Below are 60,948 nucleotides of genomic sequence, written 5' to 3' on the forward strand. Positions count from 1 at the left end.
CCCATTGTTTCATGTTCTCTGTGTATATAAATCTCCCCACTGTATTTTCCACTGAATGCATCCGATGAAGTGAGCTGTAGCTCACAAAAGCTTATGCTCAAATAAATTGATTAGTCTCTAAGGTACCACAAGTCCTCCTTTTCTTTTTACTATGGTATCTGTTGTCCCACCACTGATTTTGGGCACCAGCCACCCCTCATGATCTACAACAGAAAAAAAGTGAACTGAAGTCAGGAGAGACAAGATGTAACAAGTTAAATTTCTAAAAATTTAATGGAATGACAGTATGTACAATTAAATAGTGCTCAGTAGACAGCATTCAACCATTGTATTCCTTTAAATTGTAGCACTGGTATTTATTATGTCTAGTAGACTTAGGCCTGGTCTTCACAAGAAAGTTGTATCACTAACTTAAATTGGTTAAATTGGGAGGGTGATAGTATGCGAATGAGAAAACCATGAGGGAGTTGGAGGCTGTGTATGTTTATAGGCTAGAGAGGGAAGTAGAACTTGACAAGGAAGGGACAGATTGCTCATAGTGGGAGAGAGACAATGTAAATAAATTTTTGGAGGTGAGGCTATGTAACGCATCCCAAGTAGGTTGGGATTGAGGGGAGCCTGCCTGTGTCAATACCTTTGGTGAGTGCAGGGGAGGGAGTCTGTGTGCAAGAGAAGATTCTTGGGGAGTTTGCATGTGTTTAGCAGTTACTCAAACTTGAAAGCCAGGCAGTGGAGCATCTGTGAAAGATCTGGGGGGCATGAAGCAGAAGTGAGCATTAGTTGGGATAAAAAAGAAGAATGTGTGACAGTTTATAGTGGGAGAGGTAGGACAGTATATGAGAGAGAAGATGACAGTGGAAAGAGTACAGAGAAATTGAGAATGAGGAGTACAAAACAGGAAAGGGGCCATATTTTTATGCCAGGGTTTGGGTGAAACCATTGAAGCTGGTGAGTTTAACAGCAGGCCCTCATTCAGAATAAACGTAAAAAACAGCTAAGCTCCTTTGTGGAGTAAGATACCTGAAATATGAGCCACTTCAAAAAAACAAAAACAAAAACAAACGAACCACAAACACAACACACACAGGACCCAGGACAAGGAACTTTGCTAGAAAAGCAAACACAGGGGGCTAGGTATTGTATGGTAGAGCTTTATGCACAAACGTGTGTGAATAGGAGAAACATTACAAAGGCAAACAGAGAAGGAAGCACCAGACATAGCACTTGTAACAAGACTGTGAACTTGTAATGTGACAGTGAGAACAAAGCTAAGAGAGGGGGCTTTTGGGCAGAGCGCTAGCTGGAAAGGGCCTTGGACCACGGAGCAAAGAGACTTCCTCCTGTTTCAGTCTTACTTTGTTCAGGGAAACAGGACTTGTTTGTTTATCATCAATTTCTCTTCCTAACAGAAACAACCTGCAAGACCCTGAATATAAAACAAGGAAGTTGGAGGAGAAAAAATTGTTCTGCGAAACAGAAACAATGAAGACAACAAACTGAAAGGGACACAAGAAAAGATAAGACAGCTGAGAAAAAGGAAATATGGAGCTGGGGACAAGGGGAAAGAACAAATATAAGAACTTATACAAAAATTCTTAATACAAGGAGTATGTAAAGATGTAAAAATATGTAATAACCAAGAATTTAATTAAAAAATGGGAAATCTGTGCTGGGGGAATAGAAGATTTGCCTATGATCAGCCCAAGCTGGTTATCTGGTCTCTCTCTCTCTCTCTCTCTCTCTCATTTTTTTCTTTAAGTTGAACTCAATTCTCCTTCTTCATCAACTCTGACTTTGTGGTTTCACACGTGTCAACAATACATTTCAAAGAGCTACTGTTGTCAGTTCAGAAAATTGGAAATGCAAAATGTATCACAATTTTAATAAGTTTCTTTTAACTGGCTTTATATTTGTAACATGGACAATATTTGAAATCTATATGAGTATCCATACAAGTCTGGTGGGGTTGTTATACATGAAAATTTTCTATAAAAAAAGAACCCACCATCTGTGCAGGATTCCAACTTCTTAGCACAAGATTGGCAGAATGGCCCTGTCTCAATGTATTTGACCCTTGAGGCCTGCAGTAGGGGATAGCCATTGTTCCCATTCCCCTGCTGTATATAAATCTCATCATCTAAACCAGGAGTGCGCAAACTACAGCCCACAGGCCAGATCTGGCCCCTCAGGGCTTTGGATCCAGCCCGTGGGATTGGCACCCATGTGGCACTGCAGGCCCTGCACCACTCCCAGAAGCAGCCAGCACCACATCACTGCCATCCTTGGGGGAAGGGGGGGCAGAGGGCTCCATACGCTGCCCTTGCCTGTGAGTACCTCCCCCGAAGCTCCCATTGGCCGCGGAGCCCTCTGCCCCCCCTCCCCCAGAGGCCTCAGCGATGTGGTGCTGGCCACTTCTGGGAGCAGGGCGGGGACAGGGCGGCAGCCTGCCATGGCCCCAGTGCGGACAGGCAGGCAGGCAGGCAGCCTGCCCTGGCCCCAATGCATGCTGCTGCCACCCTGGAGCCACTCCAGGTAAGTGACCTGGGCCGGAGCCAGCACCCCAAACCTCTCAACTCCCTGCACTGAGCTCCTGCCTGCACCTCTCCTGCACCCCAACTCCCTGCCCTGAGCCCCCTCGTACACTCTGCATCTCTGCCCCAATCCCTTGCCCTGAGCCCCTTCCTGCACACCATACCCCCTCCCACACACACACACACCGCACTCCGTCCTGCACCCCAACCCCAGCCCTACATTCATGGCCCTGTATGCAATTTCCCCACCCAGATGTGGCCCTCGGGCCAAGAAGTTTGCCCACCCCGATCTAAACATTCCAGTTAGTTACTTAATTGTAGTCAGCAAAGGAACTCTCCACAGAAGACTGCACCTCTTTAGTCTTCATTACCTCAGGAATCTAGCAATACTTTCTGGGTTTCCTTTACTATTCCTCACCTTCTAGTCAGGTCTGGTTGTTAAATATGAAGCCTTTGCCTCTATCCACATTCTGCACTTGTTTGGTCCATTCTTCTTTTAACCCAAATGAGCTTCCTTTTTTCTCCTTTATTTTGAGTATGGCATCCCAGAGAAAGGAAGAATGCTCAATGGTGTCGAACATCAGCAAAGTAGAAGAGTGTTTCAGACTGATGATCATGTTAATTGCATCATCTGCCTCAGATTTGCAATGGTGCCACCCCACACGAAGAAACAAGCACTGCCAAACTCTCATTAAGGCACCCTAGAGAGACTCCTATCAGTCTGGTGTCAAGTTGGTCTGCATACACTCAACAACCATACAAGAAGTAGAGACACTCTGAGAGCCAGCTTTCCCCGACACACCTCTGACTCCAAGCAGCTCCATAACCAAGCCTCTGTATTTTTCCTTTCTGCTATTACATGCTCAAAGCAGAAAAGAAAAAAGAAGTGATTCTTGCTGTTGATATATGCTCAGCAACCTGACCTAGTCACTCCTGGACCTCCATCAGGCTGCCATGAAGATCACAGTAAGAGGTTTCTCTCACCCTGCTTTGGCAGGGGTGGGATCTGTTGAAGCCTTTTTGTTGTTGTTGTTGTTGTTGAGAGGTGGGGGCAGCTTGCACACCAAGGCACATGCTCACATCCTGAAACTCAGTACTCCCAGCACTGGAAACTTTGGCTTCAAAGCTGGTGTCCTAAATGCCCTTTATAATGAGGATATCAACTCAGACAGCATCAGTGCTTCCTGAAGCCCTTTTGAAACACCAGACCACCTCGTTGCCTAGACAGCTGGAGAACCATTCAAGTGGATGCAGACTGAAGACCATGGTGAGGAAGGCTATTTGGACTCAGATGAGCCAGAAGTTTCCTATGATACCATCCTATCTCCTAATGAGGATATAGTAGAAATAGAGGGGGTTCAGAAACTGGTGACAATAATTAAAGACATGGCAAGACTCTCTCTCTCTATATATATATATATATATATATGGAGAAATACATTCGAATCATCATGTAGAGAGAACTATAGATGAGGACACAATAGGGATATACAAAATAATGAATGGTATAGAAAAAACTCAAGCCAGGCATTCCTGTTTTTTATAGAAGAGTAAGAGGGCATTTGAGGATTTGAAACTGATACAGGGAAACTTTTTGAAAACAATGCATAATTAGACCAGGAAACGAATTGCTATATGATATCACTGAGGGCAAGAATTTAATAGGCATCACAAAAAGGATTAGACATTTATGAGAACATTCATAGTTATATTGATCTAATGTATTATTTCCTTTATGGCTTTTTTCTAAATCTTCATGTTTCAGGGCATGAGCCAATATCTAACTCACCCCAGGGCAGATTCCATAATTGCTTACTTGGAGGGTGAAATCTCTTGATCTTCCTCTGAAGCATCTGGTACTGAAGCCACTCTAAGAGAGAGGTTATTGAGTTACATGGACTATTGGTGTGCTCACTATGGCAATTCTTATGTTCTCATTGGCTAGTTTTTACTTATGTACTTGATTTTACTCACTGGTTCATTTGTTTTCCCTCTAGTTGTGGGCACATGCTACAGTAGTGTATATTATGCCTGATGCAAAGTTTATCGCACTCAGGTTCCCAGAACACTGGACCCTACAAACCAGTCTCAGGATCTTGCTTCTCTCCCCCACACAGGTCCCAGCATATCAGAATACAAGAAGTTTACCTCATACATCGGATTTGAACATTTCTGTTCACTCAGACTACATTTCCATGTAGCTTGAGGTGATGAAATTGCAAGGTGGGAAATGCTTCCAGTTCTACCCAAGACAACTTCCAGGACAGCTTTTTAGTATCCCCAATCCAAGACTTTTCCTACCTGGTCCTAGACTCTAAGAAGCCCATGAACACAATTTATGAGAATCATGTTGTCTGTCTGCATCATTTCTGGATTCAGCCCAAGTCTATTAGAGCAGACATGAGTGATTCAAGAGTTAAGTAAAGTGTAGCTCCATAGGCATGATTCCACTTACCCTCTACAGCCTCAAAACCAGAGATACTCACGTAGCTGCTGCACCTCATGTAGTCACATACCATTAACTGGCAATTTTGCTTCATAGTCCCTAGTCTTCCATTTAAACCAAATGGGAGGACATACATTCTGAGAGCCCTCATCCAGTGACCCCTTTGCTGAAAAGCCCAGTCTGTGGTTTTTTTCCCCTTTGAACTCCAAGCTCCTTTCACTCTACTCTGAGATGTTACAATCTAGAGCACTCATTGGACCAGTCAAATTGTCTTCTACACATTCTCTGCTAGTGTAGTCTGCTTGTGCCAGGAGACCCAGGTTTGGGAGTTTCTAGGCAAGACTACATAACACTATCATAGGGTGCACCACTCAGCACTGGTCTAGCTCCTCCTCCTGGTCACTCTGGGGAGGAGTTCAAGAGGCCAACACCCCTGCCTGCAGCTTGCACACCATCACTGCAACTCTGGTCTGCAGTGCCTCTCTCACTCCAGCACCCTCAGCATCTCCTTCACAACTTAGCCCTCCATCTAAGTCAGTCAGCATTCCCCCTTATGGTATAGTCCCTCAACAATCTTAGGCAGTCTTCCCATTCACTGCCTCAATTTTATGCCATGCACTCAGTGGCTGGTAGGGGAACCCAGGCCCACCTTCTTCTCCAAGTTCCAGTCCAGGGACCCTCAACTCAGCTCAGCAGTTCTAGACATCCTCTTTCTGCCTTCACTGTTCCTTCCCTGGATTACTTCCTACCGCTCTGGTGTCTCTTCTCTAAGTGTATGTGTACCAGCGCCAAAAATCATCCTTCTCCAGGAACGGTGGTTGCTTGCCTTCCTGCTGCCTTTCCCAGCAGGCTACAGACTGGGCTGCAACCTGTTATTAGCTTGGGACTCTCCTCACTCCCTTCTAAATAATTTCTTCTCATCTTGGATACATTTGCAGCATAGTCTGTGTCCAAGCTTTGTACTAGACATTTAATTATTTTTCACAGTTTGTTATGGCTTTTACTACGCTATTTATACTATACTACTATTTGCCTGTGACATCTGCTGTTGGGTGGACTGTATCATGGTCTTAATGACTGAACCATGTTAATGAAGTGTGGGTTCTCAATCCTACAGAAAGGAGAGTTTGTTGCATAAACAAACTGGGCAATTTTTTCATCAATTACCTCTTTTTGTAATCCGCTGGTTCTTATCACAAATTTCTCTATGGTGGCTTCTGGATGATGGAGAGTTTTTTTCCTTTTTGCTAAAGGTGATATACTGTGACTATGTGATGTACATGTGACTGAAACACTATCATTAGCAGGTAACTCTGAAACTATAGAAAATGATGGTGATCTTGAAGGTGGATAGTCTTTAGAATTCTGTATGTTGAGGATGGATTCTCCTAAGCAAAGTAAATCAATGCAGTTATTTAATTATTATTACCATAGTGCTCATTTAGTATTACTCATTGCATTCATTGACACTCAGTACTACTTTAAAGATGAAATTGTAAAAGGAAGATCTGCCTATTTCCGCTATTTATTTTTTATCACAACTGCATCTAAAATGCTAGTACCATAGAGTAAAGACTGTATTTTTTGCTCAAATGTTAGAATTCAAGAATAGTCCAGAAGGAAGACAGGCAGTTCTTAAGAAAGAAGTATGGAATAAAAAAAAAGTTTACCAACCTGAAGATCCTACATGTTCAGACATGTTGCTTTCATCATCTTCAACGCAGCTTCCTCCTGAGAAGGTACACTTCTCACGATGTTGTTTCACTTGGGCAACCAGGCCTTGCATTTCTTTGTTGCACTGTTTGCATTTTGCATGCATGCCTGTCTTACCCACAGATAGAGGAACTTCTTTAAAATATTCCCAAACTGGGTCTCTTTTACAGCCTGCTACCATCATAGGTTTTCACTTCTAGTGAGAGAATGGTATGGTAGCAAATCAATGAAGGCTACATTCAGAAAGACCTCAAGACTTCTGGAATATGCTGCTCAAACAGTTTCACTTTTATTTCTATTGCCTGTCCCTCCCTTCTCACATTTATCTCCAGACTTCTTCTCCTTGTCCAAATCTATTCCCCCCCTGACAATCTTCTATTCACTGAACTTTTTGAAACTTTGCACTTTGAGAGAGAGGGGTAAGGAATTTACTGTGTACACAAGGGACAATAGGGTTGAGGTCTGTTATTTCTCACCTCTATATATTATTGATTTAAAAACATTTTTGCTGTTAACAAGCACGTTATATATGGAGACACAAATCCACAGTTTGAGAACTGCAAAACTAAGCATCTCTGATAGTATTTTCTAGACTGAGCCCCATTGAGTAGATAGAAAGATTAACCTAAATAATCTAAACAGAAGCTCCTGGAACCCCATAAGATTGGGTCCCTAATCCATGAACTATTGGAACTCATTCACAAAACTTCTCTTAAACTTTACATGAATATATTGTCTCATACCATAGAATTAGAATTTATAATCCCTATTCCATGATGAGGTATCTTAATTAAAACCATCTTTAGATAGGTTTTTTCCTCAAAAAGCATTTTATCAAAAAATGCACTTTAAACAAAAAAAACCCCAAATTTTGGGTTTTTTTAAAAAAAAAAAATCATTGATTTTTATCCACCCTGCTTCTCCTCTATATCCCTGCAACACCAGGCCAGGAAAGTGGAAAGGGGAGAACCCCCACTGGAACTGCCCACACAGGCCAGGAAGGGGCTTGAAGAATCTCTATAACTAGTGTATTGTGTGTGTCAGGGCAGATGTGGGGGCAAAATATTAATTGATTTTGGATGGGGGTACAGACCTGTAGGGTTGTGCCAGATGCAACTTTTGGGGCACATCATTAATTGATATAGATGTGATAAGTGCCAAATTGGTTGATGTGCCGCTGGGAGATGGACTGATGTGGGACTATGCTATACAGAATTAATTACTTGGCATTTTTGAGTTTTGTGAGGACTGTAAGCTGTCTATGTCATCAGGTAGTACTTTATGACAATCTCTAATTTCTGTCACAAGATATTGAAAAGTATACCAGTCTGGATGACACCAAGACAGGTTATACAATCTTCCTATTCATATACCACAGTGCACCAATGGCCTTTAAAAAACCTTCTGTAATTCAGTTTCTGGGAGCTTTGTTAGGAATTGAGGAATATGTATACAAAGAGTGGCCCTATTTGGGCACAGGGCAAAACCACTATAGTTCACAATTCAAAGTAAGCATGGCTAACATGGATTCACTGAACCATTTGGTGCAGTCACACTGTATCAGGGTCCCTGCCTCCAGAGTGCCCCAGGGTGGCTCTGCAGCAGACCTGCCTCAATTTCCTTTCCTCTGTGAGAGTTTTTGTAAAGCAGTGAAGTTTGGCTACTGCAGTGACTTGGCTCTTCTGCTAAGACATTTATTGAAAGTCCACCCATTCTAGGATACACCAGTTCAAAAAGAAAAACACAAAAAACCCACAGAGTCTACATCCCAGCCTCAAGTTGGGCTCAACTCCTAATCCTGAGAATCTGGTTTGTCTTCAGCTCAGACACTCTTCATAAAACCCTTGAGCTCAGTTTTCCATTTTAATCCCTTCCTGGACTCTTCAGTTTCTCCCCATCAACCCCTCCTGGGCGCCTTTGGGTCACTCCTTCCTATTTTGCAGAGCAGCAACTCTCAGAGCTTCATTCCTGGGAGTCTTCTTTCTTCCCTGCTGGAGAAAATACCTCTGCTTCTCCTAAGGCTCTCTTATCTTTCCCTAATAGGCCTAATTAGACTTGATTATCAGCAGATTTAACTAAAACATGGCTAAAAATGCTTTCTGATACAGGAGAGGTTTGTACACTAGCAGCTGGACTAGTTCTAACAGCAATTCAGTGAAAACTCATGGGAATTCTTTGGCAAATTATTCCAGTGTAAACATGGCTTTTGATGTTTTGCAATGCACAAATGCCCAAATATGTGCATACTCCCAGAAGCCAGTTTTGAAATTTGTCCCACTGTTGGTCACTCAGAGCAGTCTCTCAGAAGAAAGAAAATAGTTGTATCTCCAGATCTCTTAATCAGCAACATACTGATTTCTGTCTTCAACTGCAACTTTAGAGCAGCTGTTGAAAATAAACCTTAAGTGGCTCCCTCTAAGCATTAAGTAAATTAATGTGCCTTTCAAATCTTTATAAAGACTTAGGCCAAAATTTTCAAACTTGGGTGCCTCAAACCTGTATTTAGGCACTTAAGAAGTAGTCTGGCTTTCAAAAGTACAGAGTACCTGGAGTTACTATGAACTTCACTGGGAATTTGGTTTGTTAAGCACCTGTGAAAATCAGCAAAAAGAAAAGGAGTACTTGTGGCACCTTAGAGACTAACCAATTTATTAGAGCATAAGCTTTCGTGAGCTACAGCTCACTTCCTCAGATGCAACATCAGGCTACTTATATTTACATGCCTAAATAATAGTTTTAGGAGCCTAACTTTAGCACCCGGGTTTGAAAATGTTGGCCTTTTTCACTTTATTCACTGTGTTTGATAAGTCATTTGTATTGCACCACAGTTGGTACTAGCAGTATTCCCTATGTGGTGTTGTTGCCAAGAAGGCCAATGGCATTTTGGGATGTATAGGTAGGGGCATTGTCAGCAGATCGAGGGACATGATCATTCCCCTCTATTCGACATTGGTGAGGCCTCATCTGGAGTACTGTGTCCAGTTTTGGGCCCCACACTTCAAGAAGGATGTGGAAAAATTGGAAAGAGTCCAGCGGAGGGCAACAAAAATGATTAGGGGACTGGAACACATGACTTATGAGGAGAGGCTGAGGGAACTGGGATTGTTTAGTCTGCAGAAGAGAAGAATGAGGGGGGATTTGATAGCTGCTTTCAACTACCTGAAAGGGGGTTCCAAAGAGGATGGATCTAGATTGTTCTCAGTGGTAGCAGATGACAGAATGAGGAGTAATGGTCTCAAGTTGCAGTGGGGAAGGTTTAGGTTGGATATTAGGAAAAACTTTTTCACTAGGAGGGTGGTGAAACACTGGAATGTGTTACCTAGGGAGGTGGTGGACTCTCCTTCCTTAGAAGTTTTTAAGGTCAGGCTTGACAAAGCCCTGGCTGGGATGATTTAGTTGGGGATTGGTCCTGCTTTGAGCAGGGGGTTGGACTAGATGACCTCCTGAGGTCCCTTCCAACTCTGATATTCTATGATTCTATGATTTCACTTTGCACTGCCACTGAAGTAAAAGTAAAAGATATCAACCAGCATGTCTTCCACTGGTTTGGGAATGGCTTTGACAGCAGCCTTAGCTACCAAGTGGCACAAGGGTGTCACGCATGGAAGGCTATACACAGAAGCTGACATTTCTTTGAAACCCCTTAATACAGATTGTGCTTGCCAATCATTACATTTGCTGAGTCCAAGGAAAATCCAATTGCATTTGTCTCTAGAATGTTGGACTCCATGAAAGCTAAAATAATTGGTGCAAGACATTTTTCCACATTTGTAATGTTACGCACAGGCTTTGAAAGAACATTATTCAAAAGTCTTGCTTCTTGATAAAACTGTAATTATGACACAGACCTTCTTGTCATTGTTGGCATCATTATTTTCAGTAATGGGTACAGATCTGGCATGACTCATGAGTGACCACATGTGATGCAATTACAGGGTTTTGTTGATTCATTCAGCTTTTGTTCTTCCACTAGAAAAAGATTTTGCAATACCTGAATTGAAGGAACAATCATTTTGACAAACTTTTTTAAATGTTTAGTAAAGTCAATAGGAATTCCATGTTTAACAATCCTTCACTGAAAAAAATATATAAACTGGCTTTTAAGAAAAATGTTTGTATTCCCTTGGGGAAAAATATGCTACTCACATGTTTTTCAGTCTGAAGGTGTTTCATCAGGTCATTTAGATCAGAATTACCCATGCAAAGGTATTGAAAGTAGATCCCACAATAATCATGTTCCTCTTAAGTCTTCCCCCCACCCTGATTTTACTACATTCTAGATTAAATTTAAGTAAAGGATTCAGTACTGCAAGTAGGATGCATTTTAGAACTTGGAAGAACCATCTTCTTCTATTAAATGAGCTTTTCCCATACTAAAGATGTATAAAAACCAATGAATGGATGGTACAAGCCCATAAATATATTGTAAAGAATAGATTATAGATATAAAAAGGAAAACAAAAATGGATAGAAGTGCAACTGCTGATGGAGAAGTTAATTCAGCAGCACATGAATCTTGATGTGCCAGTGGCTGCACAAAATTCCTTGAATGTTAAATGCACTGCACCTGAATCTCTTCCCATCTGGAGAATATGATCTGACAGAAAAGCATAGCTCCCAATGGCTAACATTTTATATGTAGGCCCATTAAATTGATGCATATCCAGATTATCATGCTTACAAGCAAACATGGAGTTTATCTGTTAGCAATCACTGGCATATAACATTTCAGTTATGACAAACAAAAGCTAAAAAGTTATCAGAAATCCAGTTTCTTTTCCAACCCCCTAAATACACATTGCACCAGATCTACTAAAAATACACCTCTCTACTGAAATTTGTAGAGATGGACAGTGTTTTTAAAGGTATCAGTCAACAATGTATGATTATATTGTCAAGGGCAAATTTCAGAAACAGCTCAATTTAAAAGACTTCCAATTAAAAATTTATCAAGAGAAACTAAATAAATGTTCTCAGAAAATTCAAAGGGCATAAAAATTAACAATGTGAAATTTTGCACCAAAAGTCCACATACTTTTAGAGAAAGACAAGAACTTATGTGTTATTTTAAACCCAAACTATGAGGCCGCAACCAGAAGCCACCGTAACGGTGCCAGACTCACCACAATGGCACCTCCTGCTGTTTGGTTAGGGAATTAGCTCTTTTCAGCAGCAAGCCTTTGCTAGTGGTGTCTCACCCTCCATTACTTTCTCAGTCATCACAGTCCTCACCATCGGACCCCAGTCACTTCCAGACCACAGCATCCACTTCTGGACACTGCCCTCTGGCTGCACCCACTCCGCTGGCTCTTCAGGGGACCAGGAGCTTCTGGTTCTATCACTCACCTCAGTGGCTCACTGCAGTCATCAGTCTAGCCCCTTCCTCCAAGGACAAACCTCAGTCTGGCTTAGCCACTCTCATCACTGGCAAGTGGGGGGAAAGGGGAGAGCCTAGGCCCACCTACTACTCTGGGCCCCAACCCAGGGACCCTCTAGCAGCAGCCACTTACTGCCCTCCTCCAACTCTCCTGTACTACCTGCTTCCCTGGGCCACTTCCCCATAGCCACAGCACTTTCTCTGCCCCTATGTGTCAGGGCCCCAGTCTGGCAGTTGTCAGTCTAGAGCCGAGCCCTAGGTTCTTCTCCCTTTGCCCTCCAGGAAGAGACTCAGCTCTTCTCTGCCATACAGCCTTTTTATAGGGCCCAGCCTGGCCCCAATAGGCTGCTTTCAAACTTCCACTTGATTGGCTCCCAGTAAGCCCTTCCATGATTGGCCTGGGCTCTGTGCAGCCTCTCTGGCTTGCTCCAACTCCTCCACACCAGAATGGGGCACCTGCCCCTCTACAGCCCCATAATACCATAAGTGGTATGGAAATCGGGATATCAATGTACAGTACTTGCACTGATAGCAAAAAGCTTATTTTAAATTTGTGGATATCAAATGCAAAAATCTCATGTTTAACACCTGGAAACCTGAATTAATTAATTATTTTAAGCTTGTGAAGATGACAGACTATCCACAAGGATAATACCACAAACTTTGTGAAATATAGTTAACTTATATAGATTACCTTAACGTTATTGACTAGACCGGACCCATGCTCTTTCCACAAATCTAGGACTATCCCATTTCTAACTGTACGTCTAGAGTGACTAGTATAAAAATACATCCAAGATGGGACACACACTTTATATCTGCCATAGACAAAATGTACAATTTTCCTTCACATGTGCAATGTACAGCATGATACCTTGTATTACTCATGTCAACTATTTCTTGGTTATTAACTCTTCCTTCCTGATTCTTAAATGTTTTGTACCCTTAAATTTGTAAATTGTACTAATTTAGCATCAATGAAAATTATTAAACATGTTTTATTTACAAAAAATATTAAGAGAAAGTTAAAGTTGCAAAGGCAAACACTCAAAATTTAGGAAATGCCAGAATTACGGTTTCCTGTGCAACCTAAATTTGACCCTCTTGTACTTATGCATATGTATACAGTCTTTAGTTACATGATCACACCCTTTTTTCCCCACATGACCCCTGCCTCATTCAATGTAGAGGATAGACAGTACACACCGGGTAGCTGTTCAATATTTCTTTTCATACTAATCATTCAGCGTGTGGCCCTAGTCTGTATGTCTATATATCATCTCAAACCTTGCACTGTGTACATAGATTCATCAATTATTAAGTCAGAAGAGACCACTGTGATCATCTAGTTTGACAACCTGTATACACAGGCCAAAGGACTTTCCTGAATTAATTCCCATTTCAGCTAGAGCAGGGGTTCTCTATCTTTTTCTGAGGCCCCCCCCAACATGCTATAAAAACTCCATGACCCAGCTGTGCCACAACAACTGTTTTTCTGCATATAAAAGCCAAGGCTGGCCTTACAGGGTAGCAAGCAGGGCAATTGCTGAGGCTTCAGCTTCAGTCCTGGGTGGTGAGGCTCAAGGCTCTGGGCTTCCGTCCCATGCGGTGCGGCTTAGGCTTTCCTCCCTGGGCCCCAGCAAGTCTAAGACTGGCCCTGTTTGGCAGCCCCCCTGAAACCTGCTCATGGCCCCGCAGGAGATCCCAGACCCCTGGTTGAGAACTGCTGAACTAGAGAATATATGTTAGAAAAACATCCACGACCCTCACAGTTAAAAATGTATGCCTTACTTCTAGTCTGAATTTGGCTAGCTTCAACTTCCCGCCATTGGCCCTTGTTATACCTTTGTCGTCTAGATTGAAGAGCCCTCTATTATCAAATTTCTGGTCCCCTTGTAGGTACTTACAGACTCTGATCAAGTCACCCCTTAACCTTCTTTTTGTTAAACTAAACAGACTGCTCCTTGAGCCTATTGCTATAAGCATGTTTTCCAATCCTTTAATCATTCCCATGCCTTTTCTCTAAACCCATTCCAATTTTTCAACATCTTTCTGACAAAACTGAACACTGTCTTTCAGTAAAGGTTGCACCAGTGCCAAATACAGAGGTAATATAACGCCCCTACTCCTAATTAATATTCTTTTGTTTGTTTATAAATCCAATGGTCACATTGGCCCTTTGAGCTACAGCATCACGCTAGGAGCTCATGTTCAGCTGATTATCCACTATGACCCCCAAGTCCTTTCCAATGTCATTGGTTCCCAGGATAGTCCCCCATCTTGTAAGTGTAACCTACATTCTTTGTTCCAATGTGTGACTTATATTTGGTCATAAATGCATACTGTTGTTTTTCACCCATTTACCAAGTAATCCTGATCACGGTCAGTGACCTGTCCTCTTCATTATTTACCACTTCACCAATCTTTGTAATTACGTAATCATTAATTTCCTTATGGGCCTTTCTGTGGTGCTCAACAGTGTAATATTTTAGTGCCCCCACAAACATTAATTAACTTATCTTCACAAAACCCCTGTGACGGAGGGAAGTGACAGCATCCCCCTTGTACAGATGGGGAACTAGGGCACTCAGACTAAAGGCCAAATTTGAGTGCCCAACAGCACAGGCAGGTTTAATTCTGGCATTTCCTAATTTGTCAGTGCTTGACTTTGCAAGTGTAACAACATTCTTTTCATGTAGTTTTCACATGTAATTTCCTAGCTTTTAAGAAAAAACAAACAGAAAAATACCTAAATTATATCACGTGAAAACGAAACCAGATAGACCTTCCAAATGGGGTCATCAACAGGACTGGAACCTCTAGATCCACCGCACAGACCTCTACATGCTGAGCATCATTTTCAAATTGGATTTGTGGTGGTACTTAGGTTTTATTAGCAAGTTATCTGAAGAGACACACACTATAAGTTCCCTTTGTATAGAGAGAGAATTTGTGCTGGTTAATGTCAGACTCCACGGTAGTGCAATACAACTACAGACACAATCATGCAACCCTTTACTCATGGGAGCAATTCTATTTCCTTTCTATCTGGATGGAAGGACTCCAGGGAAACTACTTGTGTGAGTAAGGATTGCAAGATCAGATCATTTCTCTCTCCCTATACTTTAAAGAAAAAGGGGGGTGGGGGGTGGGAAGGATTTTCAGGTAAGATTAAAAAAAAACGTGTTCTCCTTTCAACAAAACTGTTGAAATTATATCCAAAAATGCCAGAACAGAATTTGAAAAATTTAAGGAACAGCCCTTGTTCTTCTCAAAACTAGAAGTCACCCTAAATAGAAGTGGGCCACCCTGATTCTGGCAGCTGAATACCAATACTAATGCACATCAAACTTTCATAGGGTTTAGTAGTGTTTACACATACAAGGGGAAATATACCTCCCATATCCTCTGTGGGGTCATACTTAGAAGAATAAGAAGATATGTATGCAAAGTTAAAGCGATAAATTGTAAAAGCTATTATGAAGGATATATTTTAATACTTTTTCTTTAAAAAACAGATCTAAATTAGATATGGAGAAGTTACTTGAGGTTTAGAGTATTTGCAATTCTTTAAGAGAGGGGTAAAAGTAGTTTATGGCACTCTAGATACGGAGGTAACAGTTTAGAAATGGGTTTCAGTCAAGATATGTAGTTATTTGATTATGAACATAATTTTAGAGTATTCCAAGCTAAAAATATAACTTCACTCTTAATTCACTCCATTATGTCTACTATTTTTACTGTATCTTGACTAACAGTTAAGGCCAATAGCTTCACTTAGATCACTACAATGCATCAGCACAATCACATGAGAGAAGAGCAAAGCAGGGAATTACTATCTTGAGAAAAACAGTTACCGGCTTATGTCAATGCATTAGACTCTTAATGCTATTTTCATGTATTGTTTTAAAAATTAGTGTGTAATTAATAGCCATCAGTATTATTTTCTTTTTGCATGAAAAACAAACAAGAGTCTGATTTTAACAGGATGGCAATTTCATTAACACGCCAAGACATGTCCCCTTTTAGATACTTGGCATGGTCCTCAGTGGCCGCCAAGCCAAACTTGAGCAGCACTGCAACCCGTGCTCCAAGTCACAAATTCACTCAAATTTGGCACACCCACCCCTACATCATGACTGAGAGGCAGCCGGCCCAAACCTGAGCAGTGCTGCAACCCCGCACACCCGCCAGATTGACCAAGTCTCCCTGTATTTTTATGTGGGAGATAACATTATAAAATCAGGAGTTGAGAGGTTTTTGGTATAAAACTGGAGCCTCCCGAACATCAGCCTCGACCGCTACCTCATCAGTTAATGAAGTTACTGACAGCAGTAGCGGGCTATTATCTTCTATGTGGACCAGCCAGTAGAGGGGAATGAGACACACACACTTTCCCAGTGCATTTCACAGCTATTTGCTGACAGCAAAGGAATGTTCAGAATCAGGAAACCTGGATCATATTCCATGTTCTGGAGGGAAGCATGCTCTTTACAGACCTTTCTTTCCTTGTCAACCCCTTGCCCACAAACAGGAGCACAGGAAAGACAGGTTTCAGAGTAGCAGCCATGTTAGTCTGTATCCACAAAAAGAACTGGAGTACTTGTGGCACCTTAGAGACTAACAAATTTATTTGAGCATAAGCTTTTGTGGACTACAGCCAGTCTCCCTGTTCACAGTTCTGGTGCTTAGCACCACAGTGACCCCCAGCTTACAGAAGAAGCAATTGCGGAAGAAGTCCTGCCTAGCTGCAATAGTCCTGGATGGAGCTAGGCCTGATACAAACAGAATCTTTGGAAAATGTAGCTGCCAGACTTTAACAAAGCTCTACTGAGAATGTGCAAACTCTGGTTCTTCAGAGCTTCCTACATTTGCCAATTTGGGTGAATTTTCAAGGGGACACCAGAAGGTACATCCCTGGTATGAAGGTGTCCCATATGCCAAATTTCAAGTCCGTGCTTCAAAGCATGGAGGTATTTGAGCTACTCAATTAATAGGCTGTAAGAATTTTTTTTAAAAGATCTAGATAACATACTTTCCCTAACCTCATTCTGAGAAACAATTGAATCATTTATGTCTTTCCCAAATGTTCAGCCTGAGGCAGATACTCAGCACAGAAAATTTCAGCCCAAACAGTTAAAGTTTGGCAAAGTTATAAGCAACTGAAAATGGAAAAAAAAAAAAATCCCTTATCTGAGATTTCTGAAGGAGAGCACTGCCTGTACACAGTTTGTTCCTGCTACTATTCAAGGAAACAAGATTGGTATAAAAAACGAGGAGTACTTGTGGCACCTTAGAGACTAACAAATTTATTTGAGCATAAGCTTTCGTGGGCTAAAACCCACTTCATCGGATGCATGCAGTGGAAAATACAGTAGGAAGATATATATATATATATATATATACAGAGAACATGAAAAAATGGGTGTTGCCATACCCACTATAATGAGAGTGATTAGTTAAGGTGAGCTATTATCAGCAGGAGAAAAAGAAGAAGAAAAAAACCTTTTGTAGTGATAATCAGGATGGCCCATTTCCAACAGTTGACAAGAAGGTGTGAGTAACAGTAGGGGGGAAAAATAAGCATGGGGAAATAGTATTACTTTGTGTAATGACCCATCCACTCCCAGTCCTTATTCAAGCCTAATTTGATGGTGTCCAGTTTGCAAATTAATTCCAATTCAGCAGTTTCTCATTGGAGTCTGTTTTTGAAGTTTTTTTGTTGTAGTATTGCCACTTTTAGGTCTGTAATTGAGCGACCATGGATATTGAAGTGGTCTCCGACCGGTTTTTGAATGTTATAATTCTTGACATCTGATTTGTGTCCATTTATTCTTTTACGTAGAGACTGTCCAGTTCGGCCAATGTACATGGCAGAGGGGCATTGCTGGCACATGATGGCATATATCACATTGGTAGATGTGCAGGTGAACGAACCTCTGATAGTGTGGCTGATGTGATTAGGTCCTATGATGGTGTCCCCTGAATAGATATGTGGACAGAGTTGGCAATGGGCTTTGTTGCAAGGATAGGTTCCTGGGTTAGTGTTTTTGTTGTGTGGTGTGTGGTTGCTGGTGAGTATTTGCTTCAGGTTGGGGGGCTGTCTGTAAGCAAGGACTGGCCTGTCTCCCAAGATCTGTGAGAGTGAGAGATAGTCCTTCAGGATAGGTCGTAGATCCTTGATGTGCTGGAGAGGTTTCAGTTGGGGGCTGAAGGTAATGGCTAGTGGCGTTCTGTTACTTTCTTTGTTGGGCCTGTCCTGTAGTAGGTGACTTCTGGATACACTTCTGTCTCTGTCATTCTGTTTCTTCACTTGAGCAGGTGGGTATTGTAGTTGTAAGAATGCTTGATAGAGATCTTGTAGGTGTTTGTCTCTGTCTGAGGGGTTGGAGCAAATGTGGTTGTATCTTAGAGCTTGGCTGTAGACAATGGATCGTGTGGTGTGGTCTGGATGAAAGCTGGAGGCATGTAAGTATGTATAGCGGTCAGTAGGTTTCTGGTATAGGGTGGTGTTTATGTGACCATCGCTTATTAGCACCGTAGTGTCCAGGAAGTGGATCTCTTGTGTGGACTGGTCCAGGCTGAGGTTGATAGTGGGATGGAAATTGTTGAAATCATGGTGGAATTCCTCAAGGGTTTCTTTTCCAAGAAAGGGTCCAGATGACGAAGATGTCATTGATGTAGCGCAAGTAGAGTAGGGGTGTTAGGGGACTAGAGCTGAGGAAGCATTGTTCTAAGTCAGCCATAAAAATGTTGGCAGACTGTGGAGCCATGCGGGTACCCATAGCAGTGCCGCTGACTTGAAGGTATACATTGTCCCCAAATGTGAAATAGTTGTGGGTGAGGACAAAGTCACAAAGTTCAGTCACCAGGTTTGCCATGACATTATCAGGGATACTGTTCCTGATGGCTTGTAGTCCATCTTTGTGTGGAATGTTTTTCAGCCTTTTTGATTATGATGTCAGAGTTGTTTCTGAGGCTGTGGATGGCATTGTGTTCTGCACAGCTGAGGTTATGGGACAAGTGATGCTGCTTTTCCATAATTTCAACCCATGCACGTCAGCGGAAGCACTCTATATAGAAGTCCAGTCTGTTGTTTTGACCTTCAGGAGGAGTCCACCCAGAATCCTTCTTTTTGTAGTGTTGGTAGGAAGGTCTCTGTGGGTTAGTATGCTGTTCAGAGGTGTGTTGGAAATATTCCTTGAGTTGGAGTCATCGAAAATAGGATTCTAGGTTATTTTTTCCCCTACTATTACTCACACCTTCTTGTCAAATGTTGGAAATGGGCCATCCTGATTATCACTACAAAAGGTTTTTTTTCCTCCTGCTGATAATAGCTCACCTTAACTGATCACTCTCATTATAGTGGGTATGGCAACACCCATTTTTTCATGTTCTCTTTGTATATATATATATATATATCTTCCTACTGTATTTTCCACTGCATGCATCCGATGAAGTGGGTTTTAGCCCACGAAAGCTTATGCTCAAATAAATTTGTTTGTCTGTAAGGTGCCACATGTATTCCTCGTTCTTTTTGCTGATACAGACTAACACAGCTACCATTCTGAAGATTGGTATAGGGTTTTATAAATAAACAAATTACACTAAGAAAATATCCTGACTTCACATCACTAAAAATTCTCTGGTGATGAAGGGTGTGTGTCATCACGGCTCAGTAGGGCCCCCCTGCCCAATTCTGTTCCTTCTGCTGCTGCTGCTTGTGAGTCCATTGTATTTGCTGTAGGGAGAAGGGGCCACCTGACTCCCTCTCCCTTCATGAGATCCGGGTGTCTATAAGGGTCCTGCAAGAGAAGGGGCAGCATGGCCAAAACATTTTGATTGTCTGGAATCTTCTGGAATAGCAACACTTAGAAACAGAACTCAGCAGCTATTGGGTGATTGAAATACGAGAGATACTTCATAATCTATATATAATTTCAGAACTAGTGAGACATTAGTAACAGAGACATATAATGCAGAGTCAGGGAAAGCCAAAATAATTTGTATGGAAATATTTTATTAGACATTAACATGGAAACACTGTTAAAGCTAGCTAAGTGCAAGTTCTGTTTTTCTGAGTATATGACACATGTAAATAGAATGAAGAAACACTTGTTGAATTCTTGTGGTATGTGTCCTGCTACTGCCAAAGATATATATTGCAGTCAAACAGCAAGAAGGGGAAAAGTGGTCTGCATCAAAATTTGTTTTCTTCTGTGTATTGCCTTACTTCATCTTTGGCAGCTTCAGTACGGAGCATGCAGTCTTTTGATGAAGATAGTATAGAGCGACAGTGAAAGCTAAGCAAATTCCATTTCTCCACCTTTTAATAAGAATTTTGCTATTCCATCTCCTTCAGCATCGAAAACTCTTGCTTCTGGAAAGTCTTCAGATGTTCATCAAATTGATATTAAGAGGTTTTAGATAGAATGTGCCAAGACCAGAAAAACAAACGTAACCATATATTTGTTAGAGGTATTTATGCCAGCAATACATAATTTCATGTCTCAAAAATCCTCATGCCAGAATTTTTTCGTAACATTCATCCAGTTTACAAAGTACCAAGTAGGAAACAGCTTGCAGGAAGCTGAAGTGGACAATGTGAAAAAGAGAACTGGTGTTCTGATTGTACAAGCTCCTTGCGTGTCTCTGGTATCTGATGGACGGAGCAGTATTCGTAATTCGGACGTTATTGACTTCATAGTAGCAACTCCACAATCAGTGTTTTACTCATTCCAATGCACAACTGAGCATCACATCAAAGTCCAATATATTGCTGGCCAGTTTACAACTATAAATCAATAAATTGGATCCATGGAAGTTTATTTCACTTATGACCAACAACGCAGCTAATCCTAAGGCTGCTTGTTGATAAAAAAGTATCCCCACCTTATTTGTTACGCACGTGCTGCCCATATGATGAAGCTTTTCATTGGTGATGTTGAAGATGTGACAACTTTCTCATCAGGTGTCAGAAGTGAAAAGCATTGTTACGTTTTTCAGAAACAAACACATACTAGCAGCCATTTTTCAGTATCATTTAGTACAGCACTCAATTTCATCAACACTGAGTAAGTCTGGTCTTACTCGATGGGCATCTTCTATTGAACGTCTCAAACACCTTCAAATATACAAGAAGGCTCTTCAAAAAGTTGCTGTTGAAGTAGGAGTAGCCAAGTTTCACCCCTAAGTAATCTGCACTGACATTCTTGATGACAATGTCTTTTGGATATAAAAATTCAAAATTTATTTTGCTGCAACACATAGTTTCATCCATTAAGAATATAGAAAGTGACAATTCTACATTGTCTGATGCCAAAAACAAATTCCAGCATGTTAAGAAACATAAATGTGTGAATACTGAACACAGTCCACTTAGAAAAGCTGAAGATAATAGATAATTAATAGCACAGAAAAATCCAATGATCATGCCCGCACATAATGGTGCCTACCTTTTTGATCCATGATTCCAGGTCCAAAGCCTTTCTGATGATGAATTTGATTCAGCTTCTAACCTCATAGTGTCTGTTGTAAATTTTAAAGATTATATAAATGAATAAACCATTCTAATGGAGGTAGCAAATTATAAAACAAGAAGCAGCCCACTCAGTCGTAAAACAATGTGCAGTTCAGTCCCAGCAGCTGAATCGAAACAGCTTGCTCCTTCATCATGGTGGAGAAGGTTGTGAACACTAGCTATAGTGGCAGAACTTATTTTAACACTTCCATGTACTTCTGCATGTGGGGAACAAAACTGGTTGGTTTGGAGAAATAGACTGAAGACCTCCACTGCTGAAAAACTGAGGACAGTGTATCACAATTTAAGATTAGAGGAGAAAATGGCACATGAAGAAGTGACTCAATATTCATCAGATGAAGAGGAAGGAGATACGGATTAATTTGATGATGATTGATTGATGTCGACAACAAAGATATAGATGAAGCAGCTGAAGCTGATAAAGAAAAAGAAGATAATGAAAAGCAAGATGCTTCAAGAGCTGGCTTGTTGTCTATCTAGCATAAGTGCATTTCAAAATCTTTTTTCTTTTATAGTTGCTATGTTTATTTTATTTCTGTTTTGTTTCATTTTTCTTTTATAACAGTTCAGTCTTGAATAACATTCACATTTAAATGCTAACCTAACATTGCTAAAAAGGTATTATTAATAATTAAATATAATAATAATAAATAATAATAATAATAAAGTAATTTAAATGCACTTATGCTAAGTAGGCAACAGGCCAACTCTGCAAGTATCTTGCTTTTCATTATCTTTTTTTCTTTATCAGTTTTAACTGCTTCATCTGTATCATCATTAAATTCATCACTATTGCCTTTTTCCTGTTCATCTGATGAATATTGAGTCGAGATGACTCAATATCTGCCATGTTCTTTTCTAATTTCTGTTACTGTTGTTGCTGTTCTCCTAAATTTGTGCTTTAAAATATTTGACTATTTGTAACATTATTTGACAATATATTACCAATGTTTGACCAATTATTTTTGGACCAGTCAAATGCCCAACCAATAGTAGGACTCACAAAACACTGTATATTTTCTTTTAATGCCTCATGACTCCATGATTAGATTGCACGTTTAAAATATAGTACAGTTTGCTTATTTTGAGAAAAAAATTAACACATTATTCATGATTCTTTCCAAACCTTCTACTTTCTTTGTCCTGTGTGGATCCTTGTTTCACATACCTTGTGATGGCGAGTGCACAAATAAAACCTGTAGCTTTTATGCTCGTGAAGTCCTGTTCCTGGACCTGTCAAACCTCATTGTTTTCCCTTCTAAATCCTGTACCCTTTCTGGTTCCCGCACATGCTTGAGAGAGAAGTGGGAACTTGGACCAAGAAGTCTGTGGTAGCAGCTCAGGTAATGCTCACGCAATGAATTAGTGCTTGGAGCAGAGATGTTCATTGCATTAAACTTTTTTATGCACAGTTAGTACCAAAAGCTCTTTACCTCAACCCATTGTTAACGTGGTTTTGAGGAAGGTTAAGGCATTAAGGGTACTTAAAAACTGAAGTGGTTCAGTATCCACCCATTCTAAACAACTTTAGCTATATATCAACCTAAAAAAATTAATAGAAAATGTTTTACTACATGAATATGAACATTTCAGTTTTAACTGTTTGTACCTCAAAAAACCTTGAATTGATTTTCTTCAAACTTGGATTATTTTTCCTTCCTTAATGACCCAACAAGCCAACTTTCAGCTTTTGAGTTATGATAGCAGGACATTTCAGTTGAAACATAGTGGGAAAATGTATTTTCCATCATTATATAATTTAAAAATAACTCATTTTTCTCAAATTTTCCAACAACATTCACCTTTTGGGCTGAGACCAAGCATGGAAAGTTCCAGTTCAAATGAATTTTTTGTAAGTCACGAAAAAGGGAGGTTAGACTGGATACTATATTGCAACCTTAACTAATCCCATTCACCGCTGTAGACGTATGCTGAATGTCTCAAATAGCAAAGCTAAGACAAGCATTTGGCATATAATTTACTTTAAATGTATATTTTTAACTCTCTCTCTTTCAGGTCTCTTAAAGTTGTGGGTTGCCTGCTCTCACTCCATGTGCATGGCCCCTGTATGCACTTGGCTGTTGATAAAATCCGGCTGTAGTCTAGATCCAACCTAACCATGATATATGTTGAACAGGCAAAACTTTTCATTTCCTTATTTTGCTCTCAATTGGATATGGAATATAGATTTTTAAGTACACCATGTTACTGAAATTCCACAACTTTGCTGAGCTAATCTAGCACCCAATTTCCAGGTGTGCTGAGCACCCATGACTCCTACTAACTTCAACTGAAATGGCGGGGATTCAGAACATCTAATAATCAGGCCACTAGTCATTAGCTGAAGTAATTTTCCTAAAAATCATTCCTATTCAGTGGTAGATAGATAGATAGATTGTGCTTTACCTGATTAATAACCATAGGAGGTAGGAACAGAAGAGACCACTTGACTCATCCAGCCTGATCCCTACCTTTTTGAGGACTATTCTGTACATCATTCTGTACACTAGGGGGGAGGGATAGCTCAGTGGTTTGAGCATTGACCTGCTAAACCCGGGGTTGTGAGTTCAATCCTTGAGCGGGCCATTTAGGGATCAGGGTAAAAATTGGGGATTGGCCCTGCTTTGAGCAGGGGGTTGGACTAGATGACCTCCTGAGGTCCCTTCCAACCCTGATATTCTATGATTATTCCAATATCTGTAGTAAAGGTGCCATAGCTACATGTACCTCCTTTTGTAGTGCCCAGAAACCTCAACTTACATAACTACCATCATGATCCACCACCACGATAGGCTGGAACAAGAGATGATTGCTCTGTGGAGCCCCATAAATATCACCCCAGCATAGAACTATGTGTGTGGCAGGAGGGGAAGAGTGCAGCAGCAGGCCTGTCCCACTGATCTGGACAGATACAACCCAGCTGCTGAGGTAAGGAGAGTGGGAGCCCCATGCCTCTGACTTGCTGCTCCTGAGAGGAGGTGGCCTCTGTTACCGCTCCTGGTTTTGGGGAAAAAGGGCCCCATGCCACTGGTCCTTCCTCTCTAGGTTGATAGGGGTTCCTTCTGCCACCACAACTCTAAGTGGAGCTAAGGCTACACAAGGCCCTATGTCATACTGTGCCTAGTGCCCCAGATTACCTTCTGCAGCCTAAACTTTTCCCTTCCTTAGGGCAGTGGGTCCCAAAGTTTTTACTAAGGCAACAACCAACTGCATTTTGTCTTTTTTTGTATCCCACCATTACCTATATGCACCCTCTGTCCCAGCTGAGGAAGCTGGAGGGGGCTGGAGAGCAAGCTTGCCTCACGCTTACCCTGCATAACCAGCTTACGTCCCTGCAGGCTGGCTCCTTATTCCAGGCATTGTGACATAGTGTATAGGGTTGTAGCGCATCCAGGTTTGGCCTGGCCAGGAGTGTATGTTTGCCTAGGTCAGGGCCCAATGATGGGTTAATCAGGCCCTGGATATGAACCTTCCTGGGACCCACTGGTGAATCGGGACCCACCATTTCGGAAACACTGCAGTAAGTCACTGCCTTTACTCCCAATATCCTCCCAGTCTATGAATCATTCCATACCATCCTTTATATTGTTACCTTCAATTTATTTATTGACTTTGCTTTTATTCTCCCCCGCCCCGAATGTTCTCTTTGCAGAATACACATAGGAAAAAAGATATCTATACTGTAACTTGAAGAAAGAAACTGGCTAAGTGGCCCATTTTTGTTGTGAGAGGTGACAGCCAGATTTCTCTAGAGTGCAATAGACTACATTTAAAGGCCATATCCTGCCTTGTACTATGGCTGCCTTACACCATCTGGCAGTGCAAATCTGCCTAACTTAGCCCTTAAAGAATTCACGCACCATTCCCCTTCTCAGTTGTGCCAAGCACTGCTCAACTGCAGCTGAGGATCTAGCCCTAAATCTGTTGAAACTGCAACAGACTAATAAATATTATCTTTTAAAAGTATCTCAGAAATACTGTTATGCATCTCTTGATAAGAGCCAAAACCACCTTTTGTGTGGTGTGTGTATATGGTCTACTGTTTTGTAATAACTGAAATCTCTCTTCAGGCTGGAATGATGGTATTTTAAAAATGGAATGAAGGCAAGTATTGAAATCATTGCTGATTTGTGTGTACATACATGTACACACACATGTACACACATGTGCAAGTCAGCAATGATTTCAATATCTTCCCTCATTCCATTTTTAAAATACCATCATTCCAACCTAAAGAGAGGTTTCAGGTATTACAAACTGGTAGAGTCAATCAATATTTTATGATACTTCATCACCTCGTGCCATATTTGGATTATATGCCAAAGGAAAAAGTTATTTTGAGTGTCAAGTTATTTAGTTTTATTTTGGTCTAACAACAAGAAAGCAAAAAAAGAGGTGGGTGCTATCTCATCTGTCTCCATAGTCTGCCAATCAGATGAGGGGAGTTGTAAATATCCAGTCCCTCACATACTTCAAATTACATGCCTATTTGTACATTCCCTAGATTTAGCAGAAGGGAATAACAGTGGATACAAACTAATCTATGGGATTTAATTTTAGATTTAGAGTCTCAGAAATTATTTTTATCTGATTAAAAAATGTGAGTATCAATTTCATTCCTGGACTTTTTCTTTCTTTCCTCAGTCTAGGATATAATTTTAAAAAATATTTAATTTTTTTATGTTGCATATGAGGCTCTTTTAATGCCAATTTGAAACTTTGTTGTGCAAAACCTGTTGATTATATGGAGACCTGATTTAAAATGCTAGATCAATACTGAAACATTGAGGATCAGGTGCTTCCCCCTTTCCTGAGAAAATTTGGTCATGTCAGATATTTGTTCTACCAATTGGAGAAAAACTATTAAGCATAAAGATTAAGAACACAGGAACATATGGATTGCCATACTAAATCAGATTAGTAGTCACTCTGTCTAGTCTAGTATTCTGCCCTCTCTGACAGAGACCACTACAAGATGCTTCAGTGGAAGTTACATGAAACCCTATAGTGGACAGTTATGGAATACCCTGCCAACAGGAAAATTTTTATTCCTGAATCTGCCATTTGTTAATGATTAAGTTATACCCTGACACAGGAGGGTTTCTATCCTTTATTTAGGAGATGTTTTTTATTCTATGCAATTTTGAGGGTTCTCATAGTGTCCAGTTACCCCTTCTGGCTCCACCAAGAGAGAAACTTGCTGATGTGTCCTTGACACCTACAATTTGTTAGTCACCCAAACAATTTCCTCAGGGCTATTCCAGCCCTTACTTTGCCTTGCAAATTAACTAGAGGTGCACCCCAGTCCTGAGCCTCTTTGAAGTGTTCCCCTGCGATATCCAGCTGGCTACTCACAGAAATAGCAGGTTTGCTTTCCCCCAAAGGAAACAATGTACACACCAGCCTATCTGAATCAACTGAGGATCAGCTCCCATATAACATAACACAAAGATATTTATAGTGCAAACAATCGTAATTTCTTCTTCATCCTATAGGTGCTACACTGTAGGTATGTCTGCATCCCTGCACCTCTCATCGGAGATCTTTGGTAGCAGTATCTGTTCAGACCACACATACACTCTCCCTCCCTTGTGTTCTGCCTCAAGGCTAATTAGCGCTGCATGGGCGAACCACCCTCAGTTCCTTCTCAACCGCCCCCAGCCTGAGACAGAGTGAATAGCAATCCCCTTTCCCTTACCTTAGAGCTAGGTTTTGTTTTAGCTATTATTTCCATTAGATTTTTCTTAGGTTTTTTCCCAGTTAAAAAACAAAACAAAACGTAACTTTTTTCCTTCTCCTCTTTCTTTTCCTCTCCTCTGGGGATCACCCCCAATAAGGGACATGACCCGTTCTCCGGTTTTAAAAGGTGCCTCTCCTGCAGAGTGGCAATACCGGTAACGGACAGGCATTCCTGCTGTGTCCAGTGCCTTGGAGAGGCTCACATTCTGCAGAAGTGCACCTTCTGCCAACAATTGTAGGCTAGATCCCCCAAAACGGGGAGTTAAAGCTGAAATTCATCCTTATGGAGGATGCTCTTAAACCAGCATCTGACCCTGGTCCAGAATCCATTCCATGATGCAGACCATCCCCGGAGCCTTCTACTTCTAAGGACAGCGAGCCAAGGGGGAAATCTTCTGACTCCCAGTGCAAGGTCTCAAAGAAGAGGGCTGCAAGTCCTCAAACTCAGCCCCAGACCAGCCAGAGGAGATCAGTCACCTCAGCACCAGAGGCACTGATGATTCCAAAGCATGATACCCATAGGTCATATGTTGCAGACACCGCCTATAAGCCCTACGGCCCCTAAGCGTGCAGGCTCTGAAGCAGCAGCACTGCCTGACAAAGGCAAAAGCGCAGACCATACCATCTCTGCGAAGGAGGTACTGGCACATAAACCACTGCTACCGACTGTTTCCAAACAACCCTAATCAGACCAACCATCTTTGTCAAGATCTGTGCCAATTTTCTCAGCACCAGCGAGTCAGCACCAACAAGCCCTGATGGTACTGATCACTGTGGTACCGCAAGACTTTTGTTTTTCCAGAGGTTTCATGGTGGCTGAGACTCCAGAGTCCCTGCTACTCGGTATGAAGGTCCCGGTACCGAGCACTTCTTGATTCCCAGAATCACCACAAGCAATGGGGTGTTTGCTTCCAGTCTCTTTATGAGCTCCACAGCTTTCCAGCAAGGATTCAAATAGTGACCAGGATGATGTCCTCTCACTACCCACACATCATGGCCCATCTCTACACCAACCAGGGCCTTCCCAGTCACACCATCAGTCTAACTCTCAGCCCTCTTGATATGACCAGCTGTGGGTACCGCCCCCCATACCCTTCCCCCCACCCCAGTGGCTATACTGGGATCCATGGGCAGCATACAGGCACCATGCTTCACATCTCCTACTTTCAGCTAATAAGACGATCTCCTGCAGCCTCTATGTCCAGAGCCCCAGAACCTCAAGAGGAAATTTTTGAGGAGCAAGAGGCCAGATTAGAAGTGCTGCATTTCAATTTATTTGTACTTGTTTTATAAAAAATATTAAATAGCAGTGCACAACTTACATTCTGGAGAAGGATGGATGAGAGGTTTGTGCACAGGCCTAAGATGTAGGGACCCTAGGTTCAAGTCCCTGCTCTCTCATAAACTTCCCGTCTGATTTTTTAACAAGTTACTTAGCCTCTCTCTGGTTTAGTTCCCCACCTGTAAAATGTGCCTAGACTTAAGGTGGCTGGAAGTCTAGGTACTTATCAAAGCCAAAAAACCAAGAGAAGTCACCTTACTCAACAGCAGCTTATGATGAATTTACCTTCTCTATGTTTATTATACCTCTATCATGTTCCCTCTTATCTGGCAAGTCTGCAGATTTTGCCACTTCACTGTGTATCCCCTTTTTCCCAGAAAATTTATAAATATATTAACTAGTACTGGTCCTGGTATGGAACCTGAGCACCCCACTGTTAAACTTTTGCCATGATGAAAATTTAGCAACAGTTTGTATTTCTACACTTCACTTTCTGCCTGTCAGACAGTTTCTAATCAATGACAGTATTTTACCTGTCACTCCCTATTTAGTACCCTTAACAGCCTCTTGTGTAGTGACTCTAGGAAAAGCTTTTTGAAAGTCCAAATAATTTATACTCTTCAGTTGACACACTCAAAAGTATTCTATATTGTAGAAAGATGATTTTATTTTATGGATGCTGTGATGTTTTGTCCCTCTCTTATGTTCATTTTAATTTTTATTTCTGCTCATTCATTTAGCTTCTCTACAATGTCCTTATCCTCAACTGAGCCATGCACCTGCTGAAGTCAACAGAAAAACTGTTATAGAGGTTAGTGCTACAGGATCAAGTCTTTGCTCCTTTCACTCCCTCGTATCCTAGTGGTACCACACCATTCCTGTGTTTGATATGTGTAATTTCTTTGGAGAAGTCCAGCCTCCCTCCACACCAGTTAGTGGAACTAGATGTGGATTTGGTGTGGCACACATTGCTTCATGTAAAATGCTATAGTATATGCTACTTAGGTGTGCACTCTCCCATCACTGCTGGAGGCACTGTTCTTGCCCCACAAATGATGTCACTGCAAGCTGTTGCTAGGGTCCAATATTTCCAACATGGACAGTAGCTTAATGCTGTTTAGCTCTGAGATTCTGAGGACAATTTATTTCTAGAATTATTTCAAAATATCTACACAACGCTTTTGAAGAGAAAGAGTTGCTTATACTAGGCAATACAATTAAAATACACAAGATTTTGAAGTTCTTGAAAGGTTCATTCTTTCTATCATTTTACAGACTTGTCTAATCTATTATAAATGAAGAAATATTAAAATTTGTTTCCCACCTGCAGTCAGCAAACATGCCTTAAGCACTAGAACTTCAAGAGCCCATTGTGCGCCTAAATAACAGTCCCCTGAGACCATCCAAATTGGGTCACCCACAGATTTTTTAGGCAGAGAAACATTCCAGAGAGTTATTAGATTAGGAATACTTTAAAAAAAAAAAAGCTACCACACAAAAATTCCATAGGACCAAATTATGGAGACATTTTTCTGGACAGGGACCTGAAATAACTGGTTGATTAGCAAAGCAAACAGCCGAAGCACATGAAAGGTATCATATGGTGGAAGATTGGATAAACCTCTCCAAAATCTGTTACAGATGAGCCAACATCTCTGAGACACATTCAAGCTAAACCGCACAATATATCAGCCTATCAAGCCACCTCCTATCCCTGCTTAACTTTTCTTTTTCTATGGCATTTAAGGTAAAGAAAACATTTAAATGTAAGACCAGTACACTTTGTGACAAATACATTATGATCCCAAAATTGTCATCAGAAACACTTGCTTCACCTGTTCATGAGATGTACTCAGCTTATAATGCACTTGGCTGTCTGTAGCAAGCACCAAGTTTAAAGTTAATACTACTTCACTGTTCCCCTCATTAATTTTAAATATCTGCCCCATTGTTTACATTGTCATTTAATATATTAGTTACCATAACACTATAATTGTGATCAAGGACGCATTTAATATGAAAGTAGGAAAAAATGTTTATATAAGAATAATAATTTTCTTAGAGTGAGATTTGGATAACCAAAAGATGGATTCTTCATAAAAGCTCTAAATCAACATGTATGTAATTCACAATAAGGCATAAATTACTTTTTCTGAATTAGAAAGAAATGGCTGAAATAAGTATAATGTACACCTTTCTCAAGAAAATTAAAAATGTTGATGCAACAGACACACAAGTTGGAAAATGCAGAGTTTAATTTCTTCCACACAACTTGAGCACATTACACATATATGTTTTAAGGCAGAAAACCTATCACCATTTAAAATGCAATTGGACCTGGTTACAGTTGGTCTGTGAATCATCATGAGATTTGTGCTTGTAATATTTCAACTAAATGTTCAACAAATATGTTTTGCCTGGGAGGAAGAACAACAGTTAAGGTTCAGAATTGAGACTCAGGAGACCTGTGTTCTATTGTACTTCAGTACAGGTACAGATTTCCTGGGAGATTTTGGTAAGGCATTTAAGGGCACATCCTGATCAATTAGGGATTTTACACTTAGCCTTTTGTCTACGCTAGCAGTTTTGTCAACAAAACTTTTGTTGGTCAGGGCATGAGGGGAAAACCCCCCACCACTGACCAACATGAGTTTCACTGACAAAAGCACCTGTGTGAACAGAGCTATGTCGGTGGGAGAGCAACTCCCACTTACATAACTACTGCCGCTCATTGGGGGTGGTTTAATTATGCCAGTGGGAGAGCTCTCTCCGTCATAAAGCAGCTACACAGGAAACCTTACAGAGGCACACCTGCGGCAGTAAAGCTGTACCACTGTACGGTCTGTACTGTAGACGTAGCCTCTGGGTTTGATTCTGCAAGATGCTGAGCGCCTCCTGAGCTGGTGACTACCTTCTGCTCCCAGGGAAGCAATGGAGGTTTCTCAGTACCACACAGATGGCACTGAAAACCTGCTGGATCAGGTATTTAATCTCTTTGCCTCCGTTTATTTGTAAGAAGACAGGGATAACACATCCCACACTTCACAGAATATTGTGAAGTTAAATGCATTAAAGTAGTAAATAGTTTTGAGATAGGCAAAATGTGCTAAGTGCAATGTGCAGTATTTATTTTATACTTTTAAATATAAAGCATTAACAAACTTTAAGACTACATAAATATATATATATATATGTTAAGGATTCCTGTGTCTAATTCCCCCCATCCACCAGACTCAAGAGCCCAGATTTATCCTTCTGACGCAGCCCTGAAAGGCGAGTTGATGCATGAGACAGTCAAGTGCAAAGGCAAAAGAGAAAATGGTCAAAATATTTGACCACAACTGAGCAGACATGGAAGGGGCCTGCTGTCTCCTTTCCACCGACTTGTCGAGTTGAGCTTCTCTTCTACAGCACAGCAAAGCCTCACGTGAGAAAAACACACGCCCCGCAGTTAAGCCGCAGGCAGCGACTGTGCACCAGGCCTTGTAGCCTGAGCACAGGGCACCTCGTAGCCAAACACCCGCCTGCGCGGCCGCGCTCCCTTCCCCCCCCGGCCCGAGGCAACTCCGCCGAGCCCAGCGGGCGCCGGCGCTGCTCGGGGGGGGGGCAGGCGGGCCCCGCTTTCAGGGACAGGCTGAACGAGGCCGCGGCCTCGGGAGGGTTTCCGCAGGGCCGGAGGAAGACGCGGCCGCCTCTGCTACGTCCCCCTGATCTCTTCCCTCCCGGGGGGCCGCAGCAGTTCCAGGCCACCCCCGCCCCAGGCTTCGCAGCCGCCCGCGACTCCCTCAGCAGCAGGGCCCGGGCCCCGACGCCTCCCCCGCCAACAAGGACAGGCCCCACCCTACGTCCGACTCCGTAGCCGAGCGCCCGGGCCCGGCCTCTGCACAGCCAGCCCAGGCTGACCTAGCCCCACCACCACCCGGCACGCAACGCGGCCCCAGCACTACAGCTCCCAGCATGCACCGCTGCGGCTTGGGGTGACACGCTGAAGGTTTCAGTCCCCTCGGGCCGCGCTGCATGCTGGTAACTGTAGTCCGCCGTCTGGTAGACGCCTGCTCGTCTCCGCCCCCCTTGTGATGTAGGGAACAGAGGGCGAGGGTCCCGCCGCGGCTAGTTCCACCGTTGCTATGACTACCAGGGAACGGGCAGAGCCATGTTGTATAAGGATGCCATTAGCTAGGGCTATAAATGGCATGGGGGGGCGCTGATGACCCGGATGTAAATGGCGCGCCCCACAGGGTGGGAGGACACAAGCCAGGAGTCCCGCGCCCGGAGCACGTGGGCGGTCACGTGACTGGACGGGCAGGGGGCGGGGCTGGGAAGCGGAGCGATGGGGGCCGCTCTGGACATCAAGCTCAAACGGGCCAACAAGGTCTATCTCTGCGGGGTGAGTGCGGGGCCCGGCGCGCTGCCGCTGCCCGCTGCCCGCTGCCCGCGCTGGCTCCGGAGGGGGGGCCGTTGTCCGCCCCGGTAACCGTCGAGCCCCGAGGAGGCCGGGGACCGGGCTGGCGGGGGGTCGCGGAGCCCCGGGGCGGGGCTGCGGGTCTCTGGCGCCTCCCGCCCCTGCTCCAGCCCCAGGGTGAAGCGCGGGCCGGGGCCGGAATCCAAACGCCTCGCCCGGCCCAGCTGGGGTCCCCCCTCCCCGGCTTGATGCAAGCCCGCGCTGCGCCCGCCCAGCTCCTCTCTCCCTGGCCGCCTGGGGGGCCGGTTCCCGGCGCTGCCTGGCCGCGGGTCTGGGGCGCCGCCTGCCTGTCCCTCGCCGGTAGAGGGGACTGGTCCTGTACCTTCCCGGCGTCTTACCAGCCATCGGGCAAGTAACGGGTGACGGAGCACCTGCCTTCTGATTTCCGCTTCCCCCCGCCCGGCCGCCCGCGGAAAATGGAATGGGTTTGCTCTCTTGCGATGTCTTAAATAACAAACTTCCACCCTTCTAGCCTATCCCACCTTTTATCCGTTGCAAAATGAACAGGTGCCTATGTGGAAATCCTGCATTATACTGATCTTTTCGGAAAGATGACACTCTGAAACCTTGCAGTTTACATGGCACATCAGACCTCCGATTTATACACTCGGTTATTCCCCTCCCACAGTCCCCTCGGACTCGCTGACCTACTGTCAATTATTTTGATATTAAATTATATTTATGTTTATGCTGTCCCCAAACTTAATTTTTTTAAATATACCACAGACTTTTGAATTGGAAAACAAGTAACAGCTTTGTTGAAGGTTGTGACAGGGAGCATGGAATGTAAATGTGGCTTTTGTTGTTCGGGGTAGTGTATTTCCTTTTTTTGTGCAGGGACACTGGTGACTAATTTGAGGTGAGGGTTCTCCAGTCCAGAACCATTGACAGCACTTAGTCTTAGTCTCTGCAGCTACATTGAACCAAAAACAGTTAAGAATGCTTACTTGATGTTTCATTGCTGATCAGTTTTAGCTGAAGCAGTCAGTAATTGCATTTAAATCATTATAATAGAATATTAGGGTTGGAAGGGACCTCTAGAGGTCATCTAGTCCAACCCCCTGCTTTAAAAGAGGACCAATCCCTAATTTTTGCCCCAGATCCCTACATGGCCCCCTCAAGGATTGAACTCAGAACTCTGGGTTTAGCAGGCTAATGCTCAAACCACTGAGCTAGGGATTCCTTCTTGCTTATAAAGAACAAATCAGGGGTTTTTTTTGTTTGTTTTTTGTTTTTTTTAAATTAAGGGTCTGGCTGTGTTTGTATGTTGCCACTTTAAAGAGATTAAAGGAAATGTATTCAACAAAGTTACCTTTAGTACCCTGACTAGACAGGAGAGCAGAATGATCTGAGAACACAATGTTGAAAGAACTATTTAGTTCGCTGAGTGCTGTACTAGAGATAGTGTATGCATCTTTGATCAGGTATCCCTAGGAATAGTCAGTAAGTTAAAAATAAATCTGTTTTAATTAATCATGGGAGTTACTTGCATGGTGTAGGTTTTCTGTTCTTTTTTTAGAAAGTCACTTGTCACCACACTTTACACTGACATTAGCCAGTGGTAATAATGTCTTTTATTTATAGCACCTTTCATTCCACAGAATCCCAAAATATGCTTTCACAAACAGTACTTGTATAGGAATGCCTTCACCTACGAATGCTCATGTTGCACCCAAGTGGTGCTGTCTAGCTATGTAACTGCAGGTGGCAATATTACACAGTAGTTAAGATGGGGAAAACAAATTACCAAATCCAATTGAAACTGCGTTTGGATTTTAGGCAGATATATTAATGCCTTAATTAACCATTACAGCTTGCTGCATATTTTTGTCACTAATATAATTATATATAAAAACTATGTTAAAATAACAAGGTTGCAACGTCAAGCACTTCAAAGTTAGGAAATGACAGTATGAAGATTCCTTGGGCTACCTGAACTGGGCACCCTTATGCATATCTATTATTATAAACTTGCTCTGTATCGCATAGGAATTCTGCGGCAGAGCCACCGGTAGAACCCCGTTATTTTGCCTTGCATTCCAGTGTTTTAAATGCAAGGGAACATCTTTCTCTTCTTGCAACCCTCTGCCTCAATCACAGTCCATCCTGTGCAAAGTTTATATCTGAATAGGGCCATGCTGGAGGTGGAAGGGATTGGTAGAAGAATAGAATGCTTTGGCAGTTTTGGGCTGTAGAGATGCCCATAGATACCTGGATAAGGATGCCTTAAGTTGGAACAGCTCCAGAGATCACTCTAATTTATTCTGGGGGCATTACTGGATTTCAGAACAATCTAGACTATCAGAAGCATAAAGGTAGCTTAAAGCTACCTCTCCCATCACCACCTTCCTCTGGCTCTGACTTCAGTGCTGTGCCATCTGCGATGCAGCACAAAATCTGGCCTTCAGAATCTGTTCCCAATTCTGCCAGAAGCAACTTTGTCCTACCTCTCAGGATATGTCTACGCTGCAATAAAAGACCCGTGGCTGACCTGGGACAGCTGACTTGGGCTTGTGGGGCTCGGGCTGAAAGGCTATAAAATTGTAGTGTAGATGTTGGGGCTCTGATTGGGGCCTGGGCTCTGAGACCCGATGAAGAGGAGGGTCTTGAGTTTAGGCTGCATCCTGAGCTCTGAATGTCTACACTGCAGGTTTGTAGACCCACAGACCAAGCCCTGTGAGACCAAGTCGGCTGACCTGGGCTCTGAGACTCAGTGCTGTGGGGTTTTTTTTTATCTCCGTGTAGATCTACCCACTGTTAGGAGGCATGCAAGTATCAACCTAAGGTAAGGGAATGAGGCTTTGCTCAATTATGAAAGCTGTAAAGTGCACCAAATTATTAACACCAGTCAGTGGAAGATCTGAGACTCATGATTCCTTCCTGGTACTGATCACACCTTTCCCCAATGGTTAAAGCAGAATGAAACAGGAAGAGGAGCACTACTTATGCCAGCTAAGTAGTGGAGGGAGGGAAAATGTGGGGGAATTCTTGTCCCACTTACTTTAGCCCTTGCCTTCCCCTAGTTGAAAAGGGCAGCAGCTGCTACTAAGCCCTTCCCCTCTCTGAAGTTGTAGTCTGTGCCTTTGGACATGTCAGGGTTGCCAGCATATCAAAGATCTTTGGGGTTGGGGCATGCTCAATGTAGATGGAATGTTCAGAGATTTTTAGTTGAAAGCCTCAGACATGTTCCACTGAACATTTGCAAAAACAAACAAAAAGACTTTTAAAAACTGTATCTTAATTTTTCCAGTTCTGGGTTGGTTTTTCATGGGGACAGCAAAAAGTAGTTCTAACCTGAGCACTGCCCTGGTAAACATCAAGTTCCTGTGCAACACTCTGAAAGCGCTAAAGCTCCTAAAAGAAACTGTTGGAAAATATTTTTTGAACGTTGGAAAAACTCCTTATTTTCCCCTAACCTCATTATCAGACAAGGTTGAACTGTTTTGCTGAAAATGGCTGGAAAATCTCAGCCTGAAGCAGAGAACTGGCATTGAGATTCTCAGCCTAAATGGTTAAAGTTATAAGTAACTGAAAATAGGGGATTATAGGTGAAATTTTATAGGTATAGACTATAGGTAATCTTAACTGTAGACTTTGCGCATGTTACACTAATGCACTAGGCGTTATAGCATCTAAGTGTGAAAACTTTGGGTTTTTTTACACTAATGTACTATATATACGGCTTTCGTATAGGCTACGGTTCAGAAATAATGTCTTACTGAGCTTTTTGATTTGCTGTTTTATTTTGCTAGAGTGGGCTCTTCATTCTGAAGTTGGTTCCAGTGAACCAGTGTTGCTTGACATCCTACTTTCTTTTGGGAAGACCTAAAGTCCATTACTTAAGTTTCCTTTTCTTGTATATTTCTCTTGTTTCTGGAATCTTTTCATTGTCTTTTTGGCAACGTTGGGCATAACCATAAAAGATACCTTTCATATTGAATTCAAAGGGAGTTACAGGTGCTTAGCACTACCCTCGCTTTGGTCCAGTGTTGTGACATTCAATTTCTGCTCTCTCAAATACACCTCAAAATTCATCTCAAAAAAGGGAACTCTTAAAATGATTGGAACAATTCCTACACTGAGTATATGATCCTTTTTTCATTAGCAGCTACCATGTATCAATTATGCAATTCAAAAGGAGGTCACAGTTCCATTATTTATTTTATTTTATCTATTTATTTTTTATATATATTCCTTTAACACCTAGAATCCCCCATTGAGGATCATCATGCTAGACAAGTAACAAAAAAGACAGTCCTTACAGGGTAGGTATCAGATAGGCAGATGAAACCAGGGCGTTGAAATATTAAAAATTTTGGTTCCATTCTGGTTTGGGTTCATAGGTATTTCCTAAGTGTCCAGTTCGGTTCCGGTTCAGACACTAACTTAGTTACCGAACCATCATTCTAATTTAGCCACCATTTGAACCTTTTCAGATATGTTTCTGGAGATTAATGTGTCAATGCAAGCATAAGAGTATGTAACTCCTAGCAAAAAATACACTGATAAATATTTCTTTGTGTAGAAAAAAATATTTTTTTCTACACAAAGTTGTACTGGTGCATGCAAATTACATGCTCCAGCACTCAGTCAGTCAGTGAAGTGACAAAATGAATTTCAGCACAGAAAATGCCCTTTCTATGCTGACTTGCATAGCAAGGACAAGCACTCAGCAAGAAGTGTGAGTAGACAGAGAGGACAGGAAGGTGTTTTGACATAATAAAATCCCCAAAGTGTGTGCTTTGGAGAAGAAAGAAATGAAATGTCCTCTAAGTCTGAATCTAACAACAGTAGCTCCAATAACAGGGTATATTTGGGGAAAGTAAGAGTATGGCTAAGGATTTGCACACTAATAAAAACTGTCTGCCTGTTGCCACAAGGTGTTGGTCTGGAATAACGAGCTCTTTAGGGCAGATGGAACAAAAAATCACTTTGCTAGTTTGTGGTGAAAGCTCCTGGCAGGGAAAATACCGAGAAAGGGGGATGGACTAAGGAACAGGCAAGCAGTTCTGGCTTCCTTAGTCAATAAAGGCCCTATAGACAAAGGGAACAATCCAAGGAGCGAAAGACAGAAAGAATTTTCAGTCAGTCTTGTAGTGAGAAATAGTCCCAGAAAGTCATGGACCTCTGAGACTGGAATTCAGCAGATTGTGAACTTCCCTGAGGCTAGGGTGGGACCTTTTGGGTGAGCCCTTGAGCAGCCTAGTAATGAGAGGTTTCAGAGTAGCAGCTGTGTTAAGTCTGTATCTGCAAAAAGAAAAGGAGGACTTGTGGCACTTTAGAGACTAACCAATTTATCTGAGCATAAGCTTTCGTGAGCTACAGCTCACTTCATCGGATGCATTCAGTGGAAAATGAATGCATCCGATGAAGTGAGCTGTAGCATTTTTCACTGAATGCATCCGATGAAGTGAGCTGTAGTTCACGAAAGCTTATGCTCAAATAAATTGGTTAGTCTCTAAAGTGCCACAAGTCCTCCTTTTCTTTTTTTCTAGTAATGAGAGAGTTGCTGAATAAGATGACATATTTGATGCTATATTATGATGACTGGGTAGAGCCATAGCACTCGTGTGCATTTGGACGGGATCTCCCTAGCAAACAGCTGCAGACTAAACCCGCCAGCAGCAGCAAACAGCTGTTTCTGAGTGTTTCTACTCTGTTAGATCAGTTTTTCTTCACTGCCCAATTATACCAGCACTTCCTACGATAGCTACGTTTCTTAATTCCTGCAGGTCCACTTCTGGCTTCCTGTGCTTCAGCTTCTCATGCTGTGATCCCTGAATTGCTACTGCAATTCCTTTCTCTAAACCTTTATTACATCAGACTTGTGACCCAATTTCTGTTTAGTACTGACACTTCTCCACTGTTAAGGGAAAAGTACTGATGCCCTGGCAGCTACCAGCTGAGCATTATGTAACTGTATTTCTTAACTGGTGTGAAGTACAATCATATTGAACCATTACAACTTCAGCATTAACTGAAGCTCACATGCTCATCATTTTCCACTTTGATTACTGTAACCTACTCTTCACTGGGCTCCCAGGACCCACATCAGCCCCTGGAGTCCATACAAAATACATCTGCTAAGACTTTGCCCACCATTCTGACCAGATCAACACTCTGCTGTCCTTGCTTCTTTGATCCTTCCACTGACTTCACCATATTAAGTTCAGACTTCTTATGATCATCTTCAATATCCTGCCTAGGTTTATCCCTTTCAATTTATCCATTTTTTTTTTATGTTGCTACTCCCCCCCTTCTTCACTTCACCTCCACTCCACTTGAAACAACAGCTGTGAAGTCCTGTTTGTCCACTTCTTTTACAACAATACTTTTCCCCTGCTGCTATGTATTATTACCTTCCTTGAACAGGTCTGCAGAGCAATCCCCTCTCATTTAAATCCCTTCTGAAGGACCGCTTCTTCAACACCCATAGAAGCTAGCTGACCAAGCCATCTATTTACACATGTCATTTATTTATAAGTAAATTGCTCATTTATGTGGCGGAAAGATTTTGAAGACTAGGAGGGAGGAGCATACAGATGCTGGAACAAAATTTGAGTTAGGGTAAGGGGAAGAAGAGAGATTTGAATTCTGGAAGCAGATTGGGTGGGAGTGGAGTTTAAAGAGACTTCTGCTTGCCATCACCTTGATCACTTAACTTGTATTTTGTATCCTTTTCCCCTGCCTCCTCTCCATCAATATGTCTTTTCAGACTGTGTGTTTTGTGAGGCAGGAACTGTCTTCCTTGGCACTTGGAAATCATCTAACATACTTTGGGTGCCACTGCAGTCTGAATTCTAGCAAGAGAAGAAACTGATAAAATCAATATGTTTTACTTGTCACCTTTTCCTTGTTAGGAAGTTCTTTCTGGAGTGGTGGTCATAACAAGCAAAGATGCAGTCCAACACCAGGGTGTCTCCTTAACAATGGAAGGATCAGTAAATTTGCAGCTCAGTGCCAAAAGCGTTGGTGTGTTTGAAGCTTTCTATAACTCTGTTAAGGTAAGAAATACGTAGATTGGTTTCTTGGATACAAAAGTTGTGTCTAAACCAAATCTCTCCTTAGTAATTCTACTTCTTTATGGTTGTGTCTTACTTCAGTGCATGCAGGTAGTTTAATATTTTCCCAATCACTGCCATTATCTAGCATTACACTGTGAGCTTCAGAGGCAGAAAAATGTTTTAAGACAGACCCAGCCTAGGTAACCACAGAGTTAAAGAAACTTTGTCAGGATATTTACTGCTGTAATGTGCCATGCCATTTGCATGTAGCTGTAACTGGCGTGAGAAGCACAGTCCTGCAAAGGGAAAATGAGTAAAACTGTTCTAGAACTGAATTCTTATAAATAGAGTGAATGTGAGGGCTCCAAGCAAAGCTGCAATGAGAAGCCTGTTTTTAGTTATATAAAATATCTCTTCCAAATGTGAGCCCTAAGCAGCTTGGTAGTTTACTTTTGAGAGGAGGTGAGAAATACTTACTCTGAAAAGAAAGAGAGCCTCCGTCAGTCTATTCTGCTTCATGTGTCAGCAGAGATGAGCCAAAACCCCAGGTTTGAATAGTTCCAAACTTAGGGGAGATCCATGTTTTCCCCAACAAAGCATTTTCAAGCAATCAGAATAGAAATTTTAATTCCATTTCAGCTTTTGAAGTTTTTTAACTTCAAATGTAAGTTGCTTGATTAGACAAATGACCTTCGAACAGTAATTGGGGGCCATTGTCTTATCGTTGGCATTGGGTGTTGTAGCAATTTAAAACAAAAATGGTTTGAAAAGAAAAATGAAAAATCACAAGGGAAAATAAAATGTTTGTCAATGCTCTATTTGATATTAAACTAATTTCTCTGCTCTGGGAGTGCATGTATTTTATTTATTTATTTATTTATTTTATTTTTGCTGTTCCTACTCTGTTGTCTTTTAATTGATGGAGGCATATTTCATGAGATTTTGCATGCTTCTCCAGTCAAGCGCCAAACCATAGTTTGTCATTGTTCCAACAACATTCTGATGTTAAATATATAGTTTACCTTTGGGAGCCCTTCTTCTCTCCAAGAGCTAACTGCTCAACTGGCATATACACATACAGACTCCTTCTGCTGTTTAAGGTTTGTGATTTTGATAATGGAACAAGAAATGTACTGCTTTCAAAAGTGTACTAGGTTCTACTTGTTAGCTTCTTAATGGGCTTAGCCACCAATCTGACAAGGATGCAAAAAAATGTACAGACTGTCATGGTAAGAAACATTAAGTAAGACCACTTTTTACCACAGTATGAGTTTGTAAAGAATTGTTTGTAGGGGACACAGACACTTGAATTTTGAGATATTTGGAAAGGCTGATAGGGTTTCATGTGGCTCTGTTATTGGGCCGTTATGAAGCAGACTGCTTTATTTTAAACTTCTCAATGTTTATCTTTACAGCCTATTCAAGTTATCAACAGTACCATAGAAATGGTAAAACCAGGAAAACTTCCCAGCGGCAAAACAGAAATTCCTTTTGAGCTTCCATTGCATGCGAAGGGCAACAAAGTTCTATACGAGACATATCATGGTGTGTTTGTCAATATTCAGGTGAGACAGTTTTCTGCGTAGGGAAAATGTGATGAACTTGCACTGTCTGCAGGAACTATACTCTGAGAAACTTCTCTAATTGCACTGTGGGAGGAAACTATCTGGTGGTACCATAACTGTATGTTATCAATATTTTTGGTTTTGTCAATTTTGTGAAGTTATTGCAATGCTCATGTACAGTAACTAAAAATTAAAGGTCCTTTAAATTAAAATTCATGTTCCAGCTGTGGGGGATTTTTTAAATTTACTGAAACTCTAGTAGGAAAAGATTATATATTGGTTCAAACATTTCCCAAACATCCATCATTGTGGTATTTGGGTGTACTTTACATGGCTTAAATTGAGTCAAAAGTTTCACAATTCCTTTCAGCTCACAGCTGTTGAGACCGAACAAAAATTGTCCCATTAGCTAAGTCTCCAGGATTTAGTACTTCAGAGACAGTGGAAGGCCTGTGTGAAGAGAAACACTTTGGATTTCTTTCCAAACATGGCATAACAGCCCTTTTAAGATCTCAAAACATTATCAGGAGATTATATAAAATCTCCATAGGCTTAAAAATTATGCTTGCACTTTTAAAACAAAATATTTGGGATTGTTTTTTCCTAAGTAGGAGTTTTGGTTTTTGTGTTACTTATATCCCCTGTTGCAAGGATCCTCAGATACAGCCTTGGAAATGTAAGAAAGAAGAACAAAGTTACTGGGGTTTTTTGTTTTGTTTTTTTGCTTGAAATAAGTTTTGTCTTAAAAACAAAGAAGGAATCTATACTGTTCTTCACCCTTTCACATCTATATTTTGTTTTTGTTTTTTTTAATGTAGGGTCATTTTATAAATTTAGAATCAAGAGGGATTGATTCATTCAGTAGGTTCAAATATGAAGTATAGTGTGACAGTGATATCCTAGCACAGGATATTGTATTATACCTGTTTTACACATTTAATGGTTAATAAGATACATTGCCTGAATTAAAACTCTTTCTTTAGTCCCTTCATTTCATGTAGGAGCTGTTATTAGTTTATGGGATGGGGTCTGTGAGACCTTCTCTCCTCCCTGCTGGAGGTGTCAGCAATGTGACACTACCTCCATCACTCCCCAACTCAAGGAAAACCCACTCAAGTCAGGCTACCAGCAAGACTCGGTTCCCCAGAAGCCGAGAAGGGCCAGGAGGAGACATTGGCCAATCAGGAGCCAGCAGATCAGTTAAGAAAGCTTTCCTGTTCCCTCACAAGGGGAGTGCTGGGTGAGATATACTGAGGAGCATTTCCTCTGTCCTATCCCAGAACGCCAGGTCTAGATCAGGGCCTTGACTTAAAGTGACCAAGTGCTTGCCTCTTACATTTATTTGTTAGTTTGTTTAATGGCAGAGACGGCCAAATTCAGAATTTAACTGTTTAAAGACTGATGACAAGCTTATGGCATGGGCTGCCCTGCTCTGGAATGGCTGCCACATCTTGTGAACTGAGGCAGGAAGCGCTTGCAGTGCCATGCTCAGCCAGCAGGGAATGCAGTGGAGTAGCTACACCTGTGACAGTTTCTTTTGTGTACATTATAATATTTTCTAACTCTTACTTTATTATGTAGTAACTTGTATCTCCCATTTTATGCACTGTCTGTAGTATTATACCCCAAAAGAAAGTGCTTACAGTTAAGTGTCTTTCGATGAAACTTGAACATGACAAGTTACACAAGTGTTGCCAAGATACTTTTTTTAAAAATACCAAAACAGATTGACCCCTCACTTATCTGTTAGAGAGGAGTACAAATTCACTCAGGACAGGGCTACACGCTGTTTTGGAATCTGATATCCTATGCTCATATGTCACCAACATCCATTCCTGATTTGGTGGCAGCTTGCTACACAAGATGATGCAGTCTCTCTCCTTTCTTTCCCAGGGTCAGGTACAGTTTTTCCTAATTTCTTTTTTTGAGGAGAAGTCTCTTATGAATCTTGGTAACTTGTCTGAAATGAAAGGGGACAGAAAAATATTTCTGCATTACATCTTATTGACAGGTTTCAGAGTAACAGCCGTGTTAGTCTGTATTCGCAAAAAGAAAAGGAGTACTTGTGGCACCTTAGAGACTAACCAATTTATTTGAGCATAAGCTTTCGTGAGCTACAGCTCACTTCATCGGATGAAGTGAGCTGTAGCTCACGAAAGCTTATGCTCAAATAAATTGGTTAGTCTCTAAGGTGCCACAAGTACTCCTTTTCTTTTTACATCTTATTGAGTAAATCTTACAAGAAGAAGAGGAGGAGGAGGAGAAGGGTGTATGCAGACTATTACAGGAGGACTTAATAATCCATCAGTTAATTGTAATCTATAATTACTTTTATAGTATAAGGAGTGGTGAATGACATGAATTTGGTTCATGAATAAGGGCTGCACCTCTGTTACCTTTAGTGCCAAGTAGAAGTATGGCCATGTAATATCACAGCTGAGTTTTACACATACAAGCCACAAAATTGAAAGCTGTGGTCCCTTAGAAACCAAACCTCTTCGCTTGTGCATATTTCCTATGACTTTATATAGCAACAGATTAGCTACCACATTGTATACACATTTAGGCAGACAGTTACTGTGAGAAGTACAGCTTTGAATCTTTTGATTTTTGTATTAAATGTTTTTACCATAATGTTGCATTAATATTAGGTGGGGGGGTTTCTAACTGAAAAGTTTTCCTCTGGTTAATGTGATGTAAGGAGGCATTTTGAAAATCTGGTCTTGAACATATATATTTTTTTGTACTAGTGGGAGACTCCCCCTCCCCCCCCCCCCCCCCCCCCGAGAAATTTTATGTTTATTAAGATAAAGCTCAGAGGAATCCATTAAAACAAATTACCTTCAGAGAGATGCTTTGCACTAGAGTACTAGTAAAGAATCACCAAAATCTTCACATCTGCCCCCCCCAGCCATTGCTGTGAGTATATAGTACAAAATAAACTAATAAAAACTTACTTTTTATAACTGAACCGGACTTGCACAGAACACTCTTGATGAAAGTGTATTTTATCAACCTGTTGAGATGTCAAAAGTAATTTCAAGAATATTCAGAGTATAACTATAAAATGCTGCATACACAGATACCATGTCCCAGATAAGACAGGTTTAATTCCAACCTATAAAGTACTGATGAGACAACCGCTAGAATACTGCATTCCATAGTGGGCACCTTGGTCCATTAAAAGATGGTTATGATTGTAACAAAAACTAGAGACAAAGGGACTGGCTTTGAAGTAAATTTTTAGGTGGGGGGGAGATACCTTATGCTCTCAATCCTGTAGCTAGATCCATATGGGCAGAGTTCCATTGACTCCAAGGAGCATCCATACAGGCATAAGTATCCACCCACATGGACTCACCTGCAGGTTTGCAGGCCAAGAGTGCAGTTGGGTAAACTACAAATAAGGCAAGACAGAAGTCTGCAATTAATTGTAGGGTGTAAGTATCCAGGAAGGGGAGGTACTGTTTAGAATTATCCAAGGAATACAATTTAAGAGTAAAGAGATTTTTAATATCGGGGAATAACTTCTTAACAGTGATGTCTGCTAAAGTGTCAAGTAAAGGAAGGAAGCACAATTGCTTGAATTACTGAATCACTTAAAACTAGACTGGGAAAAACACTAAAAAATATAGAAAGGGAACAGTTCTGCTTTGGCAAGGGGATATACTAGGAGTGACCAAGTCACATCTCTTTCATCTCTAATTTTTGGCCCAAATCCTGGATTCAGTTAAGTTAATGGGCATATTGTCCACTGACTTCAATGGGAGCAATATCTGGCCTCCTATTTTAAACTTCTTCAGGCATGACCCATATTTTTCTTGAGGGGTGGGAGAAGGTGTTGAGCACTGAGCATGCTTGTGGTACTTAAATTATTTTTCACACAGACTCTTCTGTTGATCTCGGGTATCTGAAAGAATCTTACCTGTTCTTTTTCTGACTCTTTTTATGCACTTATTGATAAAAGCTGAAAGGTCATTTGACTCAGCAGACTATTATCTCTTTTCCATCATGTTATTTCTACTGTTATGATCATGCATATTATCAGGATTTTCCATCATAAGTATAATTGGTGTATCTGTTCATTATGAATCCTGTTGTATGTTCATGCAAATAGCTTCTCATTCAGCTGCAGCAGCTGCTTTAAGGTAGTATTCTGTTTTTTTGTAATTTGTTTTTCTAACTTCCTGGCAGTAGGATACTAAATCTTTCATTAAGCATTTTAAATTCAAGAGTTAGTTACCAGAAAAAACAGACAAGAGACTTATGTCATGAGACAACACCTATTCGTAAAAAGCCTTGGATAGAAATATGATAAGCAACTATATTGCCAGAATAAAACTCATTCTAGTCTGTCTTATGCATGCACATGAATATTTTAGATATTTTCCCCTTTTGCAGAGCAAACAGTGTGATCTTGTACATCAGACTTTTCAACATAGCCAAGCAGTGATCATCCTTCCCTCTTCTGCTTGAAATACCCTGTCTGAAGAGTCATTACTCCATTTTCAATACTAACCTTGCCAAAGGCTCATTTATATTGAGAAAGCAGCTGTAAAAGGAGTTTATCCTTTCTCCCAACCAGAAACAGCGATGTAGAGACCTGTTTGCTCTCTGTGCTTTGCAGAGCTGAGGAACTTATCCTCTGAAATTATTTAATTATTATTTAATTGTCCTGTTACTGATAGGGATAAAGGAAAATACCTGATATTTTAAAAACAAATTAATGTATTTACAGATTGGCATTTGGGTGAGCTATCAGTTTGTTTTCTTTTTAAAAGAGGAGAAAAATTCCTTTTTCTACAGATTATCTAAATCAGTTCTCTCATATTGAACTTAAGTCTCTGAATTCCCTACATTTACTCTGGGCTTCTTCACAGTACGTCCCTCTACCCTTCAAAAAAGAAAAAGCATGTGTAATTGTTAGTCATGCCAGTCAACAGTAGACTTTGATGATATTTACTTAAACTATATACCTTTGCATATGGCTAGTTTGTTTCTAAATTTTATATCCTATTGACAGCGCTTATGGTGAAAGGCTTCCTTTTCTTAATGTTGGTGTTTCCTTTACCTAGTCCTCGCCTTGGCTTTCTTCCTAATATAACATCTGTTGTCTGGCACGTCTTTTGCAAAACAATACCAGCCTACAAGTTGAGTTGCTTTCTGTAATCCAGATATTTTGTTTATAATCAGTATGGATTGTCTTGTAAGGTATGATTTTATTGGTATATATGTTACCTTTGGCCATTCTCCTATCACCTATCTCCTATCCTATCTCAGTTACCAATTCCCCCTCCCGGTCCAAAATAAAACTTAATAAAAAGGTCCAGATCAGGCCTTTCCTTAGCTTTTCACCACCTTTCAGAGTTATTGTTTCCTGCATTGCTGTACCACCCCAGAAATAAAGTGAAATCTGACTTCCAAGAACAGTTTTTGTATAGAACACATTAATATCTGTTAAAATGGATGTGCAGGGGAGATTTGATCCAATGTTTAGGCTTTGGGTAAGAAGCTATGTGCTGCTTAAAAGTGTTTCAGTAGTTTAAATAAAAAAAAAAAACAAATGAAAACAATTTATAAAGCCAAAAAGTGAAGTGGTTAAAATGTTTTTATTGTCCAAATTGAGAGGTAAGGTAAACATAAATTGTGAACAGTATATAATTTTTTTTAATTCTCGTTTAGAATAATCAAAGATGTCATTAGCAGAAACATCCATCAAAGATTTTTTTTTTTTTTTTTAATTTCATACAGTTTCAAAAGATGACCTGAGTTGTTGCAGTGGTTAGGGATTTGAGAGATGAGGGTTCAATTCTCTGCTCTGCTACAGACTTCTTATGTGACCTTGGCACTTACAATCTCTGTGCTTTAGTTCCCTACCTGGAAAATGCTACTTCCGTACTTTACAGGGGTGTTGTGAGGATAAAAAACGCTAAAGATGATGAGGTGCTTGGATTGTACTGGGCTCAGACAGGTACCTTAGATCAGTGATTTTCAATTGGTGGATTTCATCCCCCAAGGAGATCAGGAAAGGGAATTGAAGGGTGGGCATTGCAAAGTGTTCTGGGTAGGGAACATATCTTTCTATTATGTGATCAGCATTGAGAGCAATCAGGCCTGGTCCTGATTGCTAATTGAGAGCATTATTGCTGTACAGATATTCAACAGTTTATAAAGAACTGATAAATGATTAATAGATGTTATAGGGTTGTTAGATACATGAGTATTACTTTGATGGTTATAAACAACCTGTTGGACTCTACAGCACTCTATAACCATTGATTAACAATTTATTGAAGAATATATAAGTAGTCTACTGACCTTTTAATAAATTACTTATAAATGGAATGTTAATATAAATAGCCAGTGAGACTTTGTGTTTATAGAATGATTTCTCTCTAAGTCCATGCTGGAGATGGAAGAAAGTTTTGATAAGACTCTTCTATCCCCCACTCTTTCTCACAGTATACCCTTCGGTGTGATATGCGACGATCTCTACTGGCCAAGGACCTGACTAAGACTTGTGAATTCATTGTCCACTCACCAGTAAGTTGGAATATAGAGATATTTAACTCTCTCAACTAGCTGAGATTTTCACCTCTGCAGTTTTGTTCTGTTTAGCAAAGTTTGGTGCCCAGTCTTCTATGGTGATGTTCACAAGATGTAATGGTGTAACTTGTATGTGTCCTCCTATATTAACAAGGCATAAGACTTAAGGGGCGGGGTGGGGGGAGGGAGGGAAGGTTGGTGTCATGCTTTCTTTTATGTTTTGAAGTTAGCAATATTCAGGTTTCAAGCATTTGTGTTACTATTTGTATTACTGTGGCACCTAGCAGCCGAGACATGAACTAGGATCTCATTGTGCTATACTTTAGATAACCTTTTCACCTTAACTTCTTTTAAACTTACTCTTCTAACTGACACAAATATGTTTTGGATGATGAGCTTGCTTTGTTGTGAAAACCTCCTGTTTCCTCACTCAGTCCTCCCCTTCTCTCTCCCTGCTTGTTCGGTTCATCTCCTAGATACATACTGTTCTACTCGGTATCTAGATACTGTGGTGATGTGTGCTCCCATAAGTACTGTATCTTTTGGATGACCTGATCTCTCTCTCTCTCTCTCATGCTCCCTCCCCCAGGTGCTAAGCATCCTGAGCTCCCATTGGAGGTTGAGAGCTTTGGGTGCTCAGCATCTGTGGAGGGAAGATATCAAGCCTCTTGTATTCAAATGCCTAAATTATTGATTTTAGGTCCTTTACTCTAGGTGTGGAAATAGGCCTGCATCAAGTTGGAGACAAGTTTACAGCCTCTTAGTCTGACTACACTGCAGTTAGACACCTGTAGCTGGTTTGTGTCAGCTGACTTGGGCTCCGGGTAAAGGGCTGTTTAATTGCAGTGTAGATGCTTGGGCTGGAGCTCAAACTCTGGGGGGTCCCAGAGCCGAATGTCTACTCCAGCCAGCCATTAGTTCTTAATTGAAATGTAGACATACCTACAGGGACCACATAAAGCTGGTGTCCTAAACGAGTTGTTCTCATCAAGTTGTTCATAGATAGTGGTAGGCTCAGAAATGACTATTGTAACTAATGCCTTGATTCTGCAGTTAGTTCTGTGCAAGTGGACCCTTGCACCTGTGTGAAATTTATTGCAGAATCAGGGCCCACATTTTTTAGCTGTATGGCATGAACATGTTTTGCCTTTCATCATGAAAATGGGTGCAACTGTGATATCTATTGATTATAGATGTGTGCAGAGCACATGTATAAGCAATATAATCTGCACAAATTTAACAAGCAAAATACATTTGCTTCCACCCAAAACTTGTTAGAACACACATGATGCTTAACTCCTGTAAGGAGCTCTTTAAGAAGAGCTCTAATATACTTAAAGATGTTTTGTTCCCCTCGTCATCAGTGATGAAAATGAATACAGTAGAACTTCAATAACCTGCACAAAAATTGCTTCTATCAGCAAAGATTTAATAGCAAGACACTGTAGAGATCTTGTTCCTACATTTTGTAAAATGAAAAATTATACTATGCTACATTTACTAGTACATTATGAAGTATTATAAATAAGCCACAGTTATCAAAATAATGAGCAGCTTACATATTACGCAGTATCCTTGCTTTATTTCTTGTTCAGAGTATACCACTCATTAGTTCACAAAATTCAGTAATTCCCAGTCAGTGTGAATTAATTAGGTTCTACTGTACATAAAATTCTCACTGTCAGTACACAATATTATTTCCCTTAACCTTATTTCCTTTGCCAGAATTCGTCAACTGTATTTTCCCATTACTGAAAATATGTATTTATTTATGGCTGGCAGTTTCCCAGTTTTGCTGTTGTACACAAACTACTATGGACTCAAAGTAATGGAGAGTAAAACAACTGCAAAATTCAAGTTGGGCCTTCTGATGATGATACAATACTGCACCAACTCCCAACAGTGCACAGCTGGGACCCTCATCATTGATTGGCACACAACAAATCCTTACACTTATTTTAAATGGAAGCTTTGCTGAAATGTGAATGGAGCTGAACAAACATAAGGCACCTCATTGGGATGAGGGTGAAGAGAGGCAGTTACTGAAGATTTAAAATGACAATTATGTTTTCCTTTCTGCACAAAGTGTCAGACTGCCATTTCAGCAGCAATTCAGGGCCTTTTAAGTCACTTTAAACTTACTTTCTACAGTAAAACCTAAAGTAGGAGGTTGTTAAATATTCCAAATATATATTTAAAAAAAAAAAAACATAGGTCCTCAGCTGGCAAAATCAGAGGAACAACACTGAATTACACCAGCTGAGGATCTGACCCAGTAAGTTAAAAACAGCTACTGGGCCATAACCTGCTTCTAAAAGAGCTCTTGCTGGGCGGAGTTAGGGAGTTGAAATAGTGCAGGTAGGGAACTTCAGATAGAGAGGGTTAGAAAAACAATCAATATGCTCAGGATAATAGAGGAAGTGCATATATAACTTTCCCTACTATTTTCTCAAATCTGCTTACTAGGAAGGCTGAGTAATACTGGAAGGACACATTGCATCAGACCTCACAAAACTTTTAAAAAAAAGCCAGCACTGATATGTAAAATCAAGAGCCCTACTTTAACAGCATGGCAAGGTGTGCATTAGTTGGCTATTGGTTTAGAGCACTTAACCTTGTGACTCACAACACAGCATGCTCAGGGCAGGCACCAGTAGCCTAGTAGTTCATATCGTGTCATGGTTTTACAGTAATGGCAAGGATAGTTTAGAGTGTCAAAATGTGGTTATTTTGTAACACGTGGTGACTTGTGTGTGTTCCATGTCATAATCATGTCCTGTTTTCTTGCAACGTCTAATAGACTTTACATGAAATGGGTCAATTTCTTATTAAAAGAATTACACTTAGTTCTCTAAAGACTATTTCAGAGTTAGACATTGTAAAGTGATTAGGTCAGCTTCTAAACTGGTCTTGCAAGTAATGGCATATGAAAAGGGATTCTTTTCATGATTCGATGTGTGTACATTATGTAAACTCTATATACTGAGTGTCCAATATCGATCCTACCTTTTCATTTCATTCCAGCCTCAGAAAGGGAAGTTGATGCCAAGCCCAGTGGACTTCACAATTACACCTGAAACCTTACAGAATGTTAAAGAGGTAAACCTTTTGTTTTAAAAAATGCTTTAAATGGTGTTGAGTGACTCCCTTGTCTCCAGTGTGAATTGGTGTGAGGAGTGAGATCAGTGGCTACTATTAGATTCTGCTCCACAGCTAGTCATAGTTCTTCCTCTCCTCTTTTGCCAGTTTTGATTCCTGACATGCTGAGCAACATGTTTAATGGACAGCACTGTCACTTGTTCTTTTGTGTTGATGCTGTATTGTTAACAGAGCTTTCCTCAGTAATGGTTACGCGTTATTTTTTTATTTCCCCCTTACTGGGAACCAACCAAGTCAGTGGAATATGGTAGCCAAGAGCTCCCATTGACTTCAGATGAAGCTGTGAGTGCTCAGCACTTCTGTAAATCAGACCCCAGCATCTCAAGCTGAGCACCAGAAAATGAGGAACACACAATCACTTTTGGCTTAAATGACTTGCCCAGTGTCACGTAGCTATATGGTGATAGAGGCAGCGATAGAGTCCAGTTCTCAGGGCAGCATTCACTGCCTTAACCCTGAGACCCTCCTTTCTCTCCCTACAATCCCCTGCCTCATTCACTAAACACCTTCCAACTGCCACAAAAAATAAATCAGGTGTCCTACAGGCAACGGCCTCCTTCACTCAAGATCCTGATTCATCCACAGTCCATCCTGTGCAGGGACCTAGTGGGGAAAAAAAATGTTACCATGTAATTAAAGACTGTATCACAATGCTTACACTCAAGGGGGCTCCATTAACATTGCACAGGCAAGCTTGATCCTGGCATTTTCTAACTTTTAAGGGTCCTGACTTTCCAACCTTAATAATCTTTTGATGTAGGGTTTTTATGTACTTCAGTAATTCTTATGCTGCTTTTTTCCACAAAGCGAGGTTTTGCCTACTTAGCATTCTCTATGCTTTTTGTGATTAGTCATGTGACTTTTTTTCCCACTCTACATGTAGAGAGCCTCGCTCCCAAAATTTCTCATCAAAGGTCATCTCAACTCGACTAACTGCATCATTACACAACCACTAATTGGGGAGTTGGTGGTGGAGAATGCAGAAGCTGCAGTCAAAAGTATTGAACTACAGTTAGTACGTGTGGAAACCTGTGGTAGGTTGTTTCATGTAAATTAAAATCTGAATATACCACACTGGTTATCTGAATATTTATATTCTAAATGGACATAGCACACTTGTCTAAAGCAGTAGTAGAAATCATTTGCAAAAGTTACTTTTTGTGTATCAAAAGTATCTTTTTTTAGGGTGTATAGATGTAATTGTTAAACAGTGGTAAGGTCAAAGCTCTAATGGGTAAAAGGAAGGGTGTTTGGTTTTTGGCTAATGCCTCCAGCCTTTGAACTATGTTCAGTAACTTTCTAGTAGAATTAGTGCTACTTTTTTTTGTTCACCCCAATACTTGTTTTCTCCAGGTTGTGCTGAAGGTTATGCTAGAGATGCTACAGAGATTCAGAATATTCAGATTGCTGATGGGGATGTCTGCAGAAGTTTGTCTGTTCCAATATACATGGTATTCCCCAGGCTGTTCACTTGCCCTACGTTGGAAACTACAAATTTCAAAGTTGGTAAGGACCCAGCTATTTTTGAAATATTGGTACCTTCGGAATCCATGTGAAACAAGCTGCTAGTTTAAGTTTGGTTTCTAGTGGGTAAGGGGCCACAATACAAACTACCACCACTGACACTAATGAGCAGCTTTGCAAGGGAGACCAAGGAAACCTTCTTACCAACAGAGGTGGTCCTATACCAGGGTTGAAGTATATTACCAGAGCAATGTGGGGAAATCAGCACTACTGTTCTTTGAACTGTACCTGTTGTGGATAAAGAGGACTCAGGCTCCAAGCCTGTCAGGCCACTAGCTTTAGGGAATACTAAATATACCAAGCAATTTGTCTCATTAAAAACCTCTATACCATTCCTTTAGCTATAACCTTCTCCATTCAGAACTAAGTTCTCGATCTAGCATATATTGTTGTTTTCTTACTCTTAGTGGTTTCGTACGTAAGTGGTCTAAACTAGAACTAAACTAGTTGTGACCAGAAAAATTCTCTGGGAGACGCAGTTTTAATGGCAAAGATCCGGTAGGGATTAAATATGCTGAACACTCACAGCTCTCAAGAGCAGCAGGAAATTCTGAGGGTAAAATGGTGAAAAGTGATGCTTTCCTTCCATTATCCCTTTCTGTCATCACTGACACACCCACCATTCTCCCAGTCACTCAGGCCTGGAAGTTGGGGGTTGTCTGTGACTCCACTCTATTGACTCACAGCCAGGCCATATCCAAATCTGTCAACTTCTTCTTCCATAGTGTTGCTAAGATTGTTTCTTCATCGATGCACACCACAAAAACTCTTGTCTAGGCTCTTATTTCCCCTCCTGAATATTACAGTTGCCTCCCTCCTTCCTGACAACCTCATCAAATATTCCATTTATGGACATTTGAAACGTTTCTGCTAAAATCATCTTCATAATCCATAGTTCTAGCCAAGTTTTCTTCTTTTGAATCTATCCCCTATATCGCTTCTCCTTTTCCACTACATAAGCTTTTTGTGCTTGCGTTTAGCACCCTCCACAATTTAGCTCCTCCCTACTTATGTACCTTTGTATCTTAGTATCATCTCCAATTACATTTCCTCTGTTTCAACAACTTTGATCATCCATTTTTGTGCTTCTCTTATATGTGCAATGCCCTCCTATGGATTTATTTGGAGAACTACTACCCTAAACTCCTTCAAATTACTCCTCAAGATCTACTTCTTACTATGATGCCAACAGTAAATTACTAGCTAATTATGGCTAGACAGGTGGCTACCACTAATGCAATTAATCATATATTTTATGGAGCTACTTATGCTGACAAATAGGCTGGAGAAGTTGGTCATTTTATAGTGCCCTGTTGTTTTCTGCAGTGTTGAATCATCTAGCAACAGATAATCCTAAACACTAAAAACAGCTTGAAAGATTTATCTAAGGTGAAGGCAGCTGAGAGCAGGAGCCACAGAATTATCATTGTTTCTACTGTACAATTTGAGTTAATACCAGAGCTCTCTTTTTCCCTAGAGTTTGAAGTTAACATTGTTGTCCTCCTGCATGATGATCACCTCATCACAGAGAATTTCCCACTGAAGCTCTGCAGGGTGTGAATATCCGGAGGAGAATTGCTAATGGAGGAACAAGGAAATTCTTCAGCTACCAAATGGAAATTCAGTTCGTATCTTCAAGCTTATTTTAATTGAAGGACTAAAACATTTGCTCATCCCACTATTGACTTCTGTGTTGGAAGGGAGTGCATTTCTCTGTAACTCTTACCAAACACTTTGTCTATCTTCTGATATTATTAGTGAATGTGCTTTTCTGCTGAGACTCCTGCCAGGTATCTCTTTGAATTGGACAGCCATGCCTCCCTTTCTCTATTTGTTTTTCTTAAGAACCCTTAAGGGATGTATTTTACACATTCCTGTCATGTGTACAACACCCAGTAAGTTTCCATGATTAATTCATAATTTAACACTTGTGCTAACGCTTTAAATGTTTCCTTTATAAGGACCCTTGTATCTAAACAGTAACCGGCCCTGCTATGTATTGGTCCTTGAAGGAGAGACTGAGATTAGATGTTTCCTAAGCCTCATCATCATATGGATGCTGGGAGACCTAATGTTCAAGAAATGTTTTGAGACCTTTTAATGAATGGTGCTACAGAACTGGAACACAGTGTTATTGGATCAGCATCACACAAAGATATGAAGTGAAAGGAAACTAAGTATGTTTCAGTTAGATTAGGAAGTGAATCTATTAATCAGGGGAACAACCTCAGAGCTAAAGCTTTTTATTGTAACAAAGTTGATACAACTATCACACTCTCATTAACTTGGTCAGTTACTTGCATAAGTTCTACTGCAGTGCGAGGACCAACCTGTCAAAAGAGGTTCTAGCTTGCAGTTGTGGCAGATGTCCTGCGCTTGATTAGCCATTCCATGTTAATTTCTTTCCCCCCCAACTACTGAGTTCTTTACGTACAATCTAGTTGTGGTGCGAAAACGTGGGTCCTTGCTTTGCTCTTGTGGCCATGAGAGCAATCCGATGAAAGCTGCTGTCAGTATGCTTGGCTGCTATATTGTAGACTAGCTCCTTCCTATGCCTGACTTTATTGCCAGATAGAATACTTTACTATAGACTGTATAAACATATTTATGTTTTGGCCACCCCGGTTAACCTTTTTTATGCAATATGGTATTATATGGGTAATTAACTGTATCTGAGCCAGTTACTAGTTGCTTCCCCTTTCATTGGAAGGGTTAGTTGACATTTGCTGAATATGTCAAGACATAACTATATTAGGGGGTGTGGGGAAGGGGAAATGCACCAGGCAGAAATGAGTTGGGTTTTTTATTATTTTTTTTAAACTATTTTCTGATAAAAGCCCTCCATTGCTTTTTTTAGTTAGCACATCTTTATTGGGTAGACACCCTTAAGCTGCCACAGCAGGAACTAAACCAGGAGACCATCTTGTTTTGGGGAGGTGGTGTAGGGTGGAAGAATTGTGTTTTTGATAATGTAAGAAAAAGTACGTATAAAGGCAAAGTGTGCTTTTTCTGAATATACATTTGCAAATGAAACCGTCAGGGGAGGAGGAAGAGGCACTGTAAAGCAAAATGAGCAGGCACCTAAAACGTTAACTCAATCTTGAAGTAAAGACACTTGACAAAACATCTGATTTTGGCTTTACAGCTCCCTTCATCCAACAGAAAAATACTAAATTTTCCAGCTGGCTATTCAGGCCTCTGCTCTGGCTAATGGCAAAATCCTTGTTCAGCAGTTTCCATGTTTTAGGAATAAAAACCTGAACGTCTAAAAATCTAGTTTAACAACTTGCAGTATCAGCACAACATTTTGGCATTAAATCGTTCAAAATCCTCTCCTTAGCCACTGCAAAAGCAATGTTTGCATGTGATCTGGAAATACTATTACAGGATCATTTGGGGGGAAATGAGGTCTGTGACTTTCAAAGAGGCAGGATGACACTAGACTGCTAGCTATTGACCAATACCAAAATGGCCATATGAATTTACAGATTTTTAGGGATCTTTTGTAAGCATGTAATGAACATCTAATGGAAACAATATATAAATAACACTACTATGAATCCTGCATTTAGTTTAGGGAGTACTGACATTTTCACAGCATATACAGACCTATACCCTCCAGCACAGAATTACACCAACCTAGATCATCCCACTGAAGTTCTTGTTCAGATGTGACACCTACTGGAGTGTGTGAGACAAACTATGAAGATTATTCTGGATCTGCTGAAGAGGAGAGCATGTTAAAGCTCCCGGTTAATCTCGCTACATGGATGATAGCCTTTCAGCTAGGAATATCAGTGTAATAGAAGAAACACTATTTTCCTTAGGGAATAGAGAGCACATACATCCTCCCCTTCTATTTACTAAGCCATTTGGCTGAAAAGATGCAGAGGGGGAGAAAAAGTTTGTCCTCCAAAAACTAAGCTATGATTAGCAGGAAGTCCTGTGTATATAACCTCCCTTGTGCTTAACTGTACGTCTGTTTCTTTATTGTTCAGGTATGAAAGACTCTAGCTGGGTTCTTTGAACACAGTGGTCCAGATATTTTGTACTGTTTACAGCATAAACAATAGATTTTTGCCCTCATGTTGAGAGTGGGTAGATGGTAATTGGGGGCCCCAGAACCTTAAATTATCAGGTTTTTTTAAAGACATTGTTTTTCCACTCTGCTGAATTAGGGATTGGTGGAAGCCCGAAGACTCTCATCTGTACTTTATTTACATTTTTCATAGTCTCTTTTCACCACTACAGAGGGGTTTGGGGCTTTTTGACAGATTAATCTTTACCATGAATTAAAGTTGATGACTCTGCTCATCTATACTCAAATGTTAGCAGAGCTGGTCAAATTCCAAGGCACAACTTAAAATGTTACCTGCTGTAGAGTGACAGTTTCTTTACTTCTAGCAGCATTAAAACTGGAACATAAGAAGCATCCAGACAAGGCTGTGACTTCTTGACTTTTTCCTCAGCCCTCAATCATCTATTAATTCAAAGCCCTTCAGCAATATTCCATAGGTCAAATTTGAAAGTCCCCAAACCTCTGATCTCACCGAAACAACTATGATCTAGCACTTAAACCACAACCATTAAATACTGATCAACTTTAAACAAATCTCTTTACTTCACACCATTAGGGAAATACCATTAAATCACAATCTAACTAGTTTTATTATCCTTTTCTAAATTTTGTTGAACATAACCAGTTTTCTAGACTATGGCGCTTCATATTACTTCATGACCATAAGTCTGCATCCATGGAGTTTTGTCCTGCTCATTTCAGGAAAGGTAGCTGTTGCTTTCAGTGAATTAATTTTTTGTCCATATAACCTATCTGAATTCTGAAGCAGTTTGGACTTTTAAAGTGAGCTACTGATGGTAATCTCTCAGACTTCCCCTTTAAAGCTGGAAATTATATGTGAAGTAGCTTTTTCCCTTTCAAGTCTGTGGACTGGTCTATAGCTACATCGATTGAGGGTGTGAAAAAAACCACACCCTAGAGTGATGTATTTAAGCTGACCTAACTGCAGGTGCAGACAGCATTAGGTTGATGGATGAGTTCTCCTATCAGCCTACCTACTGCCTCTCTGGGAGGTGGATTTCCTACACTGAGAGCAGAACACTTCTTGTCAGCATAGGCAATATCTTCAGTGAAGTGCTACAGTAGTGCAGCTGCAGTGTTTCAAGTGTAGGCAATCCCTCAGGTAGGTGGATTACCTATGCTGCCAGGAAAACCCCTACCTGTCAGCATAGCTAGTGTCTACACTGAAGAGCTACTGCGGTGCTCGTGCACTCCTGTAGCATTTTAAGGATAGATGAGCCCTGTGTAGCTAGGTCTGTCACATGTTTCTAAGATCAGGGAAATCTCTAACTGTACTAGGTAGAAAGCTCATACTTAAAAGGATGGGATCTGTAATCGGCAATCCACCCTCAAAAATACTTTGGACTGTAGCAAGGGAGAGGGGCAGTAGTAAATGTTTAGTGCATGTCAACACCGAGCTAGCTCTTTGATGCTGGTTTTGCAGTTTCCAAATAGAAGACAGTCCTATCTAGCTGACTTCAAGTAAGTGAGATTTGGGAACTAGCATTGAGCAGTTTTCAAAGTTTTGCTTTTTTTTAGTTCTGGAACGCTAGAATACACTTCTGCACCAAGAGGTGAAGTCTGGTGCAGTAGAACTGCAGAATACATGGAGTCCTTGCTGTAGTGAAGTCTTAGATACTATTGTGACAAGTGTTTTTAAAAATGTGTATGAATGAATACACTTATCTTAGTCGCTGAAGGACCTGCACTGCAAAACCAGCAGCTCACAGATTCATATCAGCCAACACTGTGGGGAAAACATGGCCTATTCTAAAGTTGTGTTATTGGAAGTAGGGTAGTTGCTGATTGTGCAGGGGCTCTTAGGGTGAGGAGCTGCCATGTTCTTCCTACACCCTGCAACCCACAACAATGGAGGGGAGCTGGAAACACATTGTCATCACCAAATACTGATTCAATTACTACTGGTCCCTCCACCCATCCAGACCCTTTCCCCACCCCACTCTGGAGCACTCACCTCACCTCTTTTGTCTCCAACTGCTTTTTTCCTTTTTTTTCCCTTCTGATACTGGATGAGTCTGGGATGGGGGCAGCTGGGAGTCTCATTCCCAGCCTCTAGGCCAGTGGTGCAGCAGGAAGCCTTACATGCAAGGGTATGGTGCTGGGGAGCAGGGCTGATTGCTCCTGACCCTTTAAGGAGGCAGTGGGAGAGTGGAGAGATTGGAGAAAAAAAGGAGCTTTGCCGGCTCTACATGCTGAGGAAGGAAGAAAGCCTCATAACCCGAGTAGCAGCTCTGATTGGCTGCATACCCTGGTGGGTTTTCCTTCTAAACTCGGAGGAGAACCTGAAAGCTCACAGTATTAGCAGCCCCCCTCCACATATTCGCATACACAGAAAAACCTAGCATTGCTTTCCCGTCCCCCATCAGCAAGATCTTCACCACCTTTCAGGCCTGTCTGGAGGCAGCAGTACTTCTTCATTCCCAGCCAGGGGCCCAGTCTTCACCTCTCGGGGTGGGTGCGGAGGAGGAGCCAGAAGAAAGCAGCTGCATGGAGCTGGGCAGTGGCTATTGTGAGGGCTGACAGTCTGGGCAAGCAGCTGATGGATTGGCCCTGGGGTTGGGGGCGAGACTAGAGAAGCACAACCAATGAGTTGGGTGTTGTCCCACTAGGGATTTATACCATATCAACCTATAGAGTTGGCAGAGCTGAGACTGACAAAACTGGATTACTTAACAGTGGACTTTTAAGGTAAAGCGTTATAATATCTGAGATTGCTTTGGGATGGGCTCTTCAGCTAAGGCCGTTGCTAGGTAAGGGGGTGTGTGGCCACTTGTACAGGTTTCACTGGGTACTGTACCGTTCAAGCATGCTTTCCAAAACTGCTCTGAAAACCAACCCCGCTTGAAGCTACCACTGCGCTTCACCGTCCTCCTAGCTGTGGCGCTCTGAGGAGGACTGTTGAAGGGGGGGAGAGGGAGTTCTGCAGGAAGAGCAGCGCGAACTCCAGAGCAAGGTGGGAAGGGATCTCAACGCGGAATACAGACAGTCATAACCAGCGGAATTTTTTAAATTGAAGCCTGCCCTGCATTTGACCGTGTGGAAACGCAGCAAATACTACTCCTGGGGGAGTGTGTGCCGTGCAGAATTTTTCCCTCAGAAAATACATTCTGCAGTTACTCCTTTTGCCCACCTGGGGCTGCTGTAGCATCAGAACAGACTGCAGCTGCAGACAGGGAAGAGAAAGACACTGCCTTCCTCACAGTGCCCTGCCTATGCGGCCGGCCAGGTCAGTGCATTGGGTTATGGGGGGATGGACAGCATGAGGCTGCTGGGGGGGGGAGGGGTCCACAGACTGGAGTTCAGAAGGACAGACTGGGTAAGGGCTGAATGGGGGTGGGGGTGCAGGGCCGGATGGGGAATGGGGTGCAGGAACACATAGGGATAGTGGAGTGGCTGAGTAGGGGCACAGGGTGGGGGTGCAGGGCCATGTGTGGGGAGGGGGTTGTCTGAATGGGGGTGCAGGGGGAGGGGGTAGCTGAATGTGGATGCAGGGCCACAGGGGGAGGGGTGGCTGGGGATTGCAGGGCCATGCAGGGTCAGGGGGAGAGGTGGCTGAGTGGGGGTGCAGAGCTGCGTGGGGGGCAGCTGAGTGGGGAGTGCAGGGCCACATATGGACAGGTAGAGGAGGTGGCTGAGTGGAGGTGCGGAGACACGTGGGGGGAGGGAGATGCAAGGATGCATAGGGATGGGGAGAGGACGGGTGGCTGAGTGGGGGAGCAGGGACACATTAGGGACGGGCAGATGTACCTGACTGAATGAGAACAGCTAAGGGTGAGCCAAGATTTGCAGAGTGGAGGCTCCCTAACATTCCCTTCCAACCCCCAAAAAAGCCTTCTCCCACCCACACCCAACAACCCTCCATGTTCAGACCCAGGCTCCTTCCCAACAATTACTTCCCTCTCCCTCAGCTCCTCCATTACCCCTGACTCCCCCAAGACTTTGCACTGCTTCTGAGGGGTG

General features: G+C 41.6%; 1 protein-coding gene and 1 long non-coding RNA gene across 2 annotated transcripts in view; both read left to right on the forward strand.

The window, feature by feature from the left end:
- Positions 1–1,635, forward strand: part of LOC311513121 — a 6,139-nt gene extending 4,504 nt beyond the window's left edge. Inside the window, exon 3 of the long non-coding RNA XR_014709660.1 lies at positions 1,410–1,635. This is a non-coding gene — a long non-coding RNA (uncharacterized lncRNA). The remainder of the gene's footprint in view (positions 1–1,409) is intronic.
- Positions 1,636–32,910: 31,275 nt separating this feature from the next.
- VPS26C (VPS26 endosomal protein sorting factor C) lies at positions 32,911–56,975 on the forward strand. Its single transcript, XM_084631693.1, has 8 exons — positions 32,911–33,016; positions 39,952–40,095; positions 41,511–41,660; positions 48,123–48,203; positions 51,231–51,305; positions 52,249–52,399; positions 52,719–52,871; positions 54,367–56,975. The coding sequence occupies exons 1-8, from the start codon at positions 32,960–32,962 to the stop codon at positions 54,447–54,449; spliced, it is 894 nt and encodes a 297-aa protein (XP_084487819.1). The 5' UTR covers positions 32,911–32,959; the 3' UTR covers positions 54,450–56,975.
- The last annotated feature ends 3,973 nt before the right edge of the window (positions 56,976–60,948 follow it).

This window comes from Lepidochelys olivacea, assembly GCF_965140295.1.
Source record: "Lepidochelys olivacea isolate rLepOli2 genome assembly, chromosome: 1".
In the NCBI taxonomy this organism is placed as follows: domain Eukaryota; kingdom Metazoa; phylum Chordata; order Testudines; family Cheloniidae; genus Lepidochelys; species Lepidochelys olivacea.

What these genes read in the sequence shown, in the direction of transcription:
- VPS26C (XM_084631693.1), top strand. Translation starts at nt 32,960, where the DNA reads ATGGGGGCCGCTCTGGACATCAAGCTCAAACGGGCCAACAAGGTCTAT. An exon ending in GTGTGTTTGTCAATATTCAG is followed by an intron (nt 41,661 to 48,122) that starts GTGAGACAGTTT and finishes TCTTTCTCACAG; the next exon opens with TATACCCTTCGGTGTGATAT. An exon ending in AGTACGTGTGGAAACCTGTG is followed by an intron (nt 52,400 to 52,718) that starts GTAGGTTGTTTC and finishes TGTTTTCTCCAG; the next exon opens with GTTGTGCTGAAGGTTATGCT.